Genomic DNA, 72,089 nt, shown 5'->3' on the forward strand with positions numbered 1-72,089 from the left:
AGAAATCCTTGGGTAACAGAAGAAATATTGAATTTAATTGATGAAAGGAGAAAATATAAAAATGCAGTAAATGAAGCAGGCAAAAAGGAATACAAACGTCTCAAAAATGAGATCGACAGGAAGTGCAAAATGGCTAAGCAGGAATGGATAGAGGACAAATGTAAGGATGTAGAGGCTTATCTCACTAGGGGTAAGACAGATACTGCCTACAGGAAAATTAAGGAGACCTTTGGAGATAAGAGAACCACTTGTATGAACATCAAGAGCTCAGATGGAAACCCAGTTCTCAGCAAAGAAGGGAAAGCAGAAAGGTGGAAGGAGTATATAGAGGGTCTATACAAGGGCGATGTTCTTGAGGACAATATTATGGAAATGGAAGAGGATGTAGATGAAGATGTAATGGGAGATACGATACTGCGTGAAGAGTTTCACAGAGCACTGAAAGACCTGAGTCGAAACAAGGCCCCCGGAGTAGACAACATTCCATTAGAACTACTGACGGCCTTGGGAGAGCCAGTCCTGACAAAACTCTACCATCTGGTGAACAAGATGTATGAAACAGGTGAAATACCCTCAGACTTCAAGAAGAATATAATAATTCCAATCCCAAAGAAAGCAGGTGTTGACAGATGTGAGAATTACCGAACAATCAGCTTAATAAGCCACAGCTGCAAAATACTAACACGAATTCCTTACAGACGAATGGAAAAACTAGTAGAAGCCGACCTCGGGGAAGATCAGTTTGGATTCCGTAGAAATACTGGAACACGTGAGGCAATACTGACCTTACGACTTATCTTAGAAGAAAGATTAAGGAAAGGCAAACCTACGTTTCTAGCATTTGTAGACTTAGAGAAAGCTTTTGACAATGTTGACTGGAATACTCTCTTTCAAATTCTAAAGGTGGCAGGGGTAAAATACAGGGAACGAAAGGCTATTTACAATTTGTACAGAAAGCAGATGGCAGTTATAAGAGTTGAGGGACATGAAAGGGAAGCAGTGGTTGGGAAGGGAGTAAGACAGGGTTGTAGCCTGTCCCCGATGTTATTCAATCTGTATATTGAGCAAGCAGTAAAGGAAACAAACGAAAAATTCGGAGTAGGTATTAAAATCCATGGAGAAGAAGTAAAAACTTTGAGGTTCGCCGATGACATTGTAATTCTGTCAGAGACAGCAAAGGACTTGGAAGAGCAGTTGAACGGAATGGATGGTGTCTTGAAGGGAGGATATAAGATGAACATCAACAAAAGCAAAACGAGGATAATGGAATGTAGTCGAATTATGTCGGGTGATGTTGAGGGTATTAGATTAGGAAACGAGACACTTAAAGTAGTAAAGGAGTTTTGCTATTTGGGGAGCAAAATAACTGATGATGGTCGAAGTAGAGAGGATATAAAATGTAGACTGGCAATGGCAAGGAAAGCGTTTCTAAAGAAGAGAAATTTGTTAACATCGAGTATAGATTTGAGTGTCAGGAAGTCATTTCTGAAAGTATTTGTATGGAGTGTAGCCATGTATGGAAGTGAAACATGGACGATAAATAGTTTGGACAAGAAGAGAATAGAAGCTTTCGAAATGTGGTGCTACAGAAGAATGCTGAAGATTAGATGGGTAGATCGCAAACTAATGAGGAGGTACTGAATAGGATTGGTGAGAAGAGGAGTTTGTAGCACAACTTGACCAGAAGAAGGGATCGTTTGGTAGGACATGTTCTGAGGCATCAAGGGATCACCAATTTAGTATTGGAGGGCAGCGTGGAGGGTAAAAATCGTAGGGGGAGACCAAGAGATGAATACACTAAGCAGATTCAGAAGGATGTAGGTTGCAGTAGTTTCTGGGAGATGAAGAAGATTGCACAGGATAAAGTAGCATGGAGAGGTGCATCAAACCAGTCTCAGGACTGAAGACCACAACAACAACAACAACAACATTGTATATGTTGTTCATAGTGCAGGTTTCTAGTGTCTGTAAATGATTATCATTGCTAGTATCAGTTCTTTAGGGAAGAAACTCGCACATGGGAAGCCTCCTGGTGATTCAAATTTTTGTGTAAACAATGACAGTGTTTATAGTGGATTTGTTGTTGTTGATGTGGGCATCTTATCTTCTTTGATAAAGGATATGGCTTAATGTACACAATGTGATGGTGTAGGCTGTTTGGAAATAACTGAACAACAAAGTAGCAGGAAGTGTTTAGTGTCAAAATTAGTTCTGTGGAGATCCTGCAATAAATCTACCTTGAAAATTGCTTCGAACATTGTGCGTAATTCATATGATGTGAATTTGAAGTTGGTGTATGCAATGCGTGCAATAGGAAAAGGAAAAATAGGCTGACCAAACGTTTTGTGATTTGAAGGACCTTCCCACTTGGTTCAGTAAGCACACAAAAATACTGTTAAGTGACTAGACGGTTGGCTGTGGCAAAGCGGTTCTAGGTGCTTCAGTCCGAAATAGCGCTGCTGCTACGGTCGCAGGTTCGAATCCTGCGTCGGGGTAGGGATGTGTGTGATGTCCTTAGTTTAGTTAGGTTTAAGTAATTCCAAGTCTAGAGGATTGATGACCTCAGATGTTAAGTCATATAGTGCTTAGAGTCTTGACGGTTGTGTCTAAAGCATCTGTGAAACGTTCAGTACATGAAAATGTAAATATTAGTGGAGCCAGGGACATCGTTGTTTCGTTGTTGCATTTGATGGGACAGGCAACGTTGAGGACATCGTTCCTTGAATGGTGTTGTAAGTGCTACTTCTCAGGAGAATGGAAAAGTTGTTGATGTTGAGTGCTTATCTAAGTACTGCCACACCTGCCAGTAACACTGAAGGCCTTATTGAACATCAGTGTCCTAAGAATTATGATGATAACAGTGGAGGTATGGAGTGTGATGGAGCTCTACAAATATTTCAGAGGTCGGTGCCCGGTTACAACATTAGATATAGGAAACACCTAAGCGATGGGGACTTTAAAACTTTCAATAAAATTAATGAGTTCAGTGTTTATAGTGATACCTTGGTAACAAAACTGGAGTGTTGTGGACATGTGCAAAAGAGGATGGGTGCTCGACTGAGAAAGCTACGAAGAGAAATGAAAGGAAAGCTGCTATCTGATGGAAAAGGCAGATTGACAGAAACTGAAATAGACCTTACATCAGAGTTATTATGGACAGGCCATTAGATGAACCGCACCTCTTAATAATGTTACAGCAATGAGAAAAGCTGTATGGGCTACCTATTTTCATAAGTTCTCCACAGATGACCACCCTATTCATGGACTTTGCCCTAAATGTACTGAATTGCAGGAGGATCTGCAACGAATTGACGCATGGTGCAGGGAATGGCAATTGAATCTCAATGTAGACAAGTGTAATGTGCTGCGAATACATAGAAAGAAAGATCCTTTATCATTTAGCTACAATATAGCAGGTCAGCAACTGGAAGCAGTTAATTCCATAAATTATCTGGGAGTAGGCATTAGGAGTGATTTAAAAAGGAATGATCATATAAAATTAATCGTCGGGAAAGCAGATGCCAGACTGAGATTCATTGGAAGAATCCTGAGGAAATGCAATGCGAAAACAAAATGATGTAGGTTACAGTACACTTGTTAGCCCACTGCGTGAATATTGCTCACCAGTGTGGGATCCGTACCAGATAGGGTTAATGAAGAGATAGAGAAGATCCAAGAAGATCCAACGCGCTTCGTTACAGGATCATTTAATAATCGCGAAAGCGTTACGGAGATGATAGACAAATTCCAGTGGTAGACTCTGCAGGAGAGATGCTCAGTAGCTTGGTACGGGCTTTTGTTGAAGTTCCGAGAACATACCTTCACCGAGGAGCCAAGCAGTATATTGTTGTTTTTGGGGGAAGACACTAAAGTGCGAGGTCATCGGTCTCATCGGATTAGGGAAGGACGGGGAAGGAAGTCGGCCGTGCCATTTCAAAGGAACCATCCCGGCATTTGCCTGGAGTGATTTAGGGAAATCACGGAAATCCTGAATCAGGATGGCCGGACGCGGGATTGAACCGTCATCCTCCCGAATGCGAGTCCAGTGTGATAACAACAAAGCAGTATATTGCTCCCTCCTACGTATATCTCGCGAAGAGGCCATGAGGATAAAATCAGAGAGATTAGAGCCCACACAGAGGCATACCGACAATCTTTCTTCCACGAACAATACGAGACTGGAATAGAAGGGAGAACAGATAGATGTACTCAATGTGCTCTCCGCCACACACCGTCGGGGTGGCTTGCGGAGTATGGATGTAGATGTGGATGTAGGTGTAGAAAGGAACACATTCTTGGTGTGCTTACCAAAAACCAAAACATAGTGGTCAAATATACCACCATATGGCTTCTAGTCCGCTCCTGGTTGCTGAATGGTCAGCACGACCGAATGTCAATCCTAAGGCCCCGGGTTCGATTCCCGGCTGGGTCGGAGATTTTCTCCGTTTTCTCCGCTCTGAGACTGGGTATTGTGTTGTCCTAATCATCATCATTTCATCCCTATCGACGCGCAACTCACCGAAGTGGCGTGAAATCGAAAGATTTGCACGCTGCGAAAGGTCTACCTGACGTGAGGCCCTTGTCACATGACATTTACATTTTTTTCTAAGCATTCTCTTCCTGATCTTATTATTAACGAAGAAATAACAAAAAATTTAGAAACCTCAGTGTCCCTGTTTTTCTTAGTAAATGTTATCATGGGGACACTCAGAAAACAAATGAAAGTTTCAACCATTGCATATGGGAAAAATTACCCAAGAATGTTTTGGTAGGACTAAATACATTAAACGTTGGTGTACTAGATGCAGTGATATACTTCAGTGATGCAGTGATAGGAAGGGTTGGAACTCCTGAGAAATTTAGGCATAAAATGTGGCTCTAATATGGAAGATCAGTTGCTTGCGTGTGACAGACAATGGGTGAATGGAGTTGAAAGATTCGCTCTACAAGTTACCAAAGAAGCAAGAAGTGCTAAAGTAATGCCAAGAGGAAGCCCGAAGACGAGGAAATGTAGCAGGATGAAGACTATGCTACAGGAATGTTTGAGGCGCAGTTTAATTGGACACGTATCTTCATTCGAAGTTTACCGCAAGTTGTGTTTTTCACAATTCAGGTGCAAATATTTCCTAAAGTTTAGAAAGCATTGCTCAAATTTTTTCTACAACTTACAATAGTCCATACTTACGAAGTAGACCTAAGCATCATTGCATAACCAATTATATTATAGAAAAAATAAAATTTTTACTAGGAAAAAAATTATAAGAATGAAAATGTAAGATGTGATATTTTTTATCGTTGTAATATACATAGTAGGTGGAATTAAATAGACCTGATTGCCTCAACCATGATGTCATGCATATCTGGTAAAACCTCAATTTGAGGAAGCATTTTGGAAAAAAAGAACGGCATCAGTTACTTCGTAATTTTTTTAATAACCCTAAGCAGTTACAAAAATATCCAAAATACTTCTAATTTGTTTAGAAAGTGTGCTGCATTACCTGATATGAACAAAAAATCTGTAATCCATATACATTATAAACAGTTCCTGAAAGAAATAGGTGTTGGATTTTAACATAATATTGAGCCGGAAAAGTACCCTGTATCCTTAAAAACGCGAATGACCTGCGCGTTTCTTCGTCGTTAGGTACCTTTCGTTGCTCAAGTGATCTACGATGAATTACTGCTAGAAGGGGAGCAAGTTCTTCCGCATAATTTTTATAGAAACGTATAGGTATCTCATCTGGTCCTGGAGCCTTTCCACTACTAAGAAACTGTAGCTGGTTTTCATTTCCGCGATCGGTTATCGCAGTATCTGCCATTTCGACGTTCGTACGACGTTTGAAAGGAGTGACAGTGTTACTATCTTCTGCGGTGAAACAACTTTGGGAGACCGAATTCTGCATTTCGGCCTTCTCTCTGTTACCTTCCGTTTCGGTGCCGGTGTGGTCACTGAGAGAATGAATAGATGATATTGACCTACTTACCGATTTTACGTACGACCAAAATTTCTTAGGGTATTTACTCAGGTTGGTTGACAACGTCTTACTTTCGAAATCATTCGACGCTTCTCTCATTGCTCTCCTTACGCTCATTTTGGCTTCGTTCAGTTTTTTTTTCTTTTTTTTTGTTTTGGTCAGCTTGGTTTTTTACTTCTCTTGAATCTAAGATAAAGTGCTCTTTGTTTACGTTGCGCTTTTCTAACACGAGTATTAAACTATGATGGATCTATCCTTTCCCATAAAACCTTACTGAGAACATACTTGTTTAGGGCATGTTGAACGATGTCCTTGAATTTTTTCCATTTGCTCTCCACATCTTCGTCCACATCACTGAATATCTGATGCTGACTGCTGAGATATTCTGAAATTTGTATCCTGTCACCCTTGCTGAGCAAATATATCTTCATACCCTTCTTAACATTCCTTGTAGGACCCGTCGTCATAGATGTTTCACAGTATTATGATCACTGATACCTTCCTCTACATTAACTGATTCGATAAGTTAAGGTCTGTTTGTTGCCATAAGGTCTAAGACGTTACCCTCACGAGTTGGTTCTCTAACTATCTGATCACAGTAATATTCGGACAAGACATCCAGAACAATGCCACATGATTCCCTGTCTCTGGCACCAGTTTTGGTGGCATAACACTCCCAATCTATTCCTGGCAAGTTGAGGTCACCCTCTATTACAACGGCGTGATCAGGAAAATTACTAATGATATTCTGCAAGCTCTGTCCGAAGCGCTCTACAACTACAGATCCTGACCCAGGTGGTCAGATCACCAATTTTGACAGTTCTTTGATATTCAATTTCCCCCAGGTTAATTCATATTCCGAAACCGAGACAACCTCCCTAGATTTTATCGAATGTTTTACTGCAAGAAACACGCCGGCACCATTGGTGACTAACCTTTTCCAGTCTGAACTTAGGGTTTTGTTGTCGTTGAGTTCTGCCTTCAAACAGCTTAATTTTCCCAATACTATTTGTGCATTATAACCTTCAATAAGCGATACTAACTCTGGGACCTTTCCTTGGATGCTGCTGAAGTTTACTAAAATCATATTAATCTTTTCTGTCTCTAATCTGCGAGGACCAAGGTTCTCTGAGGTCGGTGTTTCTGATTTAGCAGGTAAATCGTTTTTGCCCCTAAGGGAGGAGTCCTCTAACCTATGAAACCCCATGTGCACGCCACACGTACTACGTTACCCTAGTAGCCGCTTCCTGCGTTTGTGCACGCCTGATCTATTCAGGTGAACCCCAAAATTCTGCAGCCGATAGCGGAGGTCGAGAAATTTGCGTCCGATACCGTCGCAGAGCCATCTGAGCTTAGACCTTCCACTCTGCTCCAAACCACAGGACCGCGGTCAACACTGGGTACGATGCTACAAATAGACAGCTTAGCCTGCAGCCCTCGTGCGTTGCTAGTTGCCTCCACCAAATCAGCTAGCCGCCGAAAGGAGCCGAGGATGGCCTCAGAACCCAAGCGGCAGGCGTCATTCTTGCCGATATGTGCCATTACATGCAGCCGGCTGCACCCAGTGCGCTCGACAGCCGCCTGCTCGGCCTCCTCCACATCACGGATGAGACCTTCTGGCAAACGTACCAAATGCACACTGGAATTCTTTCTCGCCTTGCCTGCTGTCTCCCTGAGGGGATCCATTACCCGCCTAACATTGTAGCTCCCAATGACTAGCATACCCACCCTCTGTACTTGTCCGGACTGGGCCGGAAAATCGACCGCTGGCCTAACAGGAGAGGCATCTGGTGCTGACTCAGAGTTATGATCAACAGTGGGCAGCACTCGTACCTGTTGCTAAGACGTAGGGGGCCAGCCGCACGGCCTGCTCTCTCTTTCACCTTCCGCCCAGTGACACGCGAACCCACACTGTCTGTCACCCACCCTGGAGTGAGGACGGACTGGTCAGATGTTGCGTATCGGATGCCGCAGTGACGTCCGGGCGACCAGGGGATTCCAGTGACACCAAAGGTGTCGCAGGTGTCGCCACTGGCATCCCTACGTCACCGAAACTTCGAGTATTAGCTAGAAGCCTGTCGACGGTAGCCAACGCAGCCTCCAGCTGTTTACAGACAACAGCCAACTCTCCTTGTGCCCGATCACAACAAGCACAGTCCCTAGCCATGTCGTACAGTGTATAAAATAGATATAAGGTCTGAAATGGCGCTACTGAGTTTGAAAATATACCAGAGGAGAAAAAAGGAACACTAAAAGTTGGTGTGCAGATTTCTCACTTGAGCTGTGGTAAAAAAATTGCTGTTTTGAAGAGCGCGCCGCAGCGCGTTGTGTGAAGCAGTCGCCCTCCGTTTGCGGCGGTGGCGTCGCTGTGGTAATCTCAGCTTTGGTGTCCCCCTTTGGTGGGAAAGCGGAAAGGTTGCCTGTTCACGTGCATTTAAGGGGCGCTATGAGCTCGGTAGAGGGGAGTCGGTCAGTTGAGGCGAGTCTAGTCAGTTGGTCAGCCGGCTCAGTGTGGGCAGCCGGTGTCTGTTTGTCGTCGGAGTGCGAGTACGTCTGCCGTTTGCATCAAACTTCAAGCCAGTAACAGAACGCAGCTAGTGGTCGCCCGGTCGGGGCTGAGATCCTGCATCTGAGTCTGCGCGTTAGGCCACCAGTCTGCTCGAGTTGCTCGAGCAACGGTCATTGGCGGTTGGATTGGTCGGTTGGTTGGTCGCGCACTGAGACAGGAGATGACTTGTCCGCCTTCGGCGTCGGCGCATGTGAGGTTCCCACGTGAGTCCAGTGGGCAGCGCCGTATAGAAAGGGGTAGTGGCTTCGCGGTTCAGAAGAGAGCAACAGAAGCGGAACCACGACATCGGGCTGGCCGGGGCGAGCTGCGACGCCGTGCGACGGGAGATCGGCGCGCCTTCCTGCGTCCGTTGAAGCGGCTGGCAGCGGACGGTTCGGGAGAGCGTTAGGGGTGCTGCGCCAGGTCTTCGCCAGAAATCGCAGTTTATTAGAAGTTAAGTGATTGGAGATATGTTGTTTCATTTACTTGTTAAATTCTACTTGCTTTTTGGTGAGGTCACCAGCTGGTTTGTTTTGGGGTCGTCCCCCCATTCTTCTCCGTTGGCCCGCCCGCGGGAAGGTGGTTATTGTGAATTGGGTGGTCCGTTTTTCCCTTGTGGAATTGGGGAGACTTAGAGCAATCTGCGGTTCGGGTTGTTTAGTAACCCCCTCCCCCCCCCCCCTCCTGTCAATCTGTCATACATTAATAGCTGCCTCTGTCATGATTGTCGGATTCGGTGTTAACGAGTTTATTGCTTAAAGGCCGAATTCTTGAAATATGTTTCTGTCTTGCTTATCATCTTGCGAGGTGGTATATGTGTAATGTAGAGCATGTCGTATATTTTATGTAAGTCTGCATTTTATGGGTTTTATTTAAATAGTCATTTTATGTTATAAGCTTGCCACACTTCCACCGTAAGAGTCCTTTAAAAAAATAAAAAAAATCACTTTCGGTGGCAAATAATTTGAGGGTTCTACCATCTCCATTCCTCTTACGGGGTGCATAGTTTGCATGTTGTTAAAAAAATTTTTTATTTAAAGTAATAAGCTGTGTTGCAGATTCGCACCAATGTACTCTTTCAGAGGTTGTGTGAGCGGTCATGACTACGGCCGTGTTGAAAGGGAGCAGGCAAGCTTCTCAGCCCGAAGGCTCCTACTATTAATATTGTTCTTGCCTCCAAATAAAAGTATAACTTGATATTTCGAGGGTGATTTTCTGCTTATAATTTTAAAATTGTTTTGAAAAGGCTTTTAGGAATAAAAATCACATTTGTGAAATTGTGACTTCGTATTTCGAGTGTGCTTTTCTGCTTATAATTTTAAATCTGTTTTGAAAAAGGTTTTAGGAATAAATTCACATTTGTTAAAGGTAATTTTCCATTAGTTACTTCCTGGCAACTAATTCCACGCTCACCTAGTGTAATTAAATGTGTCAATGTTCTTGATGAACCGCCAGTAAATAAAGTAAATTCTTTAAGAAAAGATTTTGAAAGTAAAGTCAGAGTTCATCACTGAACTCTGAGACCGCAAGCTATTAAACAGAAATAAATTTCTCTTCAAGGAAAATTTACACCAGGAAGTCGCCCTACAGAAGCATATTCGCAAGATTTACGTAACAACAAAAACTACGGTTAGTTTCCTAACCACTTGTCTACACAGTAAAATACACACGTGCAGTTCACTTCTTTGCAGAAGAACGTGAACAAGAAACAAAGACTAAATTAATTCACAGTTTACCACACAAGTGCTGCTGCTGCTCTGCAGCGCGTCCTCTCGGCTCGGCGGCTGCCGAGTAAAGCGTGTGCACGTCGTAGTTTGTAACTAATTTAAGGTATGTCACTCTGCAGTCCGGCGCACACAACTCTATCGGTCGGCCAACGCTGTAGAATGAAAATCGTAGAGTACCGTGTATACCGCTTACCGCATGGAATAATTTGATTTCATTTCACTTTTTACGTTTTACGTTGTTCGTAACGTACGCAATGTAACATTTTTCTGATGCCCCACAATATTGTCAGAAGTTGGAGGCAATTTAAGTGCCATGTTTGACAGCAGAATGATAGGCATAAGAATAAGTACCGGTACACACACTAGCAACAGAAATGAGCAACTAACATGTACAGCAAGTAAACTTATATCACTGAGTAATGATCAATCTCTGTCCATATCGTAAAAGGTATTAGTTTTGGGAACATATTTGTAGGACTTTTGTTCTTATTTTCGGAGAACATTCTACAGTAAGAACAGGGAGCACATTTTATACATTCTGCGTATGCCTATATGCCATTATGAGGTGCCGCTGGATGGATACTGATTAGCCTTCACATGGAGGCTGGAAATAATTATAATCCTGTAGGTACCTTTAGCGTACCATTTTCCCTCATAATATATGACATGTATGCTGTTAAAACGTGAATGTCTTGTTGATCCATACACTTGATAACCTTAAACCAAACTGTACCGCACGAAAGTCTTACGGATATGGAAAAGGTACACTTTGTCGGCTTCTCAAGACATCTGGATGAGGCACTGAAAAATTTTCAGTGCTTCCAGAAACCTGACACTGAGGTTGTACGGGGGCATTTAGCCAGAAGAAAATGTAATTGTAAATGAGGACCAGAAATCATCGCAGGTGGACATAATACGCGTAGCGAATGGTGGAATCTGTTTACAGCAGTCTGCCTACCGATAAACTGGTGCATATACCTCTAAACTTCCAAACACTTTGACATCAGTTACAAATAACTTCTTGGTGCTGTAAGGATGCAAGGGACTAAACTATCTCAAACTCTTCCACAAATATAGAGGCTGAACTGGTCAGACTGATGTTAATGGCACCAGTTATAAAGGTGACCCTTAATACAGTTCCTTGAGTGACACTGTTCTGTCAAACCTGATCTGCTACGAATTCCCCAACACTATGTCTTAAATTCCACTGTGACAGGGAAGACCATGTATCGAAGATTAATGTGGCTTGTCAGCACGCTGTTTGTCACCAACAGCTTTAGAATGTTGCACCCTTCCAAATGCTAAAAATAAGAAATTCGCCGCACGCCAATAACAGTGCGGAAGTTCTCGCACCAAACTACGAAATACGCACTCGTACACCAAAGAGCCCAGTTCAGAAAATGAAAGGCGAAATAAATAAACAAACAGCGCTCTACCTTGTGATTCTCTTTGTTTTATTCTAGCTTCTGTCTGTCAGTAACTGATGCGAGCTAACGTACTCCAGGACAGCAGGCTTTGAAAGGCCGAATAAATTAAAGATGTACATCAAAGGGGATCGGTTAAAAAGCAAAACTTTATGTTTGACGTTCCGCGACTTGGCGCAGCTTCCTTATTCATATCACCGTGGCATCTAGAAGTTGAAAGGCCACGGGATGGCATCTAGTATTGCAATATTATCAGCACATGAAGTACAGTGGTGTGCAAAAATTAAGGATGAAGGTACCTTTTGCATGATATTCACTGCCAAGTAGCAAAGCTCGATGAAACTGGGACCGTACATTGAAAGAACTCTCACAGTTTATTACAGAAGGTAATTGTAACAAATACGCAATGAGACGAAAAAAACTGTAACTTTTATTCAAAGACTATAGTTATACTGAAGCCTTCGCGATTCACGGTGAGCCCTTGGACATTAAAAAAGGTGGGTCGCGGTCGTTAAGGGTGTGTGAGTTCACCAGGTACAGCAATCCATGTTCTGCAAACTGCTCCCTTCATGACCACAAAGTTGGTAAGGAGTTCTAGTCGTAGAGCGTTCCATACTTTCAGTAGCTCGGTTGACACATGTCGGACAGTTGGCACTGCATGTCAACATGTGGCAGTAGGTCTCTCCAACGCATCCCACATCTGTTCGATGTGGTTCAAGTCAGGGGAACGGGCAGGTCAGTCTATTCTCCTAATATCGTCTCCTTCCAAAAGCTCGTCAACTTGCGCAATTCTATGACGTCGCACAGTTTCAACGACAAAAATGAAACGTACTCAAGGGGAGGAAGTACAGTGTCCCAATGACGGTGACCGCTGAAAGTACTGTGTTTGAAGAGTTGGTGGTCAATACGACAATGCAACATTATGCCTCCCCACACCAAAACGAGTCCACCAAACCGATCAAGTTTGACCATGTTCCCGGGTGCATTATGTGTTCCCTCTTCTCACCCCACGAATGTACGACCACAGCCGCTAATCATACCGAATCTGCTCTCATATGAGATGAGACCCCACTCCTCGCTGCTCCAGTCGCAAATGGCGTCGCCGATCTGCGGTTGGTAACGTAGCACAACGTATTGGTCGTCGGGCAAAGAGACCAACCCCAGGTGGTCGCTGGGCCGCTATGAAGCTTGAGATTGCCTGTCTTGAAGTCCTGTTAAAAGTGGTTGCAGTTTTGTCCTGGTTTCACGTGGTTTCCTCCTTGCTTGTTGCACAATGTAGCGGTCATCCGCTACAGTAGTTGACTGTGGTAGACTAGTTAATCAGCTTCCCGCAGCTGTGTCTGTGTTTCGGATGGTTCGGAATGCTTCTTATGTACATGATGTGAGCACTCAAACTCATGTGCTACACGCGCCACACTTTGCCCTTCCAGTTTCGCGTTGGTTCCCCTCTGATGTCATCCAGATGTTGTCTCCTTGTCATTTTGTAATAAAGAACACCACCATAGCGCACCGCAGCTGTTCGCTGATTGGCACATGTTCTTTTTCCCGTTCCTTCAGCTGCCTCGTGTTGCTTGGCCAGCCCCACCCGCCGCTATAGTTACGCTGGCCTCGCGTCATGTTATGTCTAACTTCATGGGTACGACTGGCAGATCTCTGGAAATATTCTCCCATACTTTTATCCATTTCCTTCAAATAGTGAATATATTATTTTACTTTCTCTAGCTCGCCCTTGAGGTTTACAGAGCAGTGTGCCTCTTAAAAAAGTTTGACATTTTCGTATCAGAAGTAAAGCTTTTTAACATTAAATTATACCTGTTAACACGAGACTGTTGTACCATATACAGGGTCAAGCCATAAATTTCTGAAGCTTTTCTGGGACATATTCTGACCATTTTGTGGCGGCAGTGACCCAGGACGGTGACTACCATTACAGGCGGCTGCCTGTATCACTCCAACGCCTCACGATGGACGAAGTTGACAAGCTGCCTGCAGGTCCTCAAATGGGGCTTTCTGCTGCTGATGTCTGCTGTTCTCCTCCTGTAGGTCGGAGGAACATTCTGGTGTTAATGGTCTTGCGTAACTGACCCAATGACAACAGTCGATGTCCACAATCTGGCGTGTGGCGATCTGCTTCTTGTCACGTCTTCTGCTGTGCGGCGAGCTGGCCGTTGACACACTGTTCTCCTTCATGTTGGTGAAGTCGGCGCGCCGTTGACCCAATTACGCCATGGTATCATAGCAGTGTAATGCGCATCCGAATGTAGCACACATACGACGTTTAGCTCCCAATATTACTTCACAAACTAACTTTATTACTCAAAAACTGCTACCCTGCTGTACAGTTCTCGTCACATGGCAGCCCAGGGAATGGGTGTTGTGTTAAAAAGACTTAAATTACAATAAATGTATATCTATTAGACGTTGACTCTGCCCCTCACTCTAGTGAAATTTAACAACAGAAAGAAACACACACACACACACACACACACACACACACACACACACACACACACACACACACATATATATATATATATATATATATATATATATGTGGGTATGTCTGGGATTCCCTTTCAACGCCCTGAATCAACTGAACCATAATTTGGCACAGAAACACTAGCTCTCACGAGTATTAGCTCCAATAGGACAGAAGACACTGGCAACAAAGTGTTTCTACAAGCCCTTGGCTTATAGACTGCCCTTCATGACAGACATGATGTGCGGGAACAACATCGGTCTGCCAAATCAACCTACTTTACAGGGCAATCTAAATGTCAGGGATAAAAAACGACTTTCTGGTCTCCGTCATATAGGCAGTCATGAATGGCAGGTGTGTTGCGTTGGAGTAGTGTTGGCCTGCTTTATAGCCCTGATTTGCGTGGCTGCTTGTATGTCAGTGGCAAATAAATGATTTTTAAACCTCTGATGTGTAGCCTGATCTGCATGACTGATGTATTGTGGTATTAGTATCAGCTTGCTTCATTGGATGATGATGATGACGATGTTTGGTTTGTGGGGCGCTCAACAGCGTGGTTATCAGCGCCCGTACAATGACCCAATCTTTGCTCAGTCCAATTGCGCCACTTTTCTGGATGATGATGAAATGAGAGGACAACACAAACACCCAGTCATCTCGAGGCAGGTGAAAATCCCTGACCCCGCCGGGAATCGAACCCGGGACCCCTTGCTCGGGAAGCGAGAACGTTACCGCGAGACCACGAGCGGCGGACGCTTCATTGGAGAGTATTGTTTGGGCTACAAGAGTCAATCAACATGAGGAGGGGGAAGGACATAAAGAGGGGGAGGAAGAAATGGACAGAGAAAGGAAAAGATGAGGATATGCATGAGGCAGGTGCAAAGTGTAGAGAGGTAGTTGGAAGGAGGAAAAGGAAGAGCTGGAGGCAGAGGGGGACGAGCGTATCGTCAGAGGGATGGGAAGGAAGATATTGTCAAAGAGAGGGGGGTGGAGGAAATGGATAAGGAGAGGGGGAGGAGACGGAGAGCCAGAGAGAGTGGGGAGGTGGAAATACACAGACACTGTGTGGGAGGATGAGGTGGACAGTCACAGGGAGAAAGGAGTTGACACCGAATGAATGGGGGAAGTATGTTCCATATATGTTTCAGATGCATCTGTGGACGAAGCCATGAGGCGACGGCTAGTTAACAATCAGATATTCTATGTTATTAAAAAGACGGCAGTGGTGAGTTATTTGCCAAACATATTAGGATTTAGGTTAGTTTTTTGTCAGTTGTAAGAATGGCACGAGAATCGTTTGTTACTGAACTAACATTTTCTAGGAGTGCAATAATATATTTAAAAAAACATACTAAACATGCTCAGATAGTAAAGGGAAGGAGAAGGAAATCGCGATTATCACTTTAAAAGGAACTACCTCAGCATTCCACTCTTCTGATTCAGTGAAACTACAGAATCTGGATGGAAAGACCAGAATTTCAACCTCGCTCTCCAAGATTGCGAGTTTAGAGTGCTGACAGGTGAGACTCACCTTCCTGTGTGGAAAGGAGCGGTTTCTTTTGGAAAGAAAGCAATGCAGGATAATCTAGTGGTCTGGATATTATTAATTTCCCGTTCCTACCTACGTTAGTTAGGGTGCCATCGACGGAAAAAGCCTATTTTTACTCACAAATATTCATTCTTGTGGTTTTTAGTGTGCTGATCCTAAAACGATAACAATAAAGGACGTGTCATCCACCAATATCTCACAATTAACACTCAATTCTTTGTGAACTTAGTAGATTGGCAAAGCATTACTTCGCGAACATGTAACGTTGCTTTCAATCATTCTGATAATGGATAATAGTGTCCAATACCGGTCGATGATATGAAACACTTTCATTGATTGTGCCAAAAGAAATATTACGTCTACAGTTACACGGGGGCATGGGATTACGATAAGCACATTTACAGATAGTGGTAGTATTGCGTAAGCAAGATGTGAAAAGAGCAGTGCATTGGAGGAGCTGTCATTTGTACCCGGGTCATTCATGTGAAAAGGTTTCCGGCATGATTGTGGCCACACGACAGGAATTCACATATCATTAACGTCGCTATACAGTAGGATTTTGGAACATAGTCAAGAGTCATGGAGTAAAACGGAAGTGATTTCTGTCATTACCCAAGGTAGTATTATTGGCCGTTTGCTGTTAGGTTGTTTGCTGATGATGCTGTCGTTTTTCGCCTAGTTAAGTCATGTTGTTGTTGTTATGTTCTTCAGTCCTGAGACTGATTTGATGCAACTCTCCATGCTACTCTATCCTGTGCAATCTTCTTCATCTCCCAGTAACTACTGCAACCTACATACTTCTGAATCTGCTTAGTGTATTCATCTCTTGGTCTCCCTCTACGATTTTTACCCTCCACGCTGCCCTCCAATACTAAATTGGTGATCCCTCGATGTCTCAGAACATGTCCTACCACCAGATCCCTTCTTCTAGTCAAGTTGTGCCACAAGCTCCTCTTTCTCACCAATTCTATTCAATACCTCCTCATTAGTTATGTGGTCTACCCATCTAATCTTCAGCATTCTTCTGCAGCACCACATTTCAAAAGCTTCTATTCTCTTCTTGTCCAAACTATTTATCGTCCATGTTTCACTTCCATACATGGCTACACTCCATACAAATACTTTCAGAAATGACTTCCTGACACTTAAATCTATACTCGATGTTAACAAATTTCTCTTCTTCAGAAACGCTTTCCTTGCCATTGCCAGTCTACATTTTATGTCCTCTCTACTTCGACCATCATCAGTTATTTTGCTCCCCAAATAGCAAAACTCCTTTACTACTGTAAGTGTCTCATTTCCTAATCAAAATCCCTCAGCATCACCCGACTTAATTCGACTACATTCCATTATCCTCGTTTTGCTTTTGTTGATGTTCATTTGATATCCTCCTTTCAAGACACTATCCATTCCCTTCATATGCTCTTCCAAGTCCTTTGCTGTCTCTGACAGAATTACAATGTCATCGGCAAACCTCAAAGTTTTTATTTCTTCTCCACGGATTTTAATACCTACTCCGAATTTTTCGTTTGTTTCCTTCACTGCTTGCTTAATTTACAGATTGAATAACATCGAGGAGAAGCTACAACCCTGTCTCACTCCCTTCCCAACCACTGCTTCCCTTTCGTGTCCCTCAACTCTTAACTGCCATCTGGTTTCTGTACAAATTGTAAATAGCCTTTCGCTCCCTGCATTTTACTCCTGCCACCTTCAGAATTTGAAAGAGAGTATTCCAGTCAACATTGTCAAAAGCTTTCTCTAAGTCTACAAATGCTAGAAACGTAGGTTTGCCATTCCATAATCTTGCTTCTAAGTTAAGTCGTAAGGTCAGTATTGCCTCACGTGTTCCAATACTTCTACGGAATCCAAACTGATCTTCCCCGAGTTCGGCTTCTACTAGTTTTTCCATTCGTCTGTAAAGAATTCGCGTTAGTAATTTGCAGCCTGATTTATTAAACTGATAGTTCGGTAATTTTCACATCTGTCAACACTTGCTTTCTTTGGGTTTGGAATTATTATATTCTTCTTGTAGTCTGAGGGTATTTAGCCTGTCTCATACAGCTTCCTCACCAGATCGTAGAGTTTTGTCAGGACTGGCTCTCCCAGGGCTGTCAGTAGTTGTAATGGGATGTTGTCTACTCCCGGGGCCTTGTTTCGACTCAGATCTTTCAGTTAAGTCATCAGAAGATCGAAACAAATTGCAAAACGATTTAGAAAAGATACGTGTACCTTGCAAAAATTGGCAGTTGACCCTAAGCAACGAAAAGTGTGAGGTCATCCACATGAGTGCTGAAAGGAATCCGTTAAACTTTCACGATAAATCATTCAAATCTAAAGACCGTAAATTCAACTGAATACCTAGGAATTACAATTACGAACAACTTAAATTGTAAGAGACACACAGAAAATGTTGTGATGAAGGCTAACCAAAGACTTGGTTTTGTTGGCAGGACACTTATAAAATGTAACAGATCTGCTAAAGATACTGTCTACACTACGCTTGTCCGTCCTCTTTTAGTATACTGCTGCACAGTGTGGGACCTTTACCAGATTGGACTGACGGAGTACATCGAGGAAATTCAAAGAAGGGCTGCACGTTTTGTATTACGGGAGAGAGTTTCATCGAAATGATACAGGATTTGGAGTAGACACAATTAAAACAAAGGCGATTTTCATTGCGGCGGAATCTTCTCGCGAAATTTTCATCACCAACTTTCTCCTCCGAATGCGAAAATATTTTGTTGACGCCGACATACCTAGGGAGGGACGATCATCATAATAAAATAAGGGAAATCAGAGCTCGCACGGAAAGATAAAGGTGTTCCATTTTCCGCGCGCGGTGTGGGATTGGAATAATAGAGAATTAGTGTGAAGGTGGTCCGATGAACCCTCTGCCAGACAGTTAAATGTGATTTGCAGAGTATCCCTGTAGATGTAGATGTAGACGTACAGTTTGTAAACTACCTACACAAAAAAATGAGTAGGTTGCAAATATCTTTGCGTGAAATTTCTTTATCTTTGAGGAGAGAAATTTGAAGACTTCTCTGAATTTCCGAAAAAGTCTGATTCCAACCCTTGAATACAAAATGATGTGAGTGAGAGGAATGAAAATGTATAAAATTTAAGGTGGATGTAATGAAGGATAAATTAAGCCTCCTGGTTGCACAAATTTAATTAATTTGACCTGATTCCGACACAAATTAAGGGTATCTTCATTAGTATAAATTATACGTACATATGTTCGTATTGTATGAAGAGATAATAAACCCATACGTGTTGAAGTTGTTGTTGTCGTGGTCTTCAGTCAGAAGACTGGTTTGATGATGCTCTCCATGTACAATATCCAGTGGGAGCTAGTTCATCTGCGAATAACTGATGCAACCTACAACTTTGAGAATCTGGTTACTGTATTCACTTCTTGGTCTCCCTCTACGGTTTTTACTACCCACACTTCCCTCCAACATTAAATTGGTGATCTCTTGATGTCTCAGAATGTGTCCTGTCAACATATCCCTTCTTTTGGTCAAGTTGTGCCACAAATTCCTTGTTTCCCCAATTCTGTTGAATACTTCCTCATTAGTTATGTGATCAACTCATCTAATCTTCAGCAGTCTTCTTAAGTACCACATTTCGAAAGCTTCTATTCTCTTTATATCTCAGGTGTTTATAGTCCATATTTCATTTCCATACAACGCTAGAATCCAGACAAATACCACCATAAAAGAGTTCCTAACACGTAATTCTATACTCTATGTTAACAAATTTCTCTTCTTCAGAAATGCTTATCTTGCCATTGTCGGTGTGCAATTTATAGTCTCTCTACTTCGGCCGTCACCAGTTACTTTGCTAACCAAATAGCAAAACTCGTCTACTACTTTTATGTATCTCGTTCCCTAATTTAGGTCCCTCAGCATCACCTGATTTCAATCGACTACATTCCGTTATCCTTGTTTTACTTTAATGATTTTCATCTTATATCTTCCTTTCAAGACACTGTCAATTCCGTTCAACTGCTCTTGCTAGTTTTTTGGTGTCTCTAACAGAATTAAAATGGGATAGGCTAATCTCAAAGTTATGATTTCTTCTCCCTGAACCTTAATTAATACTCCAAATTTTTCTTTGGTGCCCTTTACTAGGAATGAGTTCAAATCGCAACTCAAATAAGTAAAAGTTATCTTGTAAAGCCAACATTACAATCACAAGAGTAGCAAGCCACTATGCCGAGCAACTGCTTATAAGCCAGAAATTTCTGTACTGAACGCTAAGCGACGCTAGAACTGGTGGGAAGGGTGGCGCCAGTGCTCAGTTGGCGACAAAAAACGAGTGATTTGGGGAGATGAATCTCGCTATACAGTGTGACATCCGATGAAACGGTTTGCCATTATGTGTAGCGACAATATTGAAGTTCGGAGAAGAAGTTGTTGCAGTATGGGGGTGTCTCGTGATTAGGTTGTGGTCCTCTTATCGCGCTTAAGGAAATGCCAAATGCGAAAGGCTATGAAGACATTTTACAGCATTTGTGGACAGCATACATTAGAGAAACAGTTTGGGGACGACGACAGCAAGACGATGCACCCTGTCATAAAACAGCATAAATAAGTCAATGGTTTGTGTACAAGAGAATTCCTTAAATTGATTGGCTTGGCCAGAGTCGCTACATGAAAACAAAGGAACACCTTTGTGATGAGTTAGAATGTCGATGTCGCTTCCGAACCCAGCGTTTAACGTCGCTAGGTTCTCTGGTTTCGGCTCTTTAACGACAACGGGCAGCCTTTCCTCCACAGACATTCTCACGCCTCACTGAAAGTGTCCCTAGCATAATTCAAGCCGTTATAAAGGCAGAGGGTGGACACACGCTCTAGTAACGTCCACTAATACGTGACCAGAAGCTTTTGAGCAGACAGTGTGTAAGTTTCCTCCCAAAAACCTTTGAAGTGTTATAGCCTGATTGATAAATTAACGTGTCCTCGGAACGACGATATAGCTCTGTATTTTTTGCAAGAACAGATATTGCCGTAAGGGAAGAAAGTGGAAAATGTTAGAAAACCTACGATAAAGTAAAGGTGAACCCTAAGACTTTTGAATCCGAAGTCTGCGACTTCACCACTTTCTTTTACGTTGGTCCTCTATCCTCAGATACAGAATCTCCTTAACCTAAACAATTTATCCTTCTTCAGCTATGAATATAAATTCCTTCTTATTTCTGTCCAATAACTTACCTTCCTTTTCTTCTTTATGGTCGTCAGTTTCTGTTATTGAGATAATATTATAATTTAAAACTGTACATGTATGTAAGTACTGGACATAGGAAGAATGTGTAATGCTTTTTCTTGATTAAAGAAATATAAAAATTAACTAAACTGTCAAATAGAAATAATTTTAAAAAAGTATATGTATGGGGAAAAAAGGAATGATCTCTTCAATGTTGAAATAATTATTATTTAGGGATTTATTGTAATATAAAAACTTTAGTGTATGCTTTTGTAATTTTTAAATCATCTTATTTTCTGCCTCTCGATTCTTAGAAAATTAACTAAACTGTCGAATTCTTTGACACATTTACTTATTAGTACTATCTTTGGAAATACCATATTTTAGCCAAAATATAATTATTAATAACCTTTAGTGTTTGGAGTAATGAAAGGTTTCTGCCAGAATTTCCTTTCCGTTTCTCTCTAAGTTCTACAAGTATTTACTTGTAGCAGTTTTTGAGGATTAATTTGCAGGTCAATACCTTTATGGGAATGCAGGCTTTCAATGATGAAGTCTTCTAGGGTTATCGGCCGAGTCACGGCATTATACTACGGCAGCATTTCGCTGACTTTCCTACTCGTCAGCTTCAGGCAAAGGTCCAGTTCGCATCTTTATAGATGTACCGCAGGCTCCGCTGCTTCTTCTGCAATGACTTGGTCACTAGCGCCACCCCCCCCCCCCACCCTCCCCCGAAATAATGGGTTTCAGGGACCGATGGGGTTGGGGGTTGGGATTCTCGGCAGAGCTCAGTTGGAAACCTCTTGCCCAGCTGACAAGATCGTCACGGACCTGTATCACCACTTTCTCTATGGCGTTCACGTACCAGAACCCGCTACAACGGCACACCACCTCCGTCTGTTCGAAATCAAACACGACCTTCCTTGAGACTGTGGTCTACCACTGCAGATTTGTCCGTTTGGCCGAGGCGAATGCTTCTCACATTTTCCGACCGGCACTGCGAAATACATCGTTGCGCCTGGTTGATATAATGCTTGCAACTTTCGCAGCTCATGTAGATTCCAGGTGTCCGTAGTCCTACTTTGTCTTCCATTGAGCCAAACGTATCACTGATCTTAGCCGATGGGCGGGACTGGTTCTAATATTGTTCTCCTCCAATAGCCTGGCAATCTTGGCTGTTTACAGCCTAGTATGCGGAACAAGCGCCAGACGCTTTGTGTCTTCCTCCGGGTCGCCTTCTTTCTTCTTCTCGCGTTGTCTGGAGAACGCGTCTTATCTGTGTCTCCAAGTAGCCGTTCTTGCGAAAGGTTTCCCTCAGATGTTTCAGCCGCGATTTACAGCCATATGGTCTAGGGCGCCTTGCCACAGTTCGCACGACTTCCCCGTCGGAGGTTCGAGTCCTCCCTCTGGCATGGGTGTGTTGTCCTTAGAGTAAGTTAGCGCAAGTTAGTTTAGATTTCCTCAGATGTTGCAGCCTGGTGGAAGAGTCTCCATGCGGTCACGCCACGAATGTCGGGCACGTCCCGTTCGAGCGCTTTTTGTTTCAGACATATGGTTTTGTGAGCCGGTCCCTCGAAAAGTCTTCCATCTATAGGATAGCGATACCTGGCGCCTGGAGGGATTAAGTCTAACTGCTGGGAGAAATTTAACCGTATTGGAGTTACTTGCTATTGAACGCGTAGTACATCAGTTCCACAGTGTCTCTATCAAAGGGGCTCCCCATAATGTCGAGGTTTCCGTGTGTAGAGAGACGTGAGTCGAAACCGACGAGGAGGTCACCCTTGTCCAGATGTGTTCCCTGGCACATTTGTCTTTGGCATGGTGTGTGCAGTGACTCACTACGGGGGTGTTAAGCTATTGCGTACATTGGTGAATATATCTTGTCCAGTATTGCACACAGTGGAACCCCTTCTTGTATATATTTGGAAAGACCATATAGCTGTGTTGGTATCAGTGACCATATCCTAGTCCATCCCTGAGTTGTTTAAGAGTGGGATGGTCTTCTTAACAACAGTTGGTGTAGGATACTTTCCTACTGACTTGTACGTTGGATGTTGCAATAGCATTTCCATCTTCTGCCACCAGTCAAATGATGGCAGCAGCACCTTCACTTGGCTTTGTCAGCTGCTAGGACGACTGTGTCTTCGTCTTCACGGAGGTCGCGTTTCGCCCTGCGTTCTGCCAAGGTGATGTTAGTTTTCAGAATTTGTGCTTCGTCTAGGAGTCTGCAGGTCTCCATTCCAACCTCTTCGGCTCTGTCAGAGGGAAGCCTGGACGATGCTGCTGATGATCTCCCGTTTGGGAAATGTGTTTGGAAAATGCATAATTAAATCCACTTCAGAGCACGGATCTTGTCACCTTGTCCAGCTCCTTTCCAGTCAAATTGATGATGGTCCCCGAATTCTTGGTGTCGATATTCTTTATGTGTGCCCCTGGAAGTCGGTGGAGTTTGTTACGTTCTTTCAAGCTAGCTTCGTGCTCGCAGAGTTCAGTGGATTCGAAGGTGTTGCCATCTATCCACGCCTATGTGCAGAGCGAGCGAGTGGGTGCCAGTCGCAAGTGACAGGCGAGTAGAGTACGTACTGTTTTGTCTTGTTCAAGTCTCGTGACGCGTATGTGCTGCTGCACTAAGGCCAAACTACCACGCGTCGTACAGAGGGCTGCTGCAGACGAGCAAATTGGGGAGTCATGGCCTTGTCCAGACAGTACTGTAAGAAACCCAGGAAAGATGCGATTATAATGGCCGACAACACAACTAACTCGAGTTGCCACATATCACAATAAAGTACGTAAATTCACTTGATAAAACACTGTCACATATCTAAAGGCGCAACCCTCTAAACGACAGACTAAGACACATGCAAAAACAGCTACAATAAAACTGTTGTGGACTGGCAAGAAAGCCAAACCACTAGGAGGAAGCCTAAAGGCACGCGTTTAAGCTCACGCAGGCTGGCGTGAGGTCTGGAACAGGACGCGGAAATGAAACTAGTAAGTAAACGTACGTGTCCTGCCGATCCAATATGTCCATCACTTGTTGAAGGGAGGGATTGATTAGTTTCAAAATCTGTTCCCGTATACGAACATCAGAAACATTCTGTGCAATTGCATCACGTACCATAGTATCTGAATAAGGGGGTCCACATTGACACTCAAAAGGTTGCAACCCACTCCCTATTAGTCTGACCTGCCATACGTTTTGTATGAAAGAAGGTATACCTTTTCGCAACTACATTGACTGATTCTTTGAAATATGCGTCTAATGCAGACAAAATTTCGTCGTAGGACAGAGTTGCTACGTCGCGTCGGGGAAATAATTTGACTATCACACGGTACGTGAGGACGCCGATGGACGAAAGGAGATAAGGCTGCCGCTCATTACCTTGAATTCTGTAGGCGGCGAGATGGAATCCAAATTGGCGTGACCACTCCGTCCAACTTTCCAGTGCAGCATCAAAAGGACGAAAAGGTGGTGCCACTGCGTGTTGTGGCTGTGTGAGCGGTGGAGCGGCGGCTGCCGCATCGTTTTGCATTGCACGTTTACCGTGGACGAGCTGTCCAAGGGCATCCAGTAAGGCCTGCGTCTGCTGATTCTGTAAGCGATAAAATTCGGACAGTACATCTGGAGATGGTGGCGAAGCCATTACACAAGTAAATCAGGGCACTATAGTTACGAACGCCTCAGCGCCAAACTGTTGTGGACTGGCAAGAAAGCCAAGCCACTAGGAGGAAGCCGAAAGGCACACGTTTAAGCTCACGCAGGCTGGCGTGAGGTCTGGAACAGGACACGGAAATGAGACTAGTAAGTAAACGTACGTAGCTGCTGGAATACTTAACTTTAATCCATAATTGGTGAACATCGCTCTTGACGGTACATGTTTTACAGCATCAATAGTAACTGGTAATGGCGCCATGCTAGGTCGTAGCAAATGACGTAGCTGAAGGCTATGCTAACTATCGTCTCGGCAAATGAGAGCGTAATCTGTCAGTGAACCATCGCTAGCAAAGTCGGCTGTACAACTGGGGCGAGTGCTAAGAAGTGTCTCTAGACCTGCCGTGTGGCGGCGCTCGGTCTGCAATCACTGATAGTGGCGACACGAAGGTCCGACGTATACTAACGGACCGCGGCCGATTTAAAAGGCTACCACCTAGCAAGTGTGGTGTCTGGCGGTGACACCACAAAAACAAAAGCGGAAAGGTGGAGTAGCAAATAATATTGTCTGGTGTTAACGGTGTGATCAACAACGTCAACACAGATTGTAAAAAAAAAAAAAAAAAAAAAAAAAAGAATAATTACGTCCCTGATATTACTTTTATTTTAAAGAAAGCTAATATTAGGAAATGTTAGTCACAAAACAAGAAAGAAATTACAATTGAAAATACATGAAACGCTTTTAACGTTTATAACGAGAGAGCGCTTCTGTTGCAGCTTATATTTTTGTAGTCGACACGTTGTGACGTCAGCGGTGGCTCGTCGGTGCTGACGGCGTAATGAAAGTTGCTCCATCGGTCGTGAAATGGCAACAAATATGTTCGTTTGCTTGGAATGCGTTTCTCCAAGTGATAATATCATCCCTTGTCGCTTCTCTCTTGTCACAAGCCGGCTGGATGCAATCGTTTTTGTATAGATCCACTTTCGTATGCACACAAAATAACGTCTCTTACACACACATTTCAGTCATCAATGTCCAATAAAGAGATTTCAAATAGTGTAATTTTCACTTTGAGTCTCCGATCGTGAAATTACAGTCCACCCACATTTGGCAATAACGATCGCGATTTGAATGTCTTCTCAACGGCAGTCAATGTTTTACCGCGCGCGGCAGCATACGATATAAGTATTTTTAAACTGCATTACTTCGTGCGACAACGGTACCAGCAATTCGGTTCTCACAATCACAGTCACTCTCCATTTGCTTGTACGAAGTCACTGCTGTGAATAGTACTCCACAGGAATAACAGTATTCACTCAGACTGACAATTTGTTTCATAACTTCCATGACGAAATTTAGTTTAAACCGTGACCTACAAGTATGAAAGCGGCCATAAATTTTCGTGCTTTTCTGTCTAGTCGACTGCACAATATGAAAGCGTGTATGCCTCGCCGCACACTTACCCTCTGTTAGTGTTCGACCGCCACTATTGATAACGCTCTCACATCACCGTTCATCCAACCGTTTTGCGTACTCCATATGATATTACACAGAGCATATCGCAAAAGAATTAAAGAAGATGAAACATACAAAGAAATTTTGAGTAATTGATTAAAAAGAGAGTCATGTACCAATATATAAAAAGGTGCATTTTATACTACAGATGAAAACAAAAAACGTATTTTAAATCTTCAAAGGTACACGTATAAAGTAAAAGGAAATAAAATAAAAGAAGGAAGAAAAGACAATTACCTCTCGTTATTGAGAATATTTTCACGCAGTGCGTTAGGAAATTTCTGCATTTGTTCTGTACATGTCCGCCATAGGCAATGAAATTGGCGTTCCGGCTGTCTGTCCAAGAGAGCACTGTCATTCAGATTCCCTATACCCTCTGCAAGGCTGATTCGCTCTGGATGTGTCTTGATACAAAACGTGTGAGAGCGATGATCAGAGAAGATGAGAGGAGCTATTTCATGATTAGTTATAAGTAATAAGTGGGTACGCGGAGCCAATGACGTAGCCGTAGGGGGGCGGGGAGGGGATCCAGAGGGCCCGGAGTCCCCCTATCACCTGAATGAAACTACACACGACATAATTACCGTGTAGCGAAATTGAAACATATTTTATTTGCAATCATACGGCGTAAAAGGGATACACTTTGTCATTAGTCAGCAAAGCCCTCGATAGACTTAAACTATCTATCTATCTTTCCATAGCGATATCGGCTGTCGCCCATCCCTATTTACTCAAGAACAGTTGTTGGACTTGTCAGAGCTCAGTTTTTTTAACCAGTTCAGTTCTTACTTGCAGTTTATTTAATGTTAAGTGCTACTGGTTATTGTTTTTGTACTGTATGCTGTATTGGTAGTTTCTAATTATGCATAAGTTAGTAACAAGACAGAGGAGGAAAACAAATTTTGATACTTTTCTATCTATAGCAATTCAGTGTTAGCCCTTGAGTAGTTATTTGGTGGCTGGTGGAGCTTTGGGGTTGCAATATTTAAGTATTTCAGAAGCCAGCGAAGCAATAAATATCATAACAAATAATTTTAAATAAAGGTCAGCGCATAAAAATACATTGGATTTGTCTGTGTCACCCAGATATCGCATTGATCAACAAAAATATCACATAAATGGCGAAGCTTGCATTTCTTTTTACAAAAATTCTCAATATTCTATCATTAGTAGCCAAAATAGCAAAATATCGCCCAGTATGGTCACCCGACAGTACTTAGTTATGAAAACTATTTCCGATACGAAACAATAGGGAGGGATTTGCAGATAGTGGATGAGCTATGTGATGACAGCACATTTTATAGTGCAATCGTTTCTGAGAGATCTTTTTCAGAGGGCTACTTAAATTATTCCGAGTCGACAGTGCCCTTCATCCCTCTGTACCCCTTTCGTCCAAAATCTATTTACGCTCTTGTAATACTGTAATAACTGAAATCAACAATTCCATGCACAATTAAAGCTTAAAATGTGCATGCTTTCATGCTCTATCAAATAAATAAACATACTCAATTACAGGAAAAACTTGCGATGTCGGAATTCAATTTTTTGTGGTGATGCATTTTATTTTACTGAAGAAGAAGGCACAACAACCAGTTTTACCATATTCTCTACCGACTTCAGGAACCACCGGGAGCTGAGCCACTGAGTTAGCAATCACTGTATTTGGCAGGCGACGTGGTTTTAATACACCTGCTGGCAATCTTGAAAATGATTTTCAGTGGTTTCACATTTTCAGTTTAGGCTCCTGCCAAGGTTGGTTCCTTACTGTAAGCCAATTCCTTCCGACCACCCGTCTTTCCTGACAAATTCCAGTTCCCTTAAAGATGAAAACCCACTGTTAAATGGAAAGAGCTGCATCTAAAGCGAGCCGAGCGTCTCTTCAGAGACTCCAGGTACAAAAAGCCATATGATAAATAAATACTAATACAAATGATCCTCGTTTAGGCTCATGCATTTGTCTGCCAGTATCTTCTTTAATCCACAAAGTAATCGTTGTTATATTGCAAGAAGTGACAGATGCATACTTGAATGAGGAATCTGGTGAAAGTGTAGAGTTGAATAATTCGAGACCCTTTGCAATTTCACCACCAAAATCTAATCTAGCTTCTCTGTCAGAGATATATTTATTGCAAAAGCCATGTAGATAACAGTCACGGTGTCCCAAATAATTAGGACTCGTTCGTTCCTGATCACTTCCTCAGCTCATATCCACACTGAAAGAAGAGGAGAGTAAAATGACCTTGAATGTGAAGGAAGCTTGGGGCGTGACTGTCTCTAAGTGGTTTGCCAATATACAAAATCCCTAAGCAACTAGATTATATTCCCGTTTGGTGAGAACTCAATTTCGAATAAAATTATTTCTTTATGGAAATTTTCAGAATAAGTGAAAAATATGAGTCTTTGTAAGTTCATGTTTAAGAAATCGGACTACACCCCCTTTGAAAAAATCCTGGTTAGGTCCTTTGTTGACCGTACTTGTGGCGAAAACTAGACCACCTTTTCTGTGAGCCCGCCAGCAGCAAGCAGAACTCGATAAAATTAATACAGGACGGTGGCCAATGAGTAGCAGCAGCCAAAATACACTGATAAAATTCTAAAATTTTAATTAAACTATAAATCTTCTACCATGAAATGTATTATAGTTATTCTGATGTTTCTTCATTTCTTCGTATCTTAGTTTAATAGTCTTATCTTCAAATAATTGGAAATTGTAGCCATTAATTAATCTATGTAATCTGTTCGGGAAAAAATTTTAAAACTGTTATTTAGCTCCATATAGATTTTTTCACCGCATCTAATATGCTAATTTTCGCATCCTGTAATGCTATATAAAACAGTTACTTGTAGCTCACTTATTTTTTAAACAAATTAGTGTTGCTGGCATTGTTGAGTTTTTTGAGTACCGTATTCATTTATATAGAGAACATTTTTATAAGTAAAATTTAAAGTTTAGTCGAAAGTTTTCTACTCAAAACATAATTTTTACCTGCAAAACACCTATCTTGTCTGGAAGAACCCTGGGCTACACTACCCAGGATTATTTAAAAATTACCCAGCATTTTAACCGGATTCCAACCATGAAATGTTCCTGGGATACATTTCATGATTCGAATCACTTCCGTCTTAAATGCTAAACTAGCCACACAAGGCATTGTAAGTCACCTGCAGTTCTGAAACTCTCACCTTTGTTATGTTTGTCGGAGAAATAATTTTTAAGGGGATCTTGTAATATAAGAAAAGTTAACTTAATTAATTTAATTATTTCGCAAAATTTATCCAGCCCTGTTTCTAATAATCTCAACATCACGAAATTAGTTAATCTCTCAGCTTTAGTTAAAAATCATGGTGTTACTGGCTACAGAAAATGAAAGAAATCTGTAAGCAGTTCATTCAAATATGCTACAGGAGTTTCCTTTTCAAAATGAATTATTCCAAAAGAATAAGACAACAACAGAACCTGTACCTGATATGAATTATGTTTACCAATCTGATGAAAATGTTTTTGATAAGCTTCAATGACAAACAGAAGAGAAAATAGTGGGACTTGATCAAATATTTAAATTCAGTGGTAAACTATTTGAGCAAGAAAGAGAGACTAACCCATCGAAAAAAGTTACCTGAGACTAAAACAAATAAGATCTAAATTTAATTAAATCTTTAAAGCTATCGCTCTTGAGGATAAGATTGTCATTAATGGTGCTAATACTAGTAAACACGATACCATTGATGAAAAAACAGGCTATATAACTATAGCATTTAATTCTATGGTACAAGCAACAAAAAAAAATTCTATCCAATTCTACAGGATATGAGGCCACAGATAATACTAAATAATCTGTTGAAGTTTTGTACGATAAAATCAGACATATATTATCATCTGATTAGTCCACTGATATTGCAGATACTGCATTTAATATTCAGATATTAACAATTCCTAGAGGTAATAGAATAACTAATGAAGCTGATCATAAAATGAATCAAAAGTGTATCACAAGAATTAATGACAATGACAATCTGACATGGATGTTATCTTGGGCAGAGAACAGTTGAAATTAAAAAATTAGAAGTAGAAATAAATACAAATCATAAGAAGAAGTAACAGCTATATTTGTAACTAGTTCAGAGAAGATTTACTCTGGATAGTATTAAAGATGTTGGGCAACTATTGATGTACCCAAATAACTGTTGTATGTACTAAGAATTTCAAAAAAGGTTCAAATGGCTCTGTGCACTATGGGACATAACTAGGACACCACACACATCCATGCCCTAGGCAGGATTCGAACCTGCGACCATAGCGGACGCGCAATTCCAGACTGTAGTGCCTAGAACCACTCGGCCACTCCAGTCAGCTAAGAATTTCAATTCAGTTATGTATAGCAGTCTTGAGAAACCAGTAAAGATATATATCTATAAAATGCAAAAACATTTCTACAAATTTCCAGCATGTAGGAGTACCTGTGGGTGAGCAACTTCTCTTACGCAGTTGAACAAAAACTGAGTCCAAAGTTGCAAATTTTGCTTCTTCTATTCACTTGATGACTACTTTTGCGCCAAGACCTATTTTCAGATCATCATAACATAGGTAAAAATGGTATTCCTGAAAATGTGAAAACCATGTCAAAAATATGCAATGAACAGCACTATAACTGTTCATTGCACATTTTGGTTTGGTTTTTACATCTTCAGAAATACCATTTTTGACTATGTTACAATGATTTCAAAACCAGTCTCGGCCCAAAACTAGTCATTTAGCGAATCAAAAAGTAAAATTGGCAAATTCCGACTGATTTTTAGTTGTACTCAAATCTATTTTGATGTAACTGACAGTATTTTGCCATTCTTATGGTCATAATGTTACTATAAAAATGTAATAACTCAAACAACAACAAGAACAAACACAGTTGCAAAATAGAGAGGAAAGTGTGTCTGTTACGCAAAAGAGAAGAACACAACAACAAGGAAAATAAGATATTCTGTGGAAACTGTAATGGGTTTGGTTACAATGAAGAATGCTTAAAGAAACAATCACCAAGAAGTTTGCAAGATGGTTTATGAATGTGAAGAAGGTATATGAAGAATGTAAGTGCATTTGTTTCAGATCTGAAGCATATAAATGTGCCTTTGAAAGATGCAGAAACTATAATCTAGTGGTATAAATTAAAAATCATCAGTGTTACATTCAACAAAAGATGTAAAACATCATATATGCGACAGAAAGTGTGGTAAGGAATATACAGTCAAAGGATGTCCACTTTGTAGTAAGGGTGGTTGTTACAGGAATGGAGAATTGTAATATTTTTGTGTTTTTCAATGCTACAAATGTAAAACCAAAAAAAGTTGTTGGTAAACAGTATAAATACTGTGAAAATGGTATACCAATGAGAATTTCTTGTACTTATACTGAGAAATACATTTGTCTCAGTTACAATGCTTAACATGAAACTGATATTTGTATGTAGTACAAATCAGGTAATAGTTCACCGTTTTAATGGTGGTATTGTTGATGAAGACAAATTATGAAATTCTGCAGTTGAATAATGTCTGAAAAACATCAGAATTCTATATTTATAGCTCAATAGGCTAAATGTTATGATTCATAATTCTTTCTGAAGTACTGGTTCAAATGGTTCAGATGGCTCTGAGCACTACGTGACTTAACTTCTGAGGTCATCAGTCGCCTAGAACTCAGAACTCATTAAACCTAACTAACCTAAGGACATCACACACATTCATGCCTAAGGCAGGATTCGAACCTGTGACTGTAGCAGTCACTCAGTTCCAGACTGTAGCACCTAGAACAGCACAGCCATCCTGGCTGGCTCTGAAGTACTGAGTTCAAAATACTGTAGTATAATCACTTAAACCATCTACACAGGAACTAAACAGATGTTATTGGAGATACAGCATTCAGATGTAAAAAATATAGCAGCAATTTTGTGTGAGACCCACTTAGCACCTTCCCAAAAACATTTGCTTTGAAAGAATTGAAGAAAGTTTACTTCCCACATTGCATATAATACCCAAGATATATATATATATATATATATATATATATATAAAAGCCCTATTCATGATGTCAAATATTATTATATTGAAATTATTAAACCAAAAGAAAGAGAAATGTTTCTAAAGTGGCATAGTCAAGGAATTAAAGAAAATTATCTATACAATAGAACAAAAGAAATTAAAGAAAAATATAATTATGATATAGTTATATTGAGTGAGGTTTTTAGAACCAAGTAAACAGTTCCTCAAAATATCTATTATAGATCCATTGTGTTATTTAACACTTCTGGAGTTTGTATGGCTCTATGCAGATCTAAGCATTTGCCTAAGGAGAAAATTGCTTTATTGGATAAACAAGAAAAAAGAAATTATGGTAAAGAGTCTATTGCTTGCCTAAATAGTTTAAACAATAACAATATTCAACATGCTCATAATAGTGGTGAAATAAATACAGCTGGACAGAAAGTAGACCATTTTGATAAAGAAATCAATACTATCAATATCATGCTTATTTTTTAGTGGTTTAAAAATATTTAAAACTGAAACGATTAACAAGAAATACAATGAATTGATAGATGATCTCTATCGAAAGACATTAACAAGAAGTTCTGGATACATTTTAGTAGAGTTGTGGGAAAAGTGATAGCATTAATACAGCAGAATATAAAAAGCCTAAGAAACAAAAACATTTATCTGAAGTTATTATATGTTTGAATCCAAGAGATGCTTTTATGGTGGTTCCACCAATACAATAAAGTTAAGAGGTAAAGCATATGGCGTCATCACAGAAATAAGATAATCTATATGTCTAGTCTTTCGCCAACTGAGAACATCCAACAGAAAAATGTAGACCAAGATATTTTACTGAAAAAATGGTATGGAAACGAAAACTGTAGAGTATTGGCACACAGAGGATTGTGTCATCCAGTTTTGCCAGTATCGAAAAAAATCGATAAAAAAAGTGCTCTTTCCCTTGTGTGTCAAGTATGCAGAAGAAAACATAAATTAATGTAATCACAACAATTATGAAAGAAGTTGGGCAACTGATTAAGTACAGGAAGCTGTGGAAAAAGAATATAAGATCTTAGGTGCCTACAGAGTGTGAGATTTTAGAAATAAGAGCAACATGCTTTTTAAAAAGTATGCAAAAGATTTCAAGAAAATAAAATTAGAAACCAGTCCTAGCTTGAATGATATTGTTTCTGGTATCACTGTTGCCAACTTATAACATATACTTTTTTAATTTAAATAAGAATATTTTCTATATAAATGGATACTTGAATAAAAAATACAGAGCTAGCAATTCTAATTTGTTTAAAAATTTGTGAGCTGATTTATATAACGTACTGGATGTGCATATTTGCTCACTAAATACGGTGAAAGAGTTTGTATGTAGTTCAATAACGATTCTAAAATTGGAGTTCCACACAGATGTTATAAATGAATTAATGGCTATGATTTTCAGTTTTTTGAAGATCAAAATATTAAACTAAGATATAAAGGAATGATGAGACTTAAAAGTAATAATAATGTTTTTTTCGATCTAGAATTTCTAGTTAATTAAAATTTTACACTTTGATTGGTTTATTTTGGTTGCCACTATTCTGCTGCCACCACCCTATTTCAATTTATCGCGCTCTACTTGCTGTTGCCGGTTCATAAAAACGATTGTCATTATTATTTCCCCAAGTGCACTCAAATTACCCATTACTACTACTATATCTGTTTTTAACGGCCCTTCACAAATATTCTTTCCAGCCTGCTCACAGATGTATGAGGGCGTGATGAAAGGCAACACATACGAATTTTTGTGTGACAAACCTTAACGGTTTACAAACAAAACAAACTTTAATATCATTCTACATCTATAGAATTCCTGTCTTCACATTTATTTCTCAACGTAGTCAACCTGTTGATGAACAAATTTCTCCCAATGAGAGACCAGTTTGTCCACACTGTCACTGTAGAATGTTTGACTTTGTTGATGGAGGCACAAACCCACCTCTGGCTGCACAGCTTCATCACTATCAAAGTGAAGTCCTCGAAGCTGTTCTTTAAATTCAGGCACTGCCACACACGGTAAGGTTAGCACCACCGTTTCCTTAATTGTGACCCTGAACAATCCAATGACACACATTACTGATGTCGATACAATCAACATCGTTCATAGCTATAGTTCTTCTATGGATTTAAATTGGAGCCACATTCTCTCCAGTTAGAATCTCGATTACAGCACGCTATTTCTCACGCATTAACATACTTACGTTACACACCGCCATATTACACAGTACACTTAGGAGCTCTTTAACGGCAGAGGGTTGCACGTTGCGTCAGCGAAGCAGAAAAGTTGACCGAGTGCTATACAGGGTATGTATGTCCTCAATCGATATTGAGAACAGAATAAGGCTTTCAGTGAGCGCTTTTAGTTCTGACGAAGTGTTGAAGTTTAGATGTTGATCAACAGCACTGAATACGCCCTTTAAATGACTTTCTAAAGTATTTTTATGTGAATTTTTTCATTGCAAGTGTACTATGTCGGTTTTAAAAAATTTTACTCCATGTGTTTTGTTACCTGATCCAGAGGGGGCACAGTTATTCACTGATAGTGTATCCGAAAGAGGTCCAGATATTACACAGGCTGAATGCAATTGTTCTAATTCATAAAAATGGAATTCCTTCTCTCACTATTACACCTATTCTGTCACAACCAGTCCTGGCGATATTCAATGAAGATTCATTGCCTGTCGCTTGGTTTCCTCTGCACAGACTTCTTGAAAGATTGCTACGTCAACAGCATATGAAATGAAGAAAGTTAATTTATCCAATAGTTTGTTTACATTCCTTGTGAGAATAGTGTAGGACGGCTCAACTATACACTATCGTGCTTGGGGATACACATAGAAAGAATAATTAAGAATCTCCACATGATTCTGGCGGTCCATCTACTTAGGACCCTTATTTCTGAATGCTATTTGTTTGTCTCACGTCCTGATATTCCTGTGCTCGACTGATACGTCTAGTTGATCTTTGTTTCCTGCCGAATGCTTTTTATACCTAACAACTAGAGTGTCTTCTTTGTCACAGTCATTCGTTGTTACTGTGATGCTATTCGTTTTGTACTTCTGGATCTTACCCCGGTGGTGACTGGTGAGGCTAACCTTTCTTATTGTTATATGATGTCATTCCACAATCCGAAAACTGATTTACAGCCTCGCCTGAGCTTGCTCCACTTTCTTCCTAACTTCTTCGCCCGTTAATCATTTGTTCGTAACTCGTACTTTCCATATTTTCCTTCTCCTTTTTCACAGGGTTTGACAGCATAAATTTTGACAGGCGATACTTCTGATGTGCACTACACTGATTCCTTTCTGAGTCTCTACAGTTTGTTCCACGCTAATCGCTTTCACATTTGTTTTCCTCTGCTCATTCGGGTTTCCTGACACTGCTACACCACATTAATTTTGTTAGTTTGTGTTGTAGCTGGCTCGGAGGTGCTCGCCGTTTCCACTTCATTAGTTTGCACTACAATATATGTTTCGTTACTTGTTCCACTTGATTATCTCAAGTGGATTGCGAAGCAATGGCTTCACTTCGCGTTGAAAAAACGGTTGAGTACATACTTATCCACTGGTAGCCCGTCTCACTACGAGGATGTAAAAGCCTTCCACGACCACAAGAATCACTAAAATACTTCGTTTATCTGCAAACTGAACAAGCATGGGGCTGATTTTCTTATGTTACAGACGCTCTGTGGCCAGAAATAAACAGACAGAACGGGATACGCTCCTTCTGATCCATTTAGTTTCTCATACAAACATTTGTCGGGTCATATTTACACCGAACAAACTAATGAAAGATGGTACTGATCCTCCAAACTACAAAACATGTCAGAACACTATCGCAGAAGCAACGAACATAGCATGGCAAATTTAAAAGAACACAAAATCTCCAAGACTGGCGATGTTTTACTGAAGTTCGAAATTTAACACGGACTTAAAAGCGAGGTGCTTTTAATAGTTTCCACAACAAAACTATATCTCGAAATCTGACAGAAAATCCAAAGATATTCTGGTCGTATGTGAAGTGCGCTGGCAGCAAGACAGGGTCAGTACCTTCACTGCACGATACCAATGATAATTTTGCCAATAACAACGCTACTAAAGCTGAATTTCAAAACACAGTTGCCCGAAATTACTTCACCAAAGAAGACGAAGTAAATATTCCACAGTCCTAATCAAGAACAACTGCGAACACGAGAAACGTAAAAGTAGGTATCGTCGGTGTAGTGAAGCAGCTTAAAGCATAAAAATTAGCAGGTCTTCCGGTCCAGATAGCACAGCAGCTAGGTTCCTTACAGAGTATGGTGATATGTATAACCGTTTGCTCAAGCGAAAATACTGGAAGGTTGCATAGATCAACCCAATAAACAAAAAAGGAAGTAGGAGTAACCGGCTGAATTACAGACCCATATCACTGACGCCCATTTACAGTAGATTTTGGAAGATGCATTACTCAAACATTACGAATTATATTGAAGGAACGGTCTATTGACACATAGCACTGATTCAGAACATAGCGTTCTTATGAAACACAACTAGTTCTTTAATAACACTGAGTAACAAGTGCTGTGGCCCGCCCGGTTGGCCGTGCGGTCTAACGTACGGCTTGCCGGGTGGGAAGGAGCGCCTGGTCCCCGGCACGAATCAGACCGGCGGATCTGTGTCGAGGTCCGGTGAGCCGGACAGCCTGTGGATGGTCTTTAGGCGGTTTTCCATCTGCCTCGGCGAATGCGGGTTGGTTCCTCTTATTCCGCCTCAGTTACACTATGTCGGCGATTGCTGCGGAAAAACAAGTTGTCCCCTTAGGCGTACACCACCATTACTCTACCACGCAAACATACTGGTTACATCCGTCTGGTGTGAGACGTTCCCAGGGGGGTCCACCGGGGGCCGAACGGCACAATAACCGTGGGTTCGGTGTGGGGCGGCGGAGGGGTGAAGTGGACTTCGGTAGTCGTCGTGGGGTTGTGGACCACTGCGGCTGCGGCGGGGACGGAGCCTCTCTGTCGTTTCTAGGTCGTTCAATACAATACAACAAGTGCTGTGAACAGGCGATGTATAACTGATTTCATATTTTTGCTTTTACAGGGGGCTTTCAACATTGTTCCTCACAAGATACATCTAATCAAATTGCGTGCCTGTGGAGTATCGCTTCAGTTCTGCGAGTGAATTCGTAATTTCTTGTCTGAAACGTCACAGTACGTAGTAATCGACGGGGAATCATTGAGATAACGAGAGGTGATATCTGACGTTGTCTAAGGAAGTGTTACATGCCGTCTACTATTCGTTATCTGTGACACTCTGACCATCTTTGTTTGATAGTTTGCAGATGGTACCGTTATTTATCGAATGACTCAGAGGCAATACCTCAATGGTGCGAAAAGTGCTAATCTTCTCTGAATAGGGTGAAGTGTGAGGTTATCCACTTGAGTGCGAAAGAAATCCATTACATTTAAGCTACACCATAAATCACACAAACGTAAGAGCTGTCTATTCAACTAAATAATTAGGAATTACAATTACTAACAACTTAATGTGGAACGGTCACAAAGATAGTGTTGTGGGGAAGGCGAACCAAAGTCTATGTTTTGTTGGCAGAATACTTAGAAGATGGAGAAGGTCTAAAGACAATGTCCTCTGCTAGAATATTACAGTGCGGTATGGGTTCTTTAGCAGATAGGGTTGATGGGGAACACCGAAAAAGTCCAAAGAAGGGCAGGTAGTTTTGTATTATTGCCAAATAGGGGAGAGAGTGTCAAGGATATGGTAAGTGAGCTGCGGTGGCAATCATTAAAACAAGGGCGTTTTTCGTTGGGGTAAGAGCCTTCCACGAAATTTCAGTTAGAAACTTTCTCCTCTGAATGTGAAAATATTTTGCCGTCGTCAATCTGTACAGGGAGAAAATTAACAAAATCGACAAAGTGCAGGAACGGATTCCTCACTGAAAATGGAGGAAAAAGGTCCTATGCGGAAATGCATCGTTGCCACGGTAGATGGCGCTGATAATCGAAAGTTCCTCTGACCACGTACGATATTTTCATAGTGTGTTGCTGGCTGATTGACTGATACAACGTACTGTAATCAGCAGAATGGATACACATGATCGTACTTCGGCTTATTCCATGTTGGTGGACCACTTTCCTGGAGCTTGTGCTAGGGTTCACCTCAATATCCTGTACAACCTTGTCTCCGAATGTTTACGCACAGTCCGCCGCCTACCTGCACGTTACTCTGTCTGAAAGGACCCATGATCTCATAAACGCCCAAAAAAGGCCTCAAATTTTGTGTGATGTGGTTGTTGTCTTTCAGTGTACTAGGTTTGGAACAGTCGTGTTGGGTCTCGACCTTTTCCATCTGCTTGGTGGTACACAAACGCTATCTCGGCTTCTTGCCGACATGAATACGGGACAGTTCCGCTGCTTACAGTACACTGCGTCAATCATACAGCCTGCAACACACTAGGAACATATAGTACTTGGTCACAGGGACTTTCATTTGTCAGCGCCATCTACCGTGGTAACGTTGCATTTTCGGACACATGTTAATAGGACCATTTTCCTCCATTTCCAGTCAAGAACCGTACCTGCAGTTTGTCGGTTTTCTTAATGATCACCCCGTATTTGGGTGAAATGGATATCGTAATGAAATAAGAGGAATCGGAGCTCGTATGGAAAGATACGTGTGTCACTTTTCCTACACGCTTTTAGAGTGGAACGGTAAAGATAAAATCTGATAATGATTCAAGGAACCCTCTGCTAGTCACTTAAGTGTGAATTGTAGTAGTAGTAATCATAATGGCAGTAGTAATGATGTAGATATCAACATTTATTTGCTGATACATGTGTTCTCCCTGACATAGTAGACAGTGCCAAAAATCTTCAGACTATTTCGTATTTTATCAGATGTAGCTTCAAAGAGCAAATCGTAAATTCTGACAGATCGTAGACCTAAATCTACATAAGTAATAGCAGCTGGGCTTACTGAACCATTCTTGTACGTAATACTGTTTTTCTTCATAAAATTCAACAGTCATAAACTTCATAAATACTTTCTGTAGCGTTATTCATTTGAGCAGCGAGAAATTCCTATCATTCAGTTTTACTTAATGTAGCAGCCAGTGCCAAAACGAGAACTGAAATGGGCGTACACTACTGCTCTCAAACAATTACCAGAGACAGCGGCGACCGCGTTCTCTGTAGACGAGACGCTTAGTCATGACTGCGCACAGCGGCAACCGTAAACAGATATGCTAGCGTGCCACCAAAGCAGACTGTAAACTAAGCTGCCACATTTGCTCAACATTACAAATCGTTAACTCTCTGTAACACATTTCACAAACTGTTCACTTTACAGTTCACAATAATGAGGTGCGATTATCAATAAATGTCTCATAAACCACCATTCGTTTATACGTTTTCTGAACAGCAGCAACGTAATCACACTGCTTTCAGATAGGCCGGATGTTATCTTTGCTTCAGGTGAAGCCCTTCTGGAATAAATACACTGATAGGAGAAAAAATGTTGAACACCAAGAAGAAGTTGTGCGACATACACGAAAGAAGATAGCCGTGTTCATACCTCTGAAAGATGACGTCTGCTTAAATTTCGCTCCCGTCGCATAAGCGTGGTGCTAGTGGCGTTAATTATCTTTGAGATTGGACGTGAAGATTTAGTTTTAGTCAGGAATGCCTTAAAGGCGACAAAGACGCCATCATCAACCCCTGGCTCAGTTTGAACGGGGCCGGGTAATAGGGCTAAGAGAAGCTGGATGGTCCTTCTGCGGTATTGTAGAAATATGTGGCAGGAATGTAGCCACTGTACATTATTGTTGTTAGCGGTAATTATGAGAATGTATGATCGCAAGAAGACCTGTCTCCAGACGGCTACAAGGCACTACAGAAAGGGAAGACATTCGTGGTTGGCATATGCCTCTGTCGCATCATACTGAATCTGCAGCAGCAGTTTGAGCAGCTGTTGGTACCACAGTGACACGACGAACTATAGAAAATCTTCCAGTCCATCTGTGGCATGAATCAACAAACCAGTGTTTAGTAGTATTAGTTGAAAAAAGTCTTGGTTGCAATTTTAATTTTTTTTATTTAACAACTACGCGTTTCACCTTATTTAGACATCTTCAGGCTAATCTTAATTTGGTATTTCTTAGGACGAGCCTTTAGACATTGTAGCTAAAGGGCATCGTCGAGTACATCAGGTTCACATCGCCTTCGTTAACACCAGTAAATACTTTCTAGATGGACGCGAGTGACTCCAAGACCTGGAGCAAACTATGGAATAAGATGGGGCTTTAGTAGTTAGGATAATGCTAACTACTAAAGCCCCATGTTATTCTATAAATTGCTCCTGTGAACGTGTATGCATTATGCAGGTCTTAGAGTCGCTAACGTCCATCTAGAAAGTATTTAACTGAGGTTAACAGAGGCGATGTTGGGCTGATGTACTCGACGATGCCCTTTAGCTACACCGTCTAAGGGATCGTCCTAAGAAATACCAAATTAAGATCAGCCTGAAGCTGCCTAAATAAGGTGAAACGCGTAGTTCATAAATAAAAAAAACTAAAATTGCAACCAAGACTCTTTTCAACTAATACACAACGAACTGTTACAAATCGGTTACTTGAAGGACGGCTCTGAGCCAGGTGCCCTGAAGTGTACACTTCACTGGCCCAAATCACCGCCATTCGCAACTTCAGTGGAGTCAAGCAAAAGCTCATCGGAAGGCAGGATGGAGATCTGTTGTGCTTCATGAAGAAAGTAGATTCTGCCTCGGTGCAAGTGATAGCTCTGTTCTGGTTAGAGAAGGCCGGCTAAAGGTCTGCAACCAAACTGTCTACGTGCAACACACACTGAACCCACACCTGGGGTTATGGTCGGGGATGCGATTTCGTGTGACAGGAGGGGCACCCTCATGGTTGTCCCATGGACCTTCACTATAAATGTGTAAGTCAATCTGGTGATTCGACCTTCCGTACTGACATTCATGATCAGTATTCCAAGAGGTATTTTTCAACATAACACTGTTATAGCACAACATGCTCTACAAATGGTTCAAATGTCTCTAAGCAATGTGGGACTTAACATCTGAGGTAATCAGTCCCCTAGACTTAGAACTACTTAAATCTAACTAACCTAAGGACACCACACACACCCATGCCCGGGGCAGGGTTCGAACCTGCGACCGTAGAAGCAGTGCGGTTCCGGACTAGTGCCTAGAACCGCTCGGTCACCGCGGACGGCCATGTTCTACCCAGTGTCGACATGTTGCCTTGGTCTGCTCGATTACCAGGCCTGTCTCCAAACGAGCGCATATGGGACGTCATCGAACGACAACTGCAGCGTCATTCACAAAGAGCACTGATTGTCCCTGTACTGACCGATCAAGTTCAACAGATATGGAACTCCGTCCCACAAACGGCCATCCGGCACCTGAAGACACGGTGCATACACGTTTGCCTGCTTGCAAACATTATGGTGATTATATCGATTATTAGTGTACCAGCGTATCACATATGCAAGGGATTGTCTCGCACCTCCCTTAACCTGTGATATTGAAATGTTATCACTGAAATATGTTACCTAGATAAATGTATTCCAGAAATTTAATTACTCCACATTAATTTTTTTGGTGTTGCGATATTTTTTTCTTCAGGGTAAATTAATGTAAATTACAGAAGTAAAGACTTATCATTTTTATCATTCTCATTAGTGTATGGCACGATTATGAGCAGCCCAATTTTTATGGCGGTTTTTATCTCGCCTTCTACGAAAGATACGAATCATAAAGAGGGCAGAGACCTCAAGTCTGTGGAGATTCGCAACTTTCGGAGACGGAGACCTTGCCAGGGGAAAGCCTCCCCCTGTTGAAGTGGTGTAACAGCGGACAGCCGCTGCAGTTGTGGGAGATTGCTGTCAGTGACAGAAGCTGGAATTACACAACTTTCCCGCTGTTCATTCCTCCCCCTGATAGTCTCCACAACGACGGAAAAGTTGCCGATGTCGTTTTACTACGTGCTCCGAGCGCTGCGCGTTGCGTGAAATATATTCGCCTCTGCCATTTTTAGTTCCCTTTTTCTCTGCTGAGAGGTTATTTCTGTTACGTTCTCCGTATCTTTGCCGACACGGAACGATCATGCAATGCGTGTGTCACAGCCAAGTAATATCGTACCGTTTCCATCGGACGTTCAAATCTCAGGCACGTTTCAGCAAAATGTTTCTATAAAAGAGTGTAGCTTTCTTACTAGAAGGATTAGAAATATTTATGCAACAGCCTAAGAAATGGCAGGAGTCTTCACATTCTTGTGAGGGATGTGAAACTACGGTTTTTGCTCGTTTGGACTAGAGCGACTAGTGATCTGGGTTATATATTCTTGCCTTCTAAACGATGAGCGGCGTTTTAATTGGTCGTTGACATTGTGTCACATATACATGGGCCATTGAAGTATTTTATATTACTATTTCTTCTTTGCTCCTAAGTTTACTCTCATAACTGATAATCAATGATGTGGAGTAAGAAACGATATCTCATCTGTAAAACACATGTTTGTGATAAACGTATTTTCCAAATGTTCAAAGATTGCAAACGTAGCAAAACTTCCAGTTGTTGTAAAAGAGGTGAATGCAAAGCCACTGAGAATAAGTGAAAGCGTACAGCTCTTTAATCTTTATCCTTTATTATCACATTTTGTCGTTAGGAGCTCAAGCTGATAAGATGTAAGTATCGTATCTGTAAATATATTTGATCGATAAAGGTTATTTAAATCTATCTATAGCGTCGGCTCCATCACTGATTCAAGACACTAGCACGTCTCTTAATCAACATAAAGTAGGCGAGATTGACGGGGGGCTATTTGGACACGACCTGTAGGTTATGATTAGTGTCCTTTCATTAATTACTTTTCAATTAAGTGCACGAGCCCCTGAGGTATTTTTCCAATCATTTGTCAGCAGTACGCAATATTTTGCAATTAAGCCTGCGCTGGTATGATCGGTTTCCGTTTCCGACTAACGACGTCTACCAGCTTACTAAGTGGCCTAATATCATGCAGATCAGCAAATAAACAACACAGGGGTGAATTTGCACAAGGAAAATTATTGTATAAAAACAGGGAACGTTCTTACGTGGCATCGTATTGTGCGTATCTTAGTAAACGTATTCATTCTCAATGGGGGTTCTATTGTACCATGTGTAAATTGTTTCATTTCCTCCACACCTTCGAGAAACCTTAAAGCTTTCTCTTTTTCACACTCACTGCGAGACTGGGTGGCAACTCCATATCTGGCCATTGCCACCTAAAAGTGGATGAGGGTTTTAATTGGTCGTTGTCCATGTGTCAGGTATACATGGGGCACAGCTGACTAATTCAGCTTTCTCGATGCCGAAATAATGTCGAGGCACGAGTTGATCAGTAGTACACCAGATTAGGATTTGAACATGTGAACTTTTAGTTAGTATGAATCTAATACAAGCCTACTATACAAGATGAGTTCATGGGCTGTTGAGTTGTTGTTAGTTGGCTGTTGAGCAATAAAGTTCCCTTACCTAGTCGTCACTGATGTTTTTGTACGACGTCTGTAATGTCGAGCAATTCTATGTAGAATTAGAAAGGTTTGATAACAATCATCTGTAAACTAAACACCATCGACATAGTATTACCTATCCAGTTAGCTATGTCCTCACTCGTTTTACAATATGAGCGTTATTGTTATGGGAGACACAAATATAAATCTGCAAGGAAGATGTCACTCTATAGATAATTTAAAACATAATTTCACTCTAACGTTACGAGTATTCTACGGATTCAAATCGTCGTACGCCACAACAGCCAGACTCCAGCAGATGTTATAGCTGTGAAGAGAATGGAGAAAGTAATTGGCATAGTCAGACCATTACACCTGGACTTTACGCCCATGATGTGACATTCTGAAAGAACTCCAGGTGGACCATTAGAGAACAGCCTTGCGTAATAACATGTAGAAATAAAAAACTGATCAATGAAGATGCTCTTCGAGAGAGTTGTTCGGGTATTCCAGGGTACAATGAGTGCTGAGGCCTGGGAGTCCAGTTGCAAAATTTCTGCATAGCTTACTTGTTTTGTTGTTCATTACCTACTCCTGCAGTATCCGTATATGATATTGTGTTCACAGCTCGGTACACTCCTGATTAGGTGATCAGTTGTTTCTTGCCAATTAGCTTCTAGTAAAAGGGGGCTTCCGTACAAGAGGTACGTGCAGAAATACGCTAGATGATTACAATGAGAGGACATTCAAGCTGTATCAAACACTTGAAATTGATGAAGCAAAGAGGAATAATCTGTAGCAAAGTGTGCAACGCAGTAATCAGGCTTGCTTTTGTACTAATGGAGTGAGTCTAATTCTGCAGAACTACAAAACGTATGTATCTACAACGTGGGCAAGGCATGGAATGACAATGTTTTTCAGTTCTATGACAGCATATCTCAAGCCCTTTGTTTCCTTTTTCCGTTTTTCCAGAGTCTAAGGTTCACTATCATACAATGCCGTGCTCCAAGTGTACATTCTCAGAAATTTTTTCCTCATGTAAAGGCTGATGTTTGATATTAGCAGACCTTTTGTGGCCATGAATAACCTTTTTGAATGCGTTTGTCTGCTTTCTATGTCCTCTTTGCTTCGTCTGTAGTCTATTATTATGCCTTTCCTCCGTCGTCTTTAAATTTTGACGTTAAGTTTATCGCTAATCTCATTTCTGCTCCCCCTCATTACTTTCGTGTATCTTCGGCTTACGTTGAGTGGATATTCGCTATTCGTCTTACTGTTCATTCCTTTCCTTATGGGTTACTCGAATTTTCTCATATTTTAGTACGTCCTGCAGTCTTTTATACTACCGAACGCTTTTTCCAACTCTTACTTTTCTTAAGTGTTGCTTCTGTTATCATTCGCAACGTCCAAATAGCACTTACCTTTTCATTCCATTCCTCTATTAAGCTTGTCGTGCGATAGGTGTCGCACTTATCTGCTCTTAATGTTTTCAGGATAGTGTGGACGAAATTATTTCGAAAGTATGATGATATGTATCCAGAGTCACAGTTCGTACAGCTCAAATTGAATATTCACTTGTTGCCACTTTCTCCATGATTTTAGAAATTATGGAGGAATATTACCTACGCCTTCTGTCTCATATAATTGCATGTCTTCCAAGACTCTAACGATCTGTGAATTTAATAATAGTTCCCCTATGTCTTTATAACGTCTTCCATTTCTTCCTCAATGACGAAATCGCTCATATCTTTCACATCATAGATCCATTCAGCATACTGTTTCGGCTACCTGCTCTCTCTCTCTCTCTCTTTCTCTCCTCTGCACTCTTATTGTTTGTGCCTTTGTTTCACTACTTTGCTTTACCTTTCTCTTCTGTGCACATCTCTATCCTTGAATTACCCTACACATTTTTGTATTTCTTTCTTTCGGTGATAAACGGAAGTACTCTTATTTCTTCTGTTGCTCAACGTTTCTTTGCAGCCACCTTCCTTGTGCCTATTTTTATCTTATCAACTTTTGCAATTATCATTTTTAGCAATCTCCAGTCTTTTTCAACTGAACTACGTGCTGTAGTACCCACTATCACAGTATTTACAGGCTCAGAGATCTACAAAAGAAACTCAACATTCCTCAGTATATCAGTGTCTCATTTTTTTCTACATTCATTCTTCAGGACTAGGCTCTTAAACTCAACCTACCCTCCAACTCTACTAAATTGTGTTCGAGGTCTAGTTCTACTTCTCGGTAAACCAAACGAAACAATATCTGCTTTCGGAATCTTTCTTTGTTCAAGATGTAATCCATCTGGAATCTTCTCATATTTCCCGGCCTTTACGATGTATACCCCCTCCTCTTGTAATTTGTGAATAGTGCATTCGGTATTACTATCCGAAAATCATTTTAGAACTCAATGAGACTGTCTCCTTTTATTTCTACCACCAAGTCCATATTCTTTTATTCCTTCTCCTACTACTGCTTCCAGTCCTACATGATTATTATGTTATCTTCCCTTTTCACATATTGAATTACCAATTCAGTATCCTTATGTACTTTCTCTATATCTTCATTTTCTGCTTGTGCCCTCGGCATGTGCACGTGAACTACTATGTTGGCGATGGTATCATGTCGGTTCAGATGAAAACTATTCACAGGGGTTCTCTTTCTGCACTAATTTCCTACTCGTAACGACTGATACTCTCGTTATTCCATTTTCTGCTACTGTTGATGTAGCTGTATATCCTTGTGACCAAAATTTCGTTTTTTTTTTTTTCATTTCATTTCATTGAATTTCCCCCCCCCCCCCCCCCCATCCCACACTATTTCTTCGATGAGCCATTCCGTTCTCTTCCTCAGATTTTATAGCTTCACTACCAGATTCTCATTTTTTACATTCCGTGCTCCCAAACGTAGTATGTTGCCCTTTCGCCGGTTATTCCAACTTAGTATAGTGTTTACCTGCCCTTAGTATTCCTTAAATTTTTTTGTTTTAAGTCGTCATTCTTGTGACTGGTTTGATGCGACCCGTCGCGAATTCCTCTCCTGTGCCGACCGCTTCACCTCAGAATAGCACATGCAGCGTAAGTCCTCAGTTAGTAATTCCAGTCTCTGTCTTCCTCTACAGTTTTTACCCTCTGCAACTTCCTCTAGTATCATGGAAGCTATTCTGTGATGTCTGAAAAGATTTCCTACCTTCCAGTCCCTTCTGCTTGTCAGTATTTTTCATATATCCCTTTCCTCACCAGTTCTCGAGAGAACCTCATCATTACATGCCTTATTCATTACATACCTTATCGGAGCAGCTAATTTTCAACGTTCTTCTGTAGCACCATATCTCAAATGCTTCGGTTCTCCTCTGTTCCAGCTTTCCCACAGTCCATGTTTCACTAACATACCATGCTGTGCTCCAAACGCACATCCCAAGAAATTTCTTCCTCAAATTAAGACCTGTGTTTGATACCAACAGACTTATCTTGGCCAGGAATGCCCCTTTTGCCAGTGCTAGAGTACTTTTTATGCCCTATTCGCCCTGTCCGTCATGGGTTATTTTGCTGTCTAGCTAGCAGAACTTCTTAACTTCATCTACTTCGTGATCATCACTCCTGAAGTTAGCATCTGGCTGACCTGATTCCTACTTCCTCTGATTAGTTTCGTCTTTCTTCGATTTACCTTCAATCCATAGTGTGTACTCATGAGACTGTCCGTTACATTCAGTGAATTCTGTATTCCTTCACATTCACTGAGGATGGCAATGTCAGCAGCGAATCATACCATTGATATCTTTCGACTCTTAATTCTACTTATCCAACATTCTTTTATTTCCGTCATTGTTTCTCCGATGTATAGATTGAACACTAGGAGTGAAAGACTACATTCCTCTGTTATACTCTTTTTAAGGCGAAGATTTCGTTCTTGGTCCTCCACTCTTACTGTCCACTCTTGGCTCCTGTACATATTGCAAACTACCCGTCTTTCCCTATGGATTACCCATATTGCGAACATCTTGCACGAACATTTTTGTACATCTTTCTTTAATCGATCAACTGGAGCATTTCTTCTGGTACCCTGGTTTCTTCGCAATTACTATCTTTGTACCTGCATTTTTCTTTCTGATCTTTGTCATTGCCCTTGTTAGAGGTGTACATTCCTCTTCAACTGAACCGCCTACTGAGCTGTTCCTTATCGCAGTATCTGTAGTCTCAGAGAACTTTAAGCGTATCTCTTCGTTCCTTCATTCTTCCAATTCCTCTTCTTTGCATACTGATTCTTCTCTTAAATTGCAGACTGTTCTTCTTCACTACCAAATTGTGATCTAAGTCCATATCTGCTCCTGGGTATGCCTACAATCCAGTATCTGATTTCAGATTCTCTGCCTGAACATAATGCAATCTACCTGAAATTGTCCGTGTCATCCGGCCTTTTCGAAGCAAACCTTCGCTTCTTGTGGTTCGTGGAATGAGTATTCGCTATTACTACATGAAATTTATTGCAGAACTCAATTAGTCTTTCTGCTCTTTCATTCTTAATGCCAACCCATATTCTCCAGTAACATTTTCTTGCACTCCTTCCCATGCAACCGCATTTCAATCCACAATTAATATCAGACTTTCTGATCCCTTTACATACTGAATTACCCGTTCAGTATCCTCATATACTTTCTCAATTTCTTCATTTTCGTCTTGCGACGTCGGACCGCGTACCTGAACTATCGTTGTCAGTGTTCGTTTGATGTTGATCCCGATGAGAACAACCCTATAACTTAACTGCTAACAGTAACTCATCTCTGTCCTGCCTTCCAAATCATACCGAATCCTACTCCCGTCGTAACGTTTTCTATACTCGTCTGATAAGAAATCCTTGGCTTCTCTCCATTTCACTTGAACCTTAGCTTTTCCTTTTTTCAGATTTTCAAAGTTCGCTACACATTCGTCCCCCGATTCGTAGAACGTTATCCTTTCGTTGGTTTTTCAATCTCTTTTTCATAATCAGCTGCCCCTACGCAGTCTCCTCCTGGAGATTGGAGTGGGAGACTATTCCGGAATCTTTTCCAGTGGAGAGATCATCACGACACTTTTCACTTACACGCCACATGTCCTGTCGACACGCATGACGTGTTTTTAAAGTTTCCATTTCCTTCTGCATCCTCATGCCGTTCATGATAGCTGATTATTTCGCCTTTTAAGGGGGTTTCCGACCCCGAAGGGCAAGAAGTTTCCCAGGAGCTGGGTGCTTGACCATGCTCTTTCACAAGGCCCTCGACAGAACGTGTGTGGCTCCTTGTGAGTCTTCGGCCCCATTGCTGATGAGTGTATTCATAATTTAACCAGTGACAGGGTTAGAACCTGGGAGTCAGGATCACTTATCTTAAAAACAGATATGTTAGCCAACCATGCATCGGATAGATCATCATGGAATCATGTGCTCACATGAGCCCACAAGGGACAATCCTGGTCCATTGCCTTTCTTTCCACATTCTCGTGAATCTATCTCAAACTCCTTGATGGTACTTGGTTACCTGTAAAAAAAAAAAAAAAAAAAAAAAAAGTAAAAACAATAAAAGATCCCAGCGCAATCTTAGATGACAATCTAAACCAGAGAGAACAATCTGTCAATGATAAAATGAAATTTATTTTGCCTACATACAGTGTATTTATTAAAAAAGTTATTACTACCCAAATTTAAACAGAAACTCACCCACTGATTATTAGTGCTGAATCTATACAATTTTAATCCAAGTGAACAGGGTACAAAATGCGTAACCTCCAGATGACTAGAGATGCTCGTGATATTTTAGTCATGGATGTTTTAAATACATCTCCCTCCTCTCATATCGGATACTATGATAATGCACAATGTGTTCAAGACTAAATTAATATCTTAGCCGTTTGCTAAGTCGATAGGAACACTACTTATTATAAAGTTTATAAGACAGAGGTTATCATAGTATCAGTTTACATCTCAATAACTGTATTTTATTAGGAGTGCACTATGTTATAAGTAACGTTGATTGCTCTTCATATATGCCAGAAGATCTCTTATTTGTGTTTTCCCTATGGACTCGCTGTTTTGCTTCGAACCAAATTTCTGCCATTATATTTCCTCCTGGTCAACTTGCCAATGCTGAATTTTAGATTGTAAAATTTCTCGGTTTTATACTCTTTACTGAGCGATCCCTGCCATATTTTGACCTGTTTTATTTCTTAAATCCATTTTATGTCTCTGTTTCATTATTTTATGTCACTAAAAAATTGTAATTGCATTTTACATGCTTTCAGACTTTCGCTTCTAGCCAGCCCTGTAACAGAAATTTAATACATTAGTAGCTTCTCTTATTCCATTTTTAAATGGTTTCATTCACCTTTTCGTGTGGTAGATTCCTTTCCTGGAATTACAAGAAACACTCACGAAATGTGGAAAAAAGTCTTCTAAGTTACGATATGGTCCTGAACGTAGGAACAGATATTCTACTTAAAATGAGAAGAGTTGAAACTGAGAAAATCGTATCAGTACTGTCTTTGATAGAATGTCAGTCACTTCGTTACGCTCCTCCGCATCAACAATCAATAAGTGACATAAAATTGAGTATACGTATACAAAAAATCAATTAAAAGTTAAACTCATTTTGAAGTACAAAATATTAGAAACTAACGGACGTTTTCATATCCAAGACAGATAAGATTATCAAGAGATTAGAGAATATCTGTTCATATTAATTATGAGTAAAGAAACTCTATTCATATATATTCCATGGCAAAAGGTCTTCTTCAGTTGCAAATCTATAGGTTCTTCCACAAGTTAGGTAACTATTTTTAAAAACCTATATGAGTCAGCTCTTATAAGCAAAAGAGTTGGTGAAATGGGCACAATCTATTATTACGTAAATAAATCTATGTGATTGTGACGGAGGATAAGCAAAAGCAAAATTCGGGACGAATTTTTCGAAATAGGGTAGGAGTATTGTGCAGCAGTTTGTGTTGAGTTGTGTTGAATACGCTGCAAAAGTTTTGCTGGGAAACCCTTACACATCCTCCATACAGTCCTGATCTCTCAGTATGCGATATCCATGTTTTTTGAGCTCGTAGTAAAGACATTCGTTTCATCCATTTGCTTCGGATGAAGGGATACACGCATGGGTATGATCGTGTTTCTGTAGGATAACGCAATCATTTTTCCATCAAGTCACTGACCGTCTCGTCTCACAGTGGGACAAATGTATTATCAGTTATGGCACCTGCTTTTGAAACAACGAACAGTTTACTTACTTTCTCCCCATCTGTCTTATTTTCATTTCGTGTGGCAGTTACGAGAATCAGGTGCTCGTGCATGCATTATTTGTGTGCCACTGTGACTCTCTTTAGATCAGTGGAATACGTTGTATATTTACAACTGGGGCTCATTTGATGCCGCTAATGTTAAAAAGTATCACCTGTATCAGTGGCTTGTTGCTATACAATTCCCAATTCCCAATTGCCTTGTCATTGAGTAAAATATCTGCTGCCGTTGGATTCTTCTATCGTGATAAACCACTGAGCGTTTTTGAATAAGTGAAGTTCGTCGTATGTTACATCTTGCACGACTTCCAAGGAGTTGTTCACATGCACCAGTTTCAACTTACAGATCTCCATAGCGTTACCCGACTTTTACATCTTTTTACGCCTAGCAGTCTAAGCCCACTTGTGATGCTGATTCACCGTTTTTTCGCGGGGTGTATCCATTCCATCCGTACAGTCTCTTGCGGACTTGCGACTTTGTCCGTCAAACGGCGACAGTCTTCCAAAGCGAGTTATAAGTTATTACACTGATCATCACACTGTCGGCATGTTTCTCCTACATCTGTATGATATTTTGTCGAGTTTCTTGGTACTGTCGTTCACTGTTTCTCACCGTTCACACCAGAAGAAGAGTTCCTGTAAGATAAAACTGAGAAATTAATGAAGTTCGGTACTTGGAAAAATGCTTTCAGGTCTTCAAAGGGCAATTAATATATATAAAAGTGTCTTTTGTGTTGTTGGCACTTCAGTCAATAGGTCTCCTGAATTTATTATATAGCTTGTTGGAAGTACCGAGCCTGCAGAACACGTTATGGTATAGTTCCCTTATTTTACAATTTCTTTATGTACAGGTATCCAGTTTCATCGTATTGTTTTGCCACTCGTAATAATGCAAGTACTTTATAGTTCTTTCAAGAAATGTGAGTGCTTCCGCACTATAATAACAATATAAATGCGAAAGTAGCTGTGTGCGTTACCTTTTCACGATTAAACCGCTGGACCCATTTTGATAAAATTTGATGTGGATATAACTTAAAAGCTGAGGAAGAAATAAGATATTTTATAAATTGTGTAGTACAAGGAATTTATGGATAGTTTTTATTTAACTGTCTCGTCCGTGAAGTTTTTTGAAAGAAATTTTCAATTTTCTGAAGCTACAATCGATGTAAAAGAAGTTACCAGCCACTACATTAGGAGATTAGAAAAATGAGAGAATTTGTAACAAAAACACAATATACCTCTGGTGCACAGCTACATATCAAAATATGTAAAAGGAACGTAAGTCCGATTGTCATGCAGGCTTTAACCGGTTACATATACACGTAGGATGCAAAGGTCGTCGATGCGTGCGCAAGTACAGATAATTATTTAAAGTAATTAAACGAAAATTCGTTTAAAAGTGCAGTTCCTTAATGAATTCTCAGTTTATATGAAGAGGCAAGATTTTTAAAAATATGTAACCATATGAAAAATGTATTCACCTTGTGACAGGTTAAAGGTAGCCATAGTTTAACATAATGTTCAAAAAATAAAAGTTATTAGAGAAATCATTCAAAAACCAAATACATTGTGATGGCTCTAAAATTGGTTTAACAAAGGAGAAAAACAGAATAAACTGTGAAAACATACATATTATCCTGCTTCTCCCACTCCAGTTTATAATTTGATTAGAACAGCAAGTAATAAAATTAAATGAAACGGATACGCGAGTAGGGTAACGATAAGAAGCAGATTACTAACTTATGTCAATAAAATAAATAACAGGTAGCGCAATTTGCAGTGGGAAAATAGTGAAGCACAGCGGTTGACGCTAGATGTTGCAGGTTGCTCGTTGTTCCACGTTATTTTCCCTTGGCTACGGTTCTTGTTGTGTTGTTTGGGGTAGCGGACGTTCCTACATGGAGAGGCGCAGTACCCCGCGTTCTGTGCGTCCGCAAAATTCTCTAGGCGGCGGCTGCACTGTTGATCTCTACCTCTACAAGCCTTCTGACTAGGAACTCAAATGTTAGGAAATCAGTTTTCCAAGTATTTCGAAATAAAGTTTTGATTGAAGAGACTTTATTCGTTAACAATACGAATGCTGTCTCCTACTACCAAAAATTTCAAGTTCCTCCAAAATCTTGAGGTAGCTGCTTTTGGGAGAAGTGCGCGAAACATTCATATTACGTGCGGTTTTTTTATTTGATCAGCAAAATCTGTTCTATTGCACGTATGAGTGCGTTCTTTAAATCTTGTTACGAATGTACAGCTCGTTCGTCCAGTACAAAAACAACTGCAATCGCAATTTTGTAAATGCCTGATATTGAAAATATGCTGTGATTCCGGCCAGTTTTATGCAAACTAAGCCTCTGTGGAGAGTTATCAGTGTGGAAGCCTTATTTGACAGTTGATTTGCGAAAGTAATTTTAAACTTTTTTAAATATCTTCTCCTGATATTTCATAGGACATATTTTGTTTCGTAGCTGTTTTTGTTTTCACGTTTGTTACTGTGTGATGGCAGTCGCCTCCTGGTATTGTAATAAATATTCATTCGGTCTTTATTTTTATAGCCATGATCACAGGTGATTTGTTGCAAGATATTATCGATTTCTTGCTGTGTCTTACGATGGATTATGGATAAAAGTATACTTTTTTGTAGGGTTGAGGATGGTTCGATATGCAATGAATTATTCTGCCTGTGGTGGTGGTATTCTATAAATGCCAAACGGGTGTTTATTGCTTTTCTGTTCTTTTCACGTCTAGGAATTTATGCCGTTCTCTTTTTCTGTTTCTACTGTGAAATTAGTTTTGGTGTGCATAGAACACACCCGGTGTTTAAAAAATTAAAAAGAGTATCTAAGAGGGCAGAGTATGAACTCGAACATTTGTACTTACATTAGTGTGGTAAAACTACACTCCTGGAGATTGAAATAAGAACACCGTGAATTCATTGTCCCAGGAAGGGGAAACTTTATTGACACATTCCTGGGGTCAGATACATCACATGATCACACTGACAGAACCACAGGCACATAGACACAGGCAACAGAGCATGCACAATGTCGGCACTAGTACAGTGTATATCCACCTTTCGCAGCAATGCAGGCTGCTATTCTCCCATGGAGACGATCGTAGAGATGCTGGATGTAGTCCTGTGGAACGGCTTGCCATGCCATTTCCACCTGGCGCCTCAGTTGGACCAGCGTTCGTGCTGGACGTGCAGACCGCGTGAGACGACGCTTCATCCAGTCCCAAACATGCTCAATGGGGGACAGATCCGGAGATCTTGCTGGCCAGGGTAGTTGACTTACACCTTCTAGAGCACGTTGGGTGGCACGGGATACATGCGGACGTGCATTGTCCTGTTGGAACAGCAAGTTCCCTTGCCGGTCTAGGAATGGTAGAACGATGGGTTCGATGACGGTTTGGATGTACCGTGCACTATTCAGTGTCCCCTCGACGATCACCAGTGGTGTACGGCCAGTGTAGGAGATCGCTCCCCACACCATGATGCCGGGTGTTGGCCCTGTGTGCCTCGGTCGTATGCAGTCCTGATTGAGGCGCTCACCTGCACGGCGCCAAACACGCATACGACCATCATTGGCACCAAGGCAGAAGCGACTCTCATCGCTGAAGACGACACGTCTCCATACGTCCCTCCATTCACGCCTGTCGCGACACCACTGGAGGCGGGCTGCACGATGTTGGGGCGTGAGCGGAAGACGGCCTAACGGTGTGCGGGACCGTAGCCCAGCTTCATGGAGACGGTTGCGAATGGTCCTCGCCGATACCCCAGGAGCAACAGTGTCCCTAATTTGCTGGGAAGTGGCGGTGCGGTCCCCTACGGCACTGCGTAGGATCCTACGGTCTAGGCGTGCATCCGTGCGTCGCTGCGGTCCGGTCCCAGGTCGACGGGCACGTGCACCTTCCGCCGACCACTGGCGACAACATCGATGTACTGTGGAGACCTCACGCCCCACGTGTTGAGCAATTCGGCGGTACGTCTACCCGGCCTCCCGCATGCCCACTATACGCCCTCGCTCAAAGTCCGTCAACTGCACATACGGTTCACGTCCACGCTGTCGCGGCATGCTACCAGTGTTAAAGACTGCGATGGAGCTCCGTATGCCACGGCAAACTGGCTGACACTGACGGCGGCGGTGCACAAATGCTGCGCAGCTAGCGCCATTCGACGGCCAACACCGCGGTTCCTGGTGTGTCCACTGTGCCGTGCGTGTGATCATTGCTTGTACAGCCCTCTCGCAGTGTCCGGAGCAAGTATGGTGGGTCTGACACACCGATGTCAATGTGTTCTTTTTTCCATTTCCAGGAGTGTATGTTAATAATTTTTTTAATTTGTTGGATATTGTACAACTTGTATGACATAGAGCCACTTCAGTTGCATGACACATAGATGCATGCTCACACACATGCACCTCCGGACACACCACTCAGCAACAATGTTACATGTGGCAGCGCGCATGCACTTCAGCAAGTGGGATGGGGGGAGGGAGGTTACGGGGCATACATCATGACTTACACTTCCCTGAACAAGCAGACATGTGAGGTCAGCTACAATATTTGCAAATACAATAGCTTATTTACTCACCTTTTCTCTACTGATAAGAAAGTGCAGTAGGTAATATCTAGTAGATTATGATTACAATGTTACTGAGCAGCATTTTGGTTTGTCAATTAGTGCTTTCGATTGATCACATGCTATAAGATTTGTGTAGCTTTAAAAAAGTATACTAATTAATTCACTATAATTACGGTGTTCTTATTTAGTAAATGAAAATCCTGTCAGCTTTGACATCATGTATTGTGTGTTCAGTGTTGTCACATACTTTCCCTGCAGCATATATATCTGAGCTACCATTGCTCACGCTGGGTTGCTGTGGGTCCTGAAGAAATTAACCTGTCTCTTAACTGTTCACAGAAGGTCACTCTCATAGGGAATTCTATTCCTACTAAATGATTTACGCTGCTGTTGATATTACCCTTTTTACTTTAATACTTCATAGGGTATCACTTTCAAAAATTTTCGAAATCAGCCATATTTCTAGGTGTATCTGAAGATACGTGCTTATATCTATACAACAAATCAGTAAATTCCCACATAAATGATTCATTTCTTGCATCTCGTAATATATCTGCTCTGATACAGACATTACTCTACGCACCTTCCTTCTTTTAGTGAGCCAGTGCTTCTTTTGGTTTTAATGACATTTTAAATCTGATTATTTTCTTGTATCCTCCCACATGAAATTCTACTACTCTCTCTTACTAGGACGTTACTATCACACTTTCATAAGAATTCCATTTCCAATATAATATTCATGGTCGGATCTAAGATTATGAAGTAGTTACATCAAAATGACACTCATCAGTTGTAACTTCCAATAAAATTGCTCTTTTGATACGCATGCTACTTGCTGCTGCTTCTATTCTAACTTTTACTCCAATTACCGGCAGTTCTACCAGTTTCTTGCATTTAAACTGTTGCCAGAATGACTCAGAGACTGCAGAAAAACTGTAACATAAATCCAGTGACACCTCACCTCTAGTTTCTCCGAAATTAACGTTAATAATTAGCTGCATCTTCCAAATAGTTTTCTTGTTTAATTCTGTTTGCCCCAATAAATCAGTTTTTGCTTTCTTCCTACACTCTTCTTCCATGACATATATACCCCTACATTTTCCCTACACTCTTTCTTAATCCCTTCGAATAAATCATTAAATACATCCACAGTACCATGTTCTTCAAATAACAATTCTACCTCTCAGCCCATTTAAAAATGCAATTGATCCCATTCCTCTGGAAGAAAATCCTAATATTAGCATAAAATATATAGTCATTAACAATATAGTCAGCCTCTTTCTTTCCCAATCAATTACAATTAACATCCTGATTTGAAATCACATGCCCATCATTGAAAGTAACAGGTGTTTAAATTTTCTCATTAGGACCACCCTCGATAGCGATATATTGTACACTTCATTAACTACATCATCATTAAAACACAAAACATCCTCTTCATTCACTGACATTTGCATGTCATTAATACTTAATTCATCATGTACAACAGTAGTCCTATAAATGTCATTAAAGGCAGTACCCACCCTACTTTGAACAGTCTCATTTTCACCAACCACATAATTCTCCCCATTGTTTGACATTGCCCTGACATCTACCTCTTCCTCACAGTTATCGCTATTGCCATGTATATTTTTGCCCCTACAGCCCATATCTACTTTTTGTTTCTTTTCTGGTGAGATTGATGTGTCTGCTCCTGATATTCCAGTATTTATCATGGGACATGAACTTCTACTGCATTCAACGTTTACTCGCTTGCCTACTTCAAGTCTATCAAACATTTCTTCAATGTGAAGACGACAGTGATCATCACTGAACATGTAATTTCTCCCTCTCTTATTATGTCCCCTTATTCTTTTGTTACATCTCCTACAGAATCTTTAATACCTTTATTACTGTCCATGTGACATATAATGATTTCTCTGCTTTCACTTTAACATTCACCTCTTGTTGTATTGCATCCCTATTTAATTAATTTTGTTGCATCATTATCAGCCCCTCTGCAGACATCTAGTGAGGCACTTGTCAGTTTCCCTATTGTCTACGGTAAAAATTAACACTTGTTGGTCCCTCCTTCCTTGTTCCTTGCCTATCATAATCCCTCCTTGGTCCAAAATTATTCTTTTTCCCCTAAAAATTTCTGTTCCCCTCTTGCTGTCTGTCCAATCTCTGTCTTGATTTTTATGTCCATGTGTCTCTTCAATCCATCTATAACCATTGCACCAACAACAATTTTTATTATTGTAATGTCCTCTATCTTCACAACTACCATTCTCTCCCTGCTTAAGATACCATGATCTGCAGCAATTAACCCTATCTATATACTCACGAAAGCTGAGGTATTCTTCCACACAATCAAATTGTCTACGAATGAGTTCCCATTTTAAATACTCTGCCAGGTTTCTCTTTGAAGTTTAGATTTTAGTTAGCAACCTATTGGCCCAACAAAACAAATTAATTCGTTGGGCTTCTTAACTTCTTAACACGTAACTTCTTCATACTTCCCCTACCATATCCGTATCATATCCCGTTTGAACATTATTTGTAATCTCGGCTACTTATTTATAAACACTGTTTCAAATTCCTCAAAATCTACAAACTGCTCAGCATGGTGGCATTAAAGTTTTCTGAGTGTTGCACCACGTCATAAAGTAAAAAACTAAACTGGAGAAACCAACGTTACGACCACGGTTACAGTGGCCTTCTTGTGGACGTGGGAATGTGATTTAGCTGTTTGGAGTTACTTATATTTTGTCATTACTATTCTCTGAGCCGAACGTTACGTCATAATTTTGGAAGGTTGTAGCCGAACACCGGCAAGGAAATCATATTTAGGGAAACCCGTGTACTGGCTACGCAGCCGGCCGTGACGAAACGCAAGCTCAGAGAATACACAGGAAGAGTAAAACAGCGTAACACCATGAATAGTTGAATGCAGGCCTCCCGTACCGGCGGGTAATGCCGCCGCGTGGCCTGCATCTGGCAGGAGGCGAACTGGAGCCCACGGCTCATTCACCGATGAGCACCAATCATAGTACTGCAAGAAGCAATAGACAACAGCAGATCTCCGTTCCCTCCACCGTAGCAACCTATTATAATAAAGTTCCCATTCCTATGCCAGGTGACGAATAATAACGAAGACAAATAAGAAACTATCAGCCCTCATTGCGGTAGTGAAACCAACCTTTACCTAGGCTTCAGCCCAAGTAATTGAGCCTTCTTCAGAAGATAAACTTGATTCAATAATATGTCTACGAGGGCATGGTCTAGAAATAAATCAGGCGAGCGCCTCGTCTTCATGGATGCCGTGCGGTGGGCCTCGGGAGATCACACACGCCGTCCATGGGGATGAGGCGCTCCCCGGAGCTTAAGTCAAGTCTTGGTGGTGACATTGTACCTATGTACCGAATTTTTAAAATGTGACTACGCCAATTCGGGCTGTTTTAGTTTTATTTCTAGACCATGCCCTCGTAGACATATTATATAATCAGGTTTATCTTCTGAAGGAGGCTCAATTACTTGGGCTGAAACCTAGGTAAATGTTAGTTTTGTTACGTCAAACGTCAATCGAGGCTGATAGTTTCTCATATATTAAATTATCACGATTGCTGACTGGGCTGCAATGTTGGAAGTACTAAAAAATAACAACGACCTTTTAAAATTATGAGGTAACGTCATGCTCTATGAGTAGCTATGGCAAAATATAAGTGATTCCAGACAGCTAAGGCACATCAGAAGAACGAGAAGACAATAAATTATGAGATTAGGGGAAATAAAACTTGAACTAACAAGAGATATAAAGTGCAATTTAAATGAAGTGAAATTTAAATTTGTAAATGATACAGTATTAGAGAACTAAAATTAGAATTTGGCGACAAATTTCAGAATTTTGAAGCAGCTGTTGGGGATAGAATAAATGCTGTGAGTGGGGTGTTTGATGAGTTAGAAGTTAAATTAACAGAAACTGAAAAGAAAATGGAAGTAAATGCCAAACTGGTAGAGAGATTCCATCAGAAGGTTAATTAATAAAGTGATCTTAGAGACAGAGACAGGTAAAAGAATAATAGCGCAAAATGCGTGAAACAGAACCTGGTTCAGAATGTATCCAGATTTTATGTTTCATTTCAGAATCCAGCTTTCTAAATTTCTAGTCAAGCTTCGCTTCAATTTCTCCAATGCCATAATCATGATTGCATCTAACTGATCTCTAAACGTATCCGAATATCCTGCAGTTGTCCCTGCTCCGGGAATTCTATGGCTACTGTCATCACTCTTTAACACCTTCTGACCCACAGTCACTCAACGTTTCTACCATTTAGGTGGTCATGGCTGGTGATTCGAAACACAGCATAACTAGATGCGACTGCTGCTGCTACTTAACTTGAATCTACTGACCGCTGCTACAGTGAATGTACTGTAAAACGTAATATCTGAGATAGGTGTCTGTGGTGAGGAAACGCTGTGGCCAGGGTGTAGCTCCACGCAGGTGACGCGGTTCAGAGTCTGCGGCGTTGATAAGCTACACGGCATGGAAACACTAGCGCCGAGACATTGCGACACGTACGTGGTGGCATTGGCAGTCGACGGAACTCAGGCAGCACATGACTGTAGCATGGTATGCAGTTTAGAGCGCATGTTTACTAGACATATATTTCTTGTTTTGGTTATACTACCCCATCACAAAGTACTGAAAGCAAAGAGCTTACAGCAGAAGAGGTGCGTTTTACAGTGTCGGAAATAAACAAGTGTACATGGCTCTTAAGGTACGCATTTTAGATCTTATTCTTGCTAGATAATTCGTTACTGTTACGGCCGACACTACTACACCAGAAAATTTGTAAGTTGAGTTTTGATTCACCCTGTATATGTTCATCGAAAACACAGAAATTACTTCCCAAATAGCTACATAAGGTCAACAGAGAGCGTTGAAATCGCAATAATTCCTTTAAAAATATCACAACATTTGTGCGACGTATAATAAATAAGTTATTAACATTTGTGTGTGAAATTTTTAATAAGAATAGTAGGCCTAACTGACCTACAGGTACACTAAAAATACACATGACACATCTGTTAGTCGTGGAGATCTGCCACAAAAGACGTATTTGGCATACACATAAATAAACTATTTACTTATTATAAATCAAAATGTACAACAGGAGCGGCAAAAGGAAGAGTTCTCCAAAATTACATTAAACATTCAGCCTCTCCATGAACTGCTTTTACTATGGTTAATTTATTGTACGTTTGTGTTAAATTAATGATTAATTTATGATGTAATATTTATAATGTGTATAACTGAATAATGTAGTGCACTACAGAGAAGAAAATGAGGGCAGTCTATTGCCTAACAATCACTATCTCAGTTTGTGCTGAGTATAATTTGTAATATGAGGGTAACCTCGGTACTGAGCGCCAATAAGATCCAATTAGTATTTTGCCAACAAGAACGAAAAAGAAGTGTAAGTCTGCAGGCTTTCGTGGCCGTTGTGACTGAAGCTAAAATCTTCTGGGCTATTAGGCCGCGTCATGTTTCTTCTTAAATGATCGACGTTTCGACGCCTCTGCTGGGATCTTCCTCAGGATCTGGTGGTGTACACTACTGCTACAACACTGTGAGAGACGAGTGTCGCGTCCTCTTGTAAAGGGGGGATTTTCGCTCGTTCGTGCTGTAGAAGTGATAGTATTGGTTGAAATTCATATGGCCACCGTTACGCTGGAGAAGGGTACACATTCCCCCTCTCTTGCTCTGTCCGTTTCGAACCTATCCAATGATGACGGCCAACCAATAGCGGTAGCACGAATTTCAACCAAAAACCCTTCTCCAGCGTAAGTGTCGAATAGTGCCTTTCTGTCCAATGACGATAGGCTCAAATGGCTCTGAGCACTATGCGACTGAACTTCTGAGGTCATCAGTCGCGTAGAACTTAGAACTAATTAAACCTAAGTAACCTAAGGACATCACACACATCCAAGCCCGAGGCAGGATTCGAACCTGCGACCGTAGCGGTCGCTCGGTTCTAGACTGTAGCGCCTAGAACCGCACGACCACTCGGGCCGGCAATGACGATGGGCCGCCAACGGTATCCAAAGGAGATAAGCTAACAACGCCTCTTCTTCTGCATCAGAGCGGGAATATTAGCCTATGACTATGGCCCACCAATGGTAGCCATATGAATTTTAACCAATACTATCACTTCTCCAGCACGAACGAGTGAAAATTCCCCCTTTATAAGAGGACTCGACACTCGTCTCTGACAGTGTTGTAGCAGTTGTGGACACCATAAGACCCTGAGGAAGATCCCAGCAGAGGGGTCAAACGTCGATCATTTTAGAAGAAACATGACGCAGCCGAGTAACCTCAAAGATTTTAGCTTCAGTTAAAAAGAAATTGTATTGAATTATACTTATTCAAACATTTATTTTATGCATAGTTGGAATATTTGAAAACCTGTACACAGGGTGTTCGGAAATTACCGTTACAGGCTTCTAGAACTTGTAGAGGGGGTAAGTAGATAATATTTTGAATTTAACCCGTGTCTGGAAACATACTAATTCCAAGCTGCAACCATACGCAACAATGTTGATAACGCGATCACCTTTACAATTAAGTGATATGAGGTGACCCAGTACATCACTTGTTTTACAGTTCCTCTGATTAACAGCCACAGAAATTATTCGTGTGCTCATTGACACGTTCCCTTCAATGTGATGCAGTATGACCTCTTCCAGTTCGTCTCCTTAGAACACAACAGTCACGCTTGCTAACGCTGAAGTTACCCCTTTCTCGAAGCCATTGCGTAATTGTGGCGGAAAACGGTATTCGACGGAGAAGGACGTCCTGGAGAACGATCTTAATAAAGGCGACGGGCATCTCTGTCATTACCAAGAGCCTCGCCATTCAGAACGATCATGTCGACGTATTTTGCTAAAGCGTACTCAGCCATGCTGCTCTAAAATTAACAGACACGTGAATGAGGCTCGAACCAGGTCAGAAAGATAGGATAGACGTCAAATGACTTTACCACCCCGCACGATGATTACCCCACTGCACACTCACCTAGCAAATACGCTTTCAAATGGGGCGGGTTCCTATTCAAAACATTATTAGTTCTGTTTGCTCTACAAGCCCTAGAAGTTTGTAACGGGATTTTCCAAACAGTGTATATTTGTACTTGATCACGCAAGCAGTAACTCCTTTGATTAGAGAAGTTAGTTGTGCGGTACTATTGAGTAGGAAGTTAGCAGAGCATGTATCTTGGCCTTCTGCGTGCTGTTATTTCTCGAGTACTGTGGTAAGAGTATGTGCGACCTGTTGGGCATGTGTGTCTTAATGTGTTATAATGGGATGGAGCTAGGTAGGACACAGTCGTTTCAGTGCATCAGTTTGGAATTTGAAAATGCGCATTCGTTGTGCATTGAGAGCTTTTGATATTGAACTTTGTTGTTTTCAAGCTGAACGGGTATTCAGATAGGCTCGAGTGGAGTTTTAAACGTGGAGTAACTGTTCAGGTTAACTTTCTGGTGCACTGCAGAATGCCATCATCACGTATTAAACGTTGCCTGTTTACATTCCCTCTTGCTTCCTCTGTACTCTTAATTTATATGGACTTTGTTCCAGTGTGTAAAGAACAGCCTCTGTAAATCCACCATTCAATATAACGCGTTTTCTTGAGATAAATAAGAGATGGTGCGGTGTCAGATACATCCATGTCCTAACGGACTGTTCCCATATCATTTGATATTCTTTGTGCAGTGCAGTTTAATCACTGACTGTTCCTCAAGATGGGCCTTTATGATTCGAAACATATCTTTAAGATACAATGTAACAGTGTGTGGTGTGCGTACTGTAAGACCTTCGGTACACACATCATCAGATTATTTGATGATGATGATGATGTTTGGTTTGTGGGGCGCTCAACTGCGTGGTTATCAGCGCCCGTACAATTTCCCAACCTTTGCTCAGTCCAATTTCGCCACTTTCCTGGATGATTATGAAATGATGAGGACAACACAAACACCCAGTCATCTCGAGACAGGTGAAAATCCATGACCCCGCCGGGAATCGAACCCGGGACCCCGTGCTCGGGAGATTATTTGACTTGTCGCTCTAACGAAATAGGCGAGTGTCAGAAGTATTTCTCGTGGTCTTATCGTGGCGTGTTTATCTTCTGCCGTTAGGTCAGACAATAGAAATGCCACTTGCATGGTTAGAGTAGCAGATTGACAGTGACCAACTTTAAACAGAACTTGATTAATTTTCACACACATTTATTAAAATAGTAAAAATCATACACCTTACTTAACTTGATTCTGGATGCTATTTACAATGGACAATCTGAAGTTCCTTTGATCCTGGTACGTTAATCTTATTCTCACATATCTCTAATACTTGACAAAGTGTCTATTCATTTATCTTCAGGGCTATGTGCAGGAACATGATAATCTTATTAGGCGCAGACTGAAACTTGACTATAGACTGGTACAGACTAATGTAGACTGGTACAGAGTGGTGCAGACAAGTGCAGAGAAATGCAGACTAATGCAGACTGACTAATCGGAGGTCTGTACACTCATTACAATACTTCGAGCGTTCAGGTATCACTGTGCGAGTGTGATCCCCGAGGAGAAAAGGTTCTACGTTAGCAGGAATTTCATTGGCTGCGTTACATATTAATACGCGGATCGGCGGAAGCAGAATTTGGTCCGTCTCTAAGACAGCGCCATCTCGTAGTGCGGAGACGGACAAGCGCTGCGCCTGTGCTGTTGTGCTTAGCGGGGCGCGCTCTATTGGGAAAGTTGTGTACGCGCTGACTACGTGGAACTATGTACACAACACAGTGCACAACGAGAACCATAGAACCGTACTAGAACCACTTAACCAATCTATGATTGTATGCATATCCTTCGATAGTTGGAAAACAACAAATTATTTTATCTGAAGATTAATTTAACTTTACAATTTCGTTACCATAACTCCCCTCCGGTATTTTGTGTATTTTTATATTGTTGATCACATCTGGGAGTCATTCGAGGGTTGGATTCCCTCACTTCTTCATCGAAGACTTTCACTGCCTGGGCTACTCTCAGGGTGCATCTTCGACGTGGAAGATCCCCATCATTTCCTTGCCGTGTCGTCTGCTCGCCGTCCCGTCCTCCTCCTCGCCGCCGCCGCCGCCGCCGCCGCCGCCGCCTGCCGGTGCTCGCCGCCGCCGCCGCCGCCGCCATCGCCGTTTGGTCGCCGCCGCCGCCGCCGCCACCTGCCGCCGCCGCCTGCCAGTGCTGGCCGCCGCCGCCATCTCGTCGCCGCCGCCTTTCTCGCACGCCGGCACCATGTCCCAACCCACCACCACTATCATTTTCACCTCACCCTCCGCTGCTCCAACCACCATCACATGGAGCTCATCCTCCACCCCCCTTCCCCTCCTTCCTTCTCTCCCTATCCACCCCACCCCTGCGCCACTTTCGCCTGTAACCACCCCCAACTCCTCCTCCCCTATCACTGTCGCCCCATTGACAGCTACTGACTTTCCGCCGCTCCCTGCACCGCCTCCGACGGGCTCCAAGCCAGCACGGATCTCTGCTCGACGTTCCACAGTCTCTGTGACACCCACGCCCCCTCCGTCTGCGTCATCCGCTGCTCAGGGTGGTCCTGCCCCCCGCCATCTCCCCCTGCAACCCATACCCCTGCCCCCTCTCCACCCGGTCGTGCCCACGAAACCTTCCAAGCGCCCAAATGTTGACCCTTCCCCCGCAGTCTCCTCCAAAACAACCCCCAATCCCCGTGACCCACCCACCCCCATGGCCCGCCCCCACCACGCCTGCCACCCACACCTTTGTCCTCTCCAATCCTGACCCTCAATTCCTTGATGCCCACTCCCTCACCCTTGCCATCCGGAAATACTACCCCAATGCCCCCATCTCCCAACTGATTCCTCGCAAGGACTCGGTCGTCATAAAATCCCCCCATGCTTCCTTCCACACCGATCTCCTCTCCCGCATCACCCGTATCCAGTTTGGCCAACATGCAACCCTCACCCCCTACCACACCCCATCCTCTCCCCATCAGCCTCAACCTCCCTGACGTCCGCCAACCTTCACCGCTGTGATCACGAAGCTTAGCCCCGTGATCACGGAGGCTGAGGTGTTGGCGGAACTCAACTCCCGGCCCGACATTGAAATCTGCTCGGCCCGTCGCATCTTCAATGATGCCGGGCCGACTTTTCTCATGCGGATATTCACCGAATCCTCCTCCTCCTCCATTGACCGCCTCCTCACCGAGGGAGCCGTCATCTACAATTGGCGCCATAAGGTGGACCCCTCCCATTCCCCAGTCCAATCCTACCGCTGCCAACGCTGTCTCACCTAAAACGACCATGTTACCTCTACCTTCAAGAACCCCCCTACTTGTCCCCACTGCAAAGCTTCACACTTCCTCAAGCATTGCCCCAACCACACCTTCCCCCCCCCCCCTCCTGCACCACTTGCAACGAACCACATCCTACCTACTTCTCGAAGTGTAAAGCGAAACCTCCACCAGTAACCCCTGAGTTCATCGTCCCCATCCGTCCTGTTGATGACCCCATCCACCCCAACAACTCGCTCCGCCCTCCCCCTACTGCCGAGGACATCATCCGTTTCACCACCATTGTGCTCCAAAATATCCACCCCTTCCAGCGCTCCCACACTCTTTCCCAAATCGCCCTCGCTGCCCATTCCATCTTCCATCTTACCACCTATGCCACATACTCCCACAACCAGGCCCACTTCACCTTCACCCCCCTCACCACCCTAGTCTAACTCTCCCCTCCCATGGTACAACAACCCTACCGTATCCTGTACCACAACATTCGCTCCCTGCCCATCCCCAAACTCCTCTTCCTCCACACCCTCCGTCAGCACCGCATGGATGCCTCCGTCCTAAATGAAACCTTCCTTCAACCCCGTATCTCCGTCTCCATGGCTCCTTACACCCTACACCGTACTGATAACCCATACCCTCTGGCGCGTGGTGGAGTTGCTCTAGGCCACCTCAAACACCTCCCTGTCAGGCCCCAACCTCTCCTTAACAATCCTGCCGAGCATCTCACCCTCAGCCTCTTCTTCCCCACCCTTACCATCACCTGTGCCGCCATTTATGTCCGCCCTCGCACCCCCATCCCGTACGATTTCCTGGCCCACATTGACCGCACCTTCTCCACTTACGTGATTGCCGCCGACCTCAATATCCACAGCCGTGATCCTGCCCACCTCCAGTGGTGGCATCAGTTTCTCACCACTCTCCAGGGAGACCTGGTTCCCTGCCTCAGCACACCCGACCCGAATCCAACACCACTCCTGATGTGGTCCTTGCCTCTCCCAACCTACTTGGGCGCATCACCGCAGATGTCCTTGACCTCACTGGCAGTGACCATGCTCCTGTTCTCCTCACTATCTCTAATGGTCGCCATCCCCGCAACGCTCCTCGCCCTGACGTCCCTCCTAAACTTGTCAATGATTACTCCCGTGCCAACTGGGATGCCTACCGGGACTCCATTCACACCCAGGTTGACGGCCACGACCTTACCCTCCAATCTCCTGCCGACATCTCTCGCACTGCTGCCTTCCTGCACCAGACCTTGTCTGACGCCATTGCCACCCATATCCCCACCAAAGCCATCCACCCTCACCGCCCCGCCCTGCCTCCACAGACCGTCCTTCTCCTTCGAGAGTCCCGCCGCCTCTACCGCTCTTTTCTCCACACTCGTGACCGGGATACACTTCCCCGCCACCGGCAATTACAACGACACGTCCGCAACCTGCTTATTGCGAAGAAACGCTGTGCCTGGCGCCAGACATGTACAAAACTCAACAGAACGCTCCCCATCACCTCTTCCAAGTACTGGTCTGCTTTCCACCGCCTTACTGGGAACCGCCCCACCCCCCACCCCAGTACCCTCTCCTCCTTAATGACCGTCCCTTTCCTGACAACCTCAGTAAGGCCAACCACTTTTCCTCCCACCTCTCTGATGTTTTTTCCATCCCAGATGATCCCCACTTTGATTATTCCCTCTTCCCTGGTGTCATAGACTGTACGAATACCTCTGTTCCTCCCCTTGCTCCTAGCTTCCAGTACTTGGGCCACACCCACCCTCTGCACTTAACACTCCCATCACAACACAGGACATCAGCCTCACACTCCGCACTAAACGCAACACTGCTCCCGGCCACAACTGCGTTACCTACCGCCACCTCAAACACTGCCCTCCCTCCTTCCTTTCCCTCCTTGCTACCCTCTACAATGTCATCCTTGCCACTGGCTTCTATCCCGACCTGTGGAAAACCTCCCGTATCCTGATGTTCTCCAAACCCAAGAAGCCGCCATCTGATGCCTCTTCCTATCGTCCTATCTGTCTCACACTGGTGTTCAGCAAGCTCTTGGAATCCATCCTTTCCCGACGTATCCATCTCCACCTCCACCAAAACCACCTCCTCCCAAACACCCAATGTGGCTTTCGACCTTGTTTCTCTGCTGATGACCAACTCCTCCGCCTCACTCATCTCCTCTCCCTCCAGCTTAACTCCCGTCGCTCCGCCATTTTTGTCTCACTTGACCTCGAAAAGGCCTACGACCGTGTCTGGCATCCCGGTCTCCTATTTAAACTTCAAACCTACGCCCTTCCTATCAACTACATCCGTCTGATGGCCTCCTTCGTCTCCCACCGCCCCTCCTATGTTACCATCCCTAATGCCAATTCCCACACCTTCTACCCCTCTGCAGGTGTACCCCAGGGCTCTGTCCTCTCCCCTCTCCCCTCTCCTCTACCTCCTGTACACGGCAGATATGCCCCGGTCCCCCCCTCCAGTACGCCTCTTGCAATATGCTGATGACACCGCATTCCTCGCCCTCGTTCCTACCCTCCAACGGTCCCAACGCCTTCTCCAGAATCACCTTGCATGGTGCAACCAGTGGCTCCTGAAACTCAATCCGTCCAAGACCCAGGCAATCATCGTAGGTCGTACCACTCGCTCCTTCCGGCTCGTGGATTTCTCCCTTACTGTCTGCGCACGTCCAGTCCGCCTCACCACCACCCTCACCTACCTTGGCCTCACCATTGACCGTCACCTCACCTGGATCCCTCATCTCTGCTCCATCCAATCCAAAGCCCACAACCGCCTCCGACTCCTCAAACTCCTCTCTGGCCAGACGTGGGGCTTGCACCCCTCTACCATTCTCCAATCCTACAAATCCTTAATCTGTCCCATCCTCTGTTATGCCAGTCCTGCCTGGATATCTGCCCCCCCCCCCAAATTCTATAAGTCCCTCCAAATCCTTGAGCATCATGCACTCCGCCTCGCCTTCCATATACGCCTCCCGTCCCCCATGCGGATCCTCTATGATCTCATTCCTTTCCCCCATCTGCTCCTATTCCTCGAACATATCCGCATCCTCTACACCTCCTGCCGTCTTGAACTCCCTCACCCCCTGGTTGCTCCTCTCCTCTCCCATCCCCGCCCCCTGCCACGTCTTCACCGTTGTGTCCCCCCTACCCTCCATCTCTACACCCTACATCTCCTTTCCCAAGGTGGCTTCCATCAGTTCCCCCTCCTGGATGATGCCCTCTCTCCCTCCATTTATCCTTCCTATCAACTCTGATCCTCAATCCCCCCCTCCTTTCCTCCGTCCTTTCCCTGGGCTCCCTCTTCCTCCCCCCTTCCATCCTGTGTTTGCTCCCCGCCTATCATCTCCTTTCTCCCCCCCCCCCCCCCCCGAGTCCTTTTGTACTCCCCTCCTCTGCCTTCCCCAATCCCTGGCCCATCTGCTCAGCACCCCCCACCCCTCTTATGGATCCTCCTCTTCCATTGGCTCCTTTCCCCCCTCCCCCTTCCCTTTTCCTCTCCTTCCCCCCCTTTTTCCCGTCATATGACCGGTTTACCCCCACCTGCTCTCGGGTGTGGTATGTCGTATTTGTGCCAACGTTTAGCGCAGTGTTTAAGTGAGTGTTCGGTGTTGTGCGTCCTTCCACAGTGTGGCGAACAGAAATCATGCTGTCGCTGGGTGTGCTTTTTATATCTCTTGCGAACAGAACCCAGACTGTCGCCGTGTTTTTTTAATTGTCTGTCTATTGTTTTTCTGCTTCCTGTGTGTTTTATTAGCTTCATCGACCCTGTGTTTTATGTTTTACGCTCCAGAATTTTCTGCCATTTTTACCTTTAAGTCATCGATTTTATCGTCAACTGTTATTATTTTTTATTATCTTCATCTTTTTAAAACAAATTCTGTAGGCTGAAGAGCGGCGTAATAAGCTGCTGCAGCCCGCCCCCTTTAGGGGGAATCGAAATCCAATAAAGGAAAAAAAAAACCATCTGGGAGTAATCAGTTGTAGCCCGTTGACTTGCAAAACCACTCAGTTACATGCCATGTTGTGATACACCTGCCCCTAAGGCAATCATCAAGGTGCATATTACAGATCGAAATTTGGAGAGATGCTGTATCATATTTCTATGTCTTGTAGTTTTCATGCAGTCGTCTTCTGAAATCCCAAACGCAACGTAAGTACCGAATAAGGTATTAAAAGACGACAAACATTCACCTCGGTTAAATTGTATCATTTGCAGATTATTGAGAAATCAGACGTTGTTACGTTCACGTTACAAAAACGTTTGTAGATAAACTTTCTGTGTAAACCATATGCCAACCGCTGCTTCCATAACAAGTGAGAAGCCCAAAATAATTTGCTCAGTCAGACCCTGTCGACAGATTTATCAGGAAACAATAGCAAGTTCTCTTTCAGCGCTTTCCTCCTTTCTGTCGTGGGTTAGGCGCTGAGAATGTGAAGACAACAGAGAGAAATCTGAAATGTCAAGTTTGATATTTAAAAATATATTCAAGCTGAGTAAATTATCTACATCGTATTATATGTCCGCTGTACACACTCATACATGAGAAATATTGCAATGAGCACACCAAACAATTATAATCATTGAAAGCGAACAAGGCTTTACCTGCTGACAGAATTCCTACTGGGTTCTACGCTGATTTTGCTAGGAAAATATTTCTTCTTTAACTCATATTCATCTACAGAACGCATCCTTATGAAGGAGAACTCAAGACACTCTTTCCTATGAAACGGGTAAAATAACGAATGCGAAGAGTTACATACTAATAACCTAACGCCAGAGAGCTGTAAAATCCTACACGAAATCCCAAGTTCAAGTTAAAGGAACCACTGCAGGAAAAGAAATTTTTATCAGTGATTCAACACGGGTTCACGAAAAACACCACGTCTGAAACCCAACTCTTTTTCTTCACACTCTTCAGTTTTTTAGCTGTAGATGTTGGTTTAAAACGTTATATGGGGTGAAGAGCAAACTCCAAGACTCATATTAGCCGCTAAACAGAGGGACACACTCAAGTGGGTATTTTGTAACACAACCTACTGTAACTCAATCTCTCCACACACTATAAAAGTGCTCTGGCAGCTTCTATGCAGTCTCCACTTCCATATTCTGTGCGAAACTGGAATACAAATACTCGTCATTAGATCCAATTAGTGACCGAGGCTGAATTTGAGAACAGCAAACTAGAACGCCTTCTCACAAGGCTTTTATGACGCTGTAAGATGTTTCCGGGTAGCAGTGGATATTTGTTACAGATTTTTTGGTGCCGTCATTAGAACAGCTAGAAAGTGTGTTGCGCAATACATCCGAAATGAATATATTTTTTGGTGGAATATTGGTTGTTACGAGCTCTGGAACGCCTACGCGAAAAAATAATGATTCTGATATTGTTGAAGAGCTTCTGGAAAAAATGGATCGTGCGCACAGACAAATATGAACGGAGACAGTCTATAACACTACACCTTAACAGAACAAATAGTCCTGCTACGGGAAGAGCCATGAGTAACACTATTACACTTGGAGCTGTGCGTATATTATACACCTGTCGTATAAAGGCACCCCTTTTACTGTATTGGCCGTGACGTATGGCTAACTGATATGGGAATTTCTTTTCCTAAGTGTTGTGTAGCTGTTGAAAAGAAACGCAGTAAAATAAAATAACACTGAATCCGCGACACATTTGTACCAAGTTGATTAAGCGGTTTCTTTAATGGATTTACGGTCACCACCCTATCTAAGCAAAGAAATGGTTACGTTTCACGAAAGCAAAAGTGAATTCGGTCTATTTTCCTGCAGTTCTCTAACTTAATTTCACAAACAAGTATAGCATTTCAGAATATGGTTCTGCGAAAGCCACAGGAATATTTTAACTACTGTACCCACGTAAATATATAGTTTTGATCTAGAAAGGATACTAATTTTTAATCATCACTATATGCTAAATAAAATCTGGCCGGGTGAGGACTTCTGTCTTTGCATTATTACTTAAATAAATACATAAATAATCTAACCTAATAATACACACACTTAAATGTGTTATGACACATTGGTTATTCCTTTCTGTTAACAAATGATCTAGCAAAAGTCAAATTTCTGGTGTGGTCACTCTATATTGTCATTCAGCATTTTATGCAACCCCACTTCAGTGTTACTGAGACACATAAGCAATTTTCTGTTTTGTAACT

This window comes from Schistocerca cancellata, chromosome 6 (assembly GCF_023864275.1).
Source record: "Schistocerca cancellata isolate TAMUIC-IGC-003103 chromosome 6, iqSchCanc2.1, whole genome shotgun sequence".
NCBI classification, from domain to species: Eukaryota; Metazoa; Arthropoda; class Insecta; order Orthoptera; family Acrididae; genus Schistocerca; species Schistocerca cancellata.